This window comes from Lycorma delicatula, chromosome 9 (genome assembly GCF_047948215.1).
Source record: "Lycorma delicatula isolate Av1 chromosome 9, ASM4794821v1, whole genome shotgun sequence".
Lineage (NCBI taxonomy): Eukaryota > Metazoa > Arthropoda > Insecta > Hemiptera > Fulgoridae > Lycorma > Lycorma delicatula.
Window position 1 is genome coordinate 80,781,673 of NC_134463.1, and position 72,089 is coordinate 80,853,761.

The 72,089-nt window shown below is 30.2% G+C and overlaps 3 protein-coding genes across 4 annotated transcripts; 1 reads left to right on the plus strand and 2 right to left on the minus strand.

Annotated features, from left to right (window-relative positions):
- Positions 1 to 431: 431 nt before the first annotated feature.
- Positions 432 to 10,739, plus strand: LOC142330630 (uncharacterized). The gene is made up of 4 exons (XM_075376058.1): positions 432 to 705; positions 1,456 to 1,614; positions 2,338 to 2,676; positions 4,564 to 10,739. Exons 1-4 carry the CDS (start codon positions 556 to 558, stop codon positions 4,996 to 4,998), a joined length of 1,083 nt encoding a protein of 360 aa, XP_075232173.1. The 5' UTR covers positions 432 to 555; the 3' UTR covers positions 4,999 to 10,739.
- Positions 10,740 to 15,107: 4,368 nt separating this feature from the next.
- On the minus strand, positions 15,108 to 37,825 carry btn (buttonless). Of its 2 annotated transcripts, none has more exons than XM_075375473.1 (3): positions 37,603 to 37,825; positions 33,794 to 33,972; positions 15,108 to 15,982 (listed from the first exon to the last, which is right to left on the minus strand). In XM_075375473.1, exons 1-3 carry the CDS (start codon positions 37,823 to 37,825, stop codon positions 15,911 to 15,913), a joined length of 474 nt encoding a protein of 157 aa, XP_075231588.1. In that variant the 3' UTR covers positions 15,108 to 15,910. The 2 variants fall into 2 exon arrangements, with proteins under 2 accessions (XP_075231588.1, XP_075231589.1); XM_075375474.1 differs by lacking the exon at positions 15,108 to 15,982 and adding an exon at positions 30,780 to 30,904.
- A 30,665-nt stretch (positions 37,826 to 68,490) lies between these two features.
- On the minus strand, positions 68,491 to 69,039 carry LOC142330692 (uncharacterized). Its single transcript, XM_075376139.1, has one exon. It carries the CDS (start codon positions 69,037 to 69,039, stop codon positions 68,491 to 68,493), a length of 549 nt encoding a protein of 182 aa, XP_075232254.1.
- Positions 69,040 to 72,089: the final 3,050 nt, after the last annotated feature.

The window sequence follows — 72,089 nt, forward strand, 5'->3', positions numbered from 1 at the left end:
TTTATTTATGTTTTTGTTTTTAGCGACAGTCATTCAACTTTCTCAGTCTTTCATTTACTTTCCAAACTTGGTATTTTAACACTGGTGTATTTGTATCTTTTAGTATAAATTATGAGATATAATCATAATCTATATTATAAGATTTCTTCTAAATCTAGGTTACTGTTGACTAGTTCAGTTTAAATCTGATACGGTCTTTCATGAGCTTTAAATAAAAAAGAAAAAAATATATTTATACTTCTTTTTCGTATAAATTCAGTAATAATTAATTATTGATAGAATAAAAAAGTAATCATGTAATGTATACTTTCAATTAGTTCAGTAATTAAATTAAAGAAATAGCCAATTGTGATTCTACTTTTTATATCTTGTGTTACATCTTTCTCCGTGGTTGTTATTGCCAAAAAATTAATCTCTTTGTCATTTCGAAGCTCTGCTGAGCTGTTGGGGGAAGCTATATGGAAATTGCTAGCGTTGTTTGATTTACATTTGTGTAAGAAACATTGTTTGCGTTAGGTGTTTTATTTGACCGTTTTATATAGATATATTTAAAAAATGGTAAAAGTAAAAAAAGCTAGTAATAATGGTGTTAGAAAAACTAAAACGACTCCTAAAAGTGAATTAAATAAAGTTAAGAAGACCGCGAAACTCAGCATGGTTAAAAAGGCAGCGAAAAACACCACGAGGAAGGTTAAGCAGCAGTTGGTAAGTGTTAGTTCAGATAAGCTTGTGAACTTTTTTTTGTTAATTTAATTATGTAACAACATTTTTGGAACATATTGAAACTTAGAATTTATTGGATTATGATTTTGTAAATAACATATCTGTTGTTTCGAGTGTATTTGAGGTTATGTGTTTCTGTTTGAATCAATAGTTTGAGGTATTATAGTTAAATTAATTTTCACACAGGTATTATGTAATTGTTATTTTTCATAAGAATATAAGTTAAAAGGGTGACTGTAAGGCTTTATGTAAAGTACTGAATGCTGGTTTTTAATGATTGTAGTGGTTTTTAGTGGTATTTTTGAAGGCTTAATAACACTTATTACTAATTATTTAACTATAATCTGTTGCTTATTATGTTGATGGCTTTAAGGGTATTTATTAGATGATATTAGGATATTTTTGTTCTGACATTTATTTCCATTAGTTATCAAATATGTTGTAAAACTAGTGTGGTTTGAGGAAGAAGTAAAATTAATATAACCACCAATTGTTATACATTTATTCATATTCCAAATTGAATTTATCACTTATATTTTTTTTAATAATAAGTAGAAAGCATAATTGTGTGCTTGACAAGCTTGATTAGGATTGAAAATACTGTCCTTCCAAATGTTAACATCAGTAAGATCCTATTTATGTACAAAATTTTTTACATGTGATAGTTAATATAGTTTGCTATGCAGTTAATATTTATCTCTAATTGAAAATTTTTGTTTTAATTTTTTATAGGTGAAGAAACAAAAAATGGATACTTTTTTGAAGAAACTATGTGAAGATCGTGGAGTTGTTTATATTAAACATATTCCTCATGGATTTTATGAAAAAGAGATGTATGAATATTTTAGGCAATTTGGTAAAGTTACTGCAATCAAATTACCTCGTAGTAAGGTAAATGTACTTATGATTATGAACATGTAACAATAGCTGGTATTATATTTCCACTTTATTGAAAATTTTATTAGCTGTTTTTTATAATCATATTGTTTTTCATATTATCACAAAATATCTGAAAATTAGTTAATTCTCCCACAAACCTAAGAAAATTTTTAGTTTGTGTTTTTGCCTAGAAACACTGAATCATAGAATAAAAAAAATAATAAGCAGACAAAAGCATTATGTTATGAAAATATAAAGAATATTATGTAATGTGAATTAAAATACATTTAGAATTTACAAAAATATATACGGATATAGCAGTTTGAAATTTTAAATTATAGAATGTAAATTGTAGATATTTTTAATGTTTATTTATTTATGATAGATTATCCCTATGAAAGTTGCAACATGTTGCTTGTTATTTGGTTTGCTTTCATTTTTGTTTGTGTGTGTGTGTACGCATGCACATGTGTATGTAAATAATAGTTATTATAACAGTTGTAGGATTATTCTACTTTAAATGAAAATTCATCGTGTTAATACTGGTATATTTTTGTAATTGTAATCTAGTTAATGTCACTATTTACCATAAAATAGTCATTTACCTTAAATATATTATTCTGAAATAATGGAAATAAGGAAATATTATTTTAAAAACGAAGGATCTTTCTACAAAAGATGTTATTTCATAGAGACTATATTGTTAAAATTGACTAATATAACTTTTTATTACAGAATGGAAAGTCAAAAGGCTTTGCGTTTATTGAATTTGAGTACAAAGAGATTGCTAAAGTAGTTGCTGATACAATGAATAATTATTTAATGTTTGACAAATTGCTCAAAACTGAATATATACCTCCAGAAAAACAAAAGCCCAATTTGTTTCATCGAGGCAGTATGCCGTGGGAAGATGAAACGCATAAAGATGCTGTCAATCTACGACGAGAATTAGATCGGGTAAATAAAAATAAACCTATTTTAGATCCAGCTGAATTTGCTAAAAAAACAAAACAAACTGTACAAAAACTTCATAGAAAGCTTCTGAAAAAAACGGGTGTTGATTATCAATTTCAGGTATGTTTTACTTGGTTATTTATTCTCTTAGGAATTGTTAGTTTTTGTAGCTATAATAATAATTAAACATGTCCTGTATATTTAAAGAATTCTACTTCACATTATACAAGCAGGTACCCAAAAATATCAGTTTTTTTATTTTTAATTTGTATATAAACTTTTTTATATAAAAATGTTTAGTCCCTTCAAAATAGTCCTTTACAGCTACTAATACATTTTTCCAATTTTTTGTTGCATTACTCAAATTTTTTTAAAATTTGTCTGTTATAACTGACGAGGGAGTCAGAACTTTTCTGTTAAGTGGCAACATTATTGTTGGGAATAGCATAAAAGTGCCTCTGTATTGGATGTAATGACATTATAGCTGTATGACGCATCATTATTGCTGCCACTGCATCAGAATTAACTTATTTTTCAATATTCCATTGTTCAGAAGTCATTTAAGCGAGTTGAATCCTTCATTCCTATGTTTATTATTATATAGTATACACATTGATTATAATGTAGGGTATGTTTTTTTTTTTGCCTTCAATCACTTGACTGGTTTGATGCAGCTCTCCCAAGATTCCCTATCTAGTGCCAGTTGTTTCATTTCAGTATACCCCTTACATCCCAAACATCAATTTGTTTTACATATTTCAAACGTTGTCTACTGCACAATTTTTCTACATGAGTCTCAACATTCAGTTTCAACATTGGAGACTCATGTAGAAAAATTGTGCAGCAGTCAAGTGATTGAAGACAAAAAAAACATACCCTACATTATAATCAATGTGTATACTATATCAAATTGCTTTCCTTGTCCCTATACATTTCCTGAAACCAAATTGGTCTTCTAACATTTCTTCCACTCGCCTCCAATAAATCCTTTGATATCCAAGGTTATCTACCAGTTTCCTTTGTTCTGCCTAAGTTCGCTTTTGTTGATTTAAGAATTTCCTTTTTAACATTCTCCCATTCTTCTATATTTTCTACATTACCTTTTTTAATTCAGACCTCTTGCGATGTCCTCCTCAAAAATCTTCTTTACCACCTCTTCCTCAAGCTTCTTTAAATTCCACCAATTCATCTGATATCTTTTGTTCAGGTTTTTAAACCCCAATTTACATTGCATTATCACTAAATTATGGTCGCTATCAATTTCTGCTCCAGGATAAGCTTTACAGTCGACGAGTTGATTTCTAAATCTTTGTTTAACCATGATATAATCTACCTGATACCTTGTTTTTTCCATGTGTTTATTTTTCTATTATGATTTTTAAACTGGGTATTGGTAATTAGTAAATTATACTTTATGCAAGACTCAACGAGTATCTCTATCATTCCTTTTGCCCAGCTCGTATTTACCCACAATATTTCCTTCCTTGCCTTTTCCAATGCTTGCATTCCAATCTCCAACTATTATTAAAATTTCATTCCCTTTTATGCATTTAACTGCTTTGTTAATTTCTTTGTCTGTACACTCTACTTCATCTTCATCATCATGGGTACTTGTAGGCATGTGGACTTTAACAATCATTGTTGGCTTAGGTTTTGATTTTATCCTTATTACAAAAATTCTATAGCAAAAGCTACTACTATAAAATAAAAGAAAAAAGAAACTAAATGTGAAAATATTTCTTGCATTAATAGTTATGAATATTATTATTGCGTAATAATGAATGTTTTATATGGACTTAACCCTTGTCATTTGGCTTTAGGATCGCTCAATATTACAACGTTATAAATATTTGTTATAACTGAAATAATTTGGATATTTTTTATTGACTAGATATACGACACTTTATTATAAAAAGTTATGTAATTTGGCCAAATAAATCATTTGATTATTAAGTAGAAAATAAATAATATGTTATATAATATATCTCTATAATTTTATCTTTTTAGATCAATGATGAAGATAATGAGAAAGTAAAGTTGGTGAGTGTAAAATCATCATCGCCATCATCAAAGCGCAACAGTAATGTTAATTCGACCATTTCTAAAAAAGTACAAAAATTACCTGTTTTAGAAATTGATGAAAGTGATCACGAAATAATATTTAAACCACCGCCAAATGTTATAACAAAATTTATAAAATCAAGTAAATCTAAATTGAAAACTGTTAAAAGTAAAACAAATGTTGTTAAAGATAAATTAAAAACAGAAGCACAGACGAGTAAAAAGATTAAACAGTTAAAAAGTAATGTCTCAAAAGTGAAAAATAAAGCAAAGCAAGCAGTTAGAAATAATAAAAATAGTAACAAAAATAACAGTAAAAAAAAAACAAAAATAACATTAACAAAAAATGTAATGAAAAAAGTACAAAAAAAAAATAAATAAATATTTAATATTATGGGAGTGAATTGTAAGCATTATATTTGTACATTTTTAAGTGCTAGTATAAAAATTATGTTTATATGATTTAAGGAGTTTCATTATAGTTAATTACCTTTTCTTACACCAGTTTAAGTGATTAAAAATAGTATACGAATTTAAAAACAATATAGTTGTACCACATGAAATGAATTTGTTTTGCATTTGAGTTTTTATTTTTGTTTAATTTCAGAACACATTATTCATGAATTACAAAATATTTTAAAAGATAACAAGTTATTTTGTTATTTAAGTTAATAGACTGTAGTTCATTGATTACAAAATATATTGTTCATGAATTACAAATAAAAAGCATATTTATTTAGATTTTATCATTTACTAGTTTTTACAATGTGAAATTATTAAAACAGGTTTAGGCGGCTATTTTTTTAACACATTTGATCAGCCTGTTTACTATCAATGAAAATCCACGCCAGGGGACTATTTATCGAAGCATATATTTTTCAAAAAGATATCTGTAAGTTTACTATGTACTGTAAGATTTATAACAGTCGTATTATTTAATTTTGATTGGTTAACTCAAAAATATGTATATAGAGTTAATACTATAATTTTTTTATGTTTAACTTCATTTAGTTTTTACAAGAATTACTAAACCTGTAGTACACTTCACTTATTTATTTATTATCTTAATAATCACAGGCTGAAGTACAATTAGCTTTTTTATGATGAAAAATGAATCTACAGCATTTAATAGAGTAAAGTCATACGTTAAATTTAGATTCCTACTCTGTGTGTTGTGTTTAGAATCTAATAGGAACAGTTCACGACATATGATAAAGAGAAAACTCCTGTTTGATTATGAATAATCTGACATAAAAGTTATGTAGCTGTTGTTATATATTGCTGAATTTTAAATAACAGCGTACTTAAAATTCATTCATTCTTGATTGCAGTAAACAAGTCAATAATATATAGTGTAAATTGAAAATGGCTGTTTTCATTTGCCATATCTATTCCCATGCAGCATGAAATTTCATGATTCCTAAGTTTTAAAATTGGGCTCTATAACTTATTACATATTATAAAAGAAAAATATTGTTTCTTCTTCTTTGAAAAAATTATTTATGGAATAAAATGATTACCTTTGTAATTATTGGTTGTAGTTGTTTGTGCCTTTTCATATATTGTATTTAGATTTATCTAAACCTTATCAGTTGAGGTACCTGCTTCTTTCATTGTCTTCAAACATAATGCTAAATTAAACCCATTTTTTTTTTTGTAGTGAAGGTGCATACTTTCTTTAAGTTTTTATTACTGTTAATTTTTTTTTTATCAATGATTTCATTTTAATAGTTTTTAGATTGTGAATTGTAGTAAAGTGCCTTTAAGTGTGTGCTCTTCTTGTGCTTTCAGTGGAGTGGGTGAATTGAAAGCACACATTTAATATGTGACATGCTGGTTTTTTAATATTAAATCATATATAAAATTTATGTGAGTGAGTGTGTGTATATATGTATTTCAGATAGTTATTGTTTTTCCCAGGATCCAGTGACTACTAAGTTCCAACATTGACTTTTGATAAGATTTTGTACTGTTGATCTTTGTGGCAGAATGGTAGTGTTTCAGCCTTCTATCTGGAGATCCCAGGATCAAATCCCAATCAATTTGTTGCATTTTCATATGCAACAAAATTCCAATGGCCAAATAATCAAAGCAGTAGTCGATCCCCATGATCTCATAAAAAAAATTGTGTGCAGCATCCCCTTATAACGTGATGGTTTCTCTGTACTTGGAACATCCTGATCAAAGCCAATGTTTATGAAGTCTTACTTAAGTGAATTATTTATATTAATTATCAGTCATCATATAAACTTATTTATATACGTTTAAAAAAACCAGTTTGTATAAAAATATGAAGAACGTCAGGCATAGGAGAATATTGAGTTCATATCAAGAAGAGATCATTCTAATTAAATCAGAATTAGATCTAGAATCAGATCTATTTAAATCAGAATTACTTTTATTTAAAAGTAATTATTTTATCTCTGTGTGATGTTAAACTTAATTCCTGTTACATAATTAAACGGAACCAAACAGTTGGCCATTTAGTTGCAATTAAAGGGCTTCTAGGTTTAAGTGAACTCAGATCTGATTTGCCACAAAGGTTCAGCAGTTCATCTGTCATTTTATTCTCATTAAAATATATATTAAAAAAAGACTTAAATATATAAAACCATGAAGACTTAATAAAAAAATAAAAAGCACAAACCATCATTGGTTTAATAGGTACTTATATAGTGTAAAGATTTTGTTTGGAATATTTTAATTTTATTTATAACATAAGAGAAAAGGATTCATTGTTCATCCAATTTTGACATAATTGACAGTGTACTGTGAAGATATTTTTAGTTTACCATTATCTATTATATATATATTTTTTTTATGTAGGAGGAGGGAAAATCTGCAATCAGATGTCCAGCAGTTTGCACTGCAGTGTGTGTGGGGTTTCCTGCTGTAGCAGTGACCCATTAAAAAAACCCTCTCCCTCCCACCTTACAGAAATGGTACTACCCCCCGGTATTCGTCACCACCATGCATGTCTACCGGCACTTCTCGTGCTGCCCTTCCGTGAGGGCATCCAGTGTACCCAGCGATGTCGATTCTGTTGAACCCCCAAAGGTTGTCCTTCCTACTCCACTTCAAGGCCAAGCACTAAACTTTTTTCTCCTCAAAATTTTTCGAGAGTACTCTTTGAAACAAAGTTGAACATCTATTCCATCCATCCTTCAACCCCATCATCTCCTCAGGTGATATGTGCTCATCGAATGGCCTTTCTGCCTCCTACCTTGAACATCGCATTAAGGTATGCTCAGTATAATCTGTACCCTCACAATACTTGCATGTTGTTGATGCAAGTATTCTTCTGGCATGGAGGTAGACCCCAAACGATCCATGACCTGAAAGCCATTTGACCATCCAGTAATTCACCTCTCCATGTCCCCTGTTGATCCAGGTTCTTATGAATGGTATTAGACGATGCATCCACCTTCTGGTCTCTGCATCATCCCACCTCTCTTGCCATTTATCTACAAAGTCCCACCTAGCCTCCTTGGGATCCCTGCCTTTGTGTCTAGCTAAACATTCTTCCGCCAGGAGATCTATCAGTGGCATTCCTGCGATCACCAGGTCTGCCTCTAAGGACACCATCCTGTACACTTTGACTACTCTCAGTGCCAGTCTCCGATAAATACTATGCACTCTTTGTCTATTGTGCTTCATTTTAAGGGCTCCATACCGTACTGGTGCTGTATACATCATGCCAGGTCACAGTGGCCACTATAACTTTCCTCGGAGGTTGTTAGGCCTCTGCTGTTCCCAATCAGTCTGGTTTCTGCCGAAACCAGCTTTCAGCCTTCTTGCACACCTCTGCTGTGAACCCCCTCTTCTTGTCAAGCCAGTTACCAAGACACCTGGCTCTTCCAGAGAGAGTTGTCATTCCCTCCAGTCCAACCATGAAGGTTGGCATCCTTCTACACTCTGTCATGAGCATCGCTTCTGTTTTATTGGCCAAGATGTTTAGCTCCTTTTTAGCCATCCATCCTGCCACTCTTTCTAAAGTTTTGTTGGCTAATTGCCTCACCTGCTCTACCATATGTGCCTTAACAACTATCGCCAGGTCATCCACAATAGCTGTTAGCTCCACTTCAGGTATATGTTTTAGGCTCAACAGTCCATCAAAAGCTACAGTACAGAGCAGGGGGCCCACTATCAACCCCTGGGGCACCTGCCCTGTTCCATGGCCACGACTACCTTCTCCCCCGCTCTTGTGCCAGATACCATTTGCCTATCTGTCAGGTACCCATCCTGACGAGGTAGGGAGCCACCTTCCTGTCCATCAAGGGTCTCAAAATTGCATCCCAATAAACACTATTAAGTGTGTTCTCTGTGTCGAAAAAAAGATTATTAGCGGTATTCTCCTGTGTCTATTACCTGCCACTGCTATATTCACCAACTCCATTACTCTACTGATTGCTCCTATGGATGACTTTCTTTTTTCTAAATCCAGATTGGCTGTCTGAGAGACCTCAATGGCTACCTAGTTTGATCTCCAAACGATGAACTACCAGAGCTTCAAAGATTTTCCCTAACATATCATTCAGGCCAATTTCCAACTTCTGGGTATTTATTACAGTAACAAAACATATGTTAAAAAGTTAGTTTGAAACAATTCTTTAAGCTAAAAGACAATTCCAGCTACACTTATTACTTGTCCAGTTTTAAATTCAAGTATTTAACAACTTCTTATCATGTAACTCATATGATTGTCGCACTAACTCTTATAGCTAGTGTCCATTCCAACAGCAATATATTGCTGTGCTGACCACATATTGTTTATACATTGATTCACCAGTTTCAGAAGACTACTAGACTGCTAAGAGAGCTGATAAGTCTATACTCTCAATTCCAAATGAAAATCTTAAAAAAAATAAATTGGTAGTTTTAGGTAATGTGATGAATTCTTTTTGATGGTTACATTATGCCATTAGACTGTAGTGAAGCCTGATTATAATCTATCTTGCATATCAGAATATGATTTAGGTTGATAAACCATGTGTTATGATCAGTCAGAAGTTAAATAATTAATTATTTAGAGATCAAAATAGACTATTTTTTTTTTTGTTTTCGTTCAAAGGTTTTACTGAATATAAAGTTGTTTTTTTAACTTATATAAAAAGATTTTTTTATCTGCAGCAACTTGAAAAGATACACAGCCTTCCAATGAGTTCTAAAAAAATAGGCATATCCCATCAAATTTTACACCTTTTATGAGGTTGAAAAATGCCTTTTTAAAAAACAAAAATGTTTTATTTTTAACTACTTTAAATGAATAGAATGTATTGTAAATATCAATACTACAAAAAAAAAAAAAAAAAACTAGTAATGGATAGCACAATGACTGCATTGTAGTTACTATTCTAACTTTTTTACCTTTGAAAATATTCGCTTCAGGATAAAAATTCTTATACATTTTGTGTACATCATACATAGAATACTAAGTGGAAATTAAAATCTTTATTATATAAAGTTTTTTATCAGGGACTTTTGATGCAAATCACAAAAATATTTACTGTATTCACTGAGCTTATAGATTGAAAACTAAGATAGTGTGGTGTGTTCATTTGTTATATATGCTTTATGAAATAGTCATAATTTTTATAATTGCACAAGTTTTAATTATTAATGTTTAAGAGCTTTACAACTGGGGTTTTTCACATCTTTTGTGTGTTAAAAAAATAATATAAATAAGCAAGTATTGTGTTAATTTATTTTTTATATATTGTTTAAAAGAGTATATAAGAGTAAAGATTGAAACAGTGAATTAATGTTTAAACAGTTATTAAAAAAAAAAAAAAAAAAACCTTTATATAATGTCAATTTATATCTTGTTCAGTAAAGCTTGCACAAGATACATTACATGAACAGTTAGCTCAATATCACCTTTGCAGACTTCCTGAATTATTTTGTTTACACATATTTATTTAAACAATAAAAATTATTTCGGTCCAGTTGATATGTTTTAATAATTTAAATGTTATTTTTATTATCATTTGAGCAGTATTTTTTAACCGGTGACATTTGTATCTAAAGAAATTTAGAATAGTTTTGATTATTGATTTATTTAAATGAATCATTTTATTGAGTGTGTTTGTTTATATTATTAAAAAATAAACATGAAAATTTCATTGTTGTTTTATAATATATTTCCTGTATTCCTATCTGGTCATAATTTTAATTACATATTTACAGGAAGCTAAAAAAAAACAGATCGCGGAAAAATTGTATAATTTCGGAAAAGTTTTTATACGTATATATTATATTAAAGAAAAATATTTTTATTTAATTTGTATAATGCTTTCAGTGGTTTATTAGAAAAATTACTTAAATCATAATGATTATGTGTTTAATAATTTTTTTCAAAGCAATTATGTATAGCATAGTCATCATCATGTGGTTATTGGCCCTTAAATAGGCATTTTTACTAAATCTCTCCATTCTCCTCCTACACTCAGCTTAATTTGTTACATCCGGATAGTTCCCATTTCTTTTAACATTTGTAATTTAAACTTTTTCCAGCTTTTCTTTTATTTTTGTATTTTATTAAGTAATAATGTAAGGGGTATTTGTTCAGGATAAACACAGAAAAACTTTGCAAAACTAATGCAATGAAATCATTTAATCCACCCATTCACACTATCATTATTTTGTAGTTATGATATTGAATTTCAAACTTTTTTGACTGTGGTTTTTGGATTGAGTAGTTTTGACCTTCAGTAGATTGGGTCATGGAAAACAAAAAATGTAATTTGTGTAGACTGGCTTTCCCAGTTATGAATTCTAAATGAAATCACAAATTGGATATCAGATTACAGTGTTATTTAATTTATTCTCTTAAATTAGCCTCCAATTAACCCTTTTGGTCTGAAAATTTTACTAAATGTTACATTCTACAAGGTTAAATGTAATTAAATCGTTCAAACACTCGTGGGAACTACGAGAACTGCAGAGACATTTGTTCTGTTACTAGATTTGAAGGATCACCAAATAGCAATTTAGTAACAGTCAGCAGATAACTACATAGATAACTATGATAAGCAACATACTCGTATTTAAAATCTAAATAAACATAAGTTACTAATGCAGATGTTTTTATACAAAGTGAAGTTTATGAAGAGACCTTTGCAAATAACAAAGAAAACATTATTTTCATTTTAATAATTTGCCAAGAAATTAAAGTTTTGTAATTAAAAACTATTTTGTAAACAACTCCTTGTTTTCACTTGCGAGGAGGAGTAAACATCATTATTAAAACGCTATGAAAATTAAAAACAGGATATATTATGGCATTCTAAAGAACTGTAAATAGAGGAAGAAATATTTAATTTTATTTATGTGATGTTATTGAACGAAATATTTGATTATTATTGAAAAGTTTACGTACACTCAATACCACACTGATGCAACAAAATAAAACTACAGTTTTTTAAAATAAAAAGTTCTTAATAAAAGCAAAATACAGTACATATACTGTACAATGGTTTTAAAAACTAAAAACTCTATTTCACTTATTGCCAATTAGCATAATAAAAACATAACTATACATCAAAACGGATTTACTGTCGATGGAAAAAGTCTTTTGATTTTAAACCAACATTCTGGACTTAGCTGCTATGTGTGTCCACTTCTTAGCCCTTAAAATATCCATTGGTGTTGAATTCTAATGTTCTAAAAATACTACAGAGTAATATTGAACATATGCTTAGTGGTGGGGGATGAAAAACCTTGGTAATAAGGGCATTGTCACTGTCATCCCTCAGATTCTGTTGCACAAGTGTAGCAATATCTGATTGTTCGATTCTTCATTAGTGTTAGCCTTATCAACATGGTGTTCAGCTAGCTGATTCTTATTACGTCGCTGTGTTCAATATCAGGCTGTATAGCATGTATATACACCTAAATGGTCCTTAGGGCATTGCCTTTATGGCATCATCTCTGGCTTCATTTCTTGTGGAAATGTTTTCTGGCTCCATACTTTGCTAAAGTTTCCTCCATGATTTTTGTTAATGTTTCAGTCATTTTCTTCCAGGCTTTTGCAATCATGTAAATTGCATCTGTAATGTTTAGTCTTTTAATTGCTTTGAAAAAGGCCATAGCCCTTCTCTGGTTTTTCAAGAATTGATCTAATATATTTTCTACTACCTTTTTTCAACCGTGCGATCACACCCTGATCCATAGGTTGAATGAGAGGTATGACATGAGCTGGTAGAAATATTGCTTTAATTTCTCATTTTTATAATTCAGATGACTGAGTGTATTATCGAAAAGAAGAAATCTTTTAATGGAAGATATTTTGATTTTAAATTCTTTTCTACTAGTGTAAAAATTCATCGTAAAACTAAAGTTTAGATTCTAAAATGTTATAAGCCTTTTGATAAAACAGATAAAGGAGTTCCTTTCTAGCATTCTTGGCAGAACCAGCTCTAATGCACTCTCAAAGAGTTCTGATTAACGCTTTCTCAGCATTTTACGGTTTTTAATGCGTCTTCTCCTTCAACGGTCAGTGTATATGCTTCAAGGGCCTTTTTGTTTTTCCTCCAATCTTTTATTACAGAAAAATTTGCACAGATTCATGAACTTGAAGCTTCTGTTGCAACGGACATACTATGTCGTTTTTGTATTTGATTAGCCATTAATCAACACACACAATAAAACCTAACAAAGATTCAATAGCCTGCTCACAAAATTCACGGTAACAGTAACACTATCAACATGGTTAGATGGTAATAGACAGATATGCATTACTAGTTAAATGAAAACAATTTCTATTCCATGTTCATATACACGAATGTACAGTTTGTACTTTCTTTGATTGTGTAATATGTACTTCTCCTGATACGATGCGATAATATGGCAATCAATTATGGTGATTCAACACGTAGACAAGTTTAAGCATACAAATACATACTGACCTACAGTACTGTATTTTGTCGGTCAGATATACCAAGAAGTCTGTTATACAAAGATCAGATATGGGGGCTGCTTCTGTATTGCATTTTTGTTTATCTACATTAAATATGTTTAGATAGATTTCAGATTCTTTAAAAAGGATTTTTAAAAAAATGTACTCAATAGTTGAAAAATCTTGCATATAAATATCAAATGAGATCGATTTAAAAATTAAACAAATTTAACAAAATTTGTAAGAAAAATAATTTAATTTTAATTTTTTTAAAATTAAATGTTCTACATTATTTAAAAATATTATTCAAATGTGATATCAAATTAATACTTTCATTATCTACCAACACATTGTAGAATTAGCAGTACAGTCATTTTATTTCAATGACAAATAGTAACTCTGAATGGAGATCGTTGCATAGAAAAATATAATTGTAAACATTACCCAATTATTTTCAAATACATTTTTTTATAAATTAATTTTAATAAAATAATTAAATTTAATACCTAAATAATGTAACTATGAGGATAAATAGCTTGTGCAGATGACTGCACTCAACCTGTTTGTTTTGCTGTATTCATTATGGGATATAGCAAAACAAAACTGAGTTTACTTATTGATACATAGGCCATATTTTCTCTGATGATCTACTTGATGTGAGTGGTAGCATCTCTGCCTTTCATTCAGAGGTCCCGGGTTCGAATCCTGGCACTTAACATGCATTTTCACACACTACAAAACTTTCATTCATTTCATCCTCTGAAGCAATTTCTAACTGTAGTCCCAGAGGTTAAAAAAAGGACCGTATTTTTTGTATGATTGCTATATGATGAAAATAAAATAAATGTCATTTACTTAAAAACAAGTGGTGGTATGTTGAAGAAAATATAAAATTATTTATTTACTATAGAACATTTCAGTATTAACTCAATTGCAGCTCTTCGTCTGTTTTGAAAAAAGATTATTTTGTATTGTGTAAGCTGAAACCCAAAATTTTATATATAAAATTAAAAGAAAACACCTGTTTAAATAAAAATAATATTAGTAAATCATGGCCAGAAACTAAGAGACAGCAATTTTGTTTTATTTGTTTTGTATTTTTTTGTCTTAGTACTAGATAATGTATTTTTGAATACAGTAATAAGCTGCCATATGTTTTGTCACCAAAACTTTTTAAAAAAGAAAAAAAATTATATTAATGTACAGTGGAATTATAATATAATAAAAAAAATATGTGTATTTAAGACATAATACTAATTATCAAAGGCATATTTTTGACCTTACATGATGTTGCTGAAAGTAACATCATGTAAGGTCAAAAATACTACTTTATTGGAACTCAAGTCAGTTAGCAACTCTGATTATGGGACTGGGAAACAAATAGACTTTGTTTCATGTCTGGAGATTGTACAAAAAGTTAAGTTATTTACTGAAATGCAGCAGAGCTGGTTCCTATTAACAGAAAAATATAACCTACAATGCACACAATTGATTTTCACTACTTAACTACGTTAAAAAGTTTTTATTTTATGAATAAGGCTTTACAGTAAAGAACTGTGAATGAATGAATAATTACAATTCTAATTTAATAATCTGAAAGACACTAGTGTATTTATTTTTTTTTTTACATTCATCAGAAAATAAAAAATTATTCTAAATATTATGAGTCAACTTAAATCATAATTTCTTAATTAATCTTAGATAACATGATGCCATTAAAATAAAACTGTAATTTTTTTTCTATTCTACAATTATTAATGTCTATCGGTTAAAAAATTGAATATATCCATTAAGGGAACCCTACATCATGTACCTCACCGATGTTAATTTTGATGATTTTAAGTCTTGCAATCTTAGACTACATCTGGATTAAATAATGCAATTTTTTACTTGTGTTTTCATACCTTTCATACAGCAACTGATTTTTTTTAAAGTTACATGACAAAATATTTTTTTCTATTAAAGAAAAAAAAAATAATTTTATAGATGCCAGAATAACTTTCCAGATAATTACCACTTTCCAAAAGTTTTTTTTATAATATTTTCCACTTTCCAAAAGTTTTTTTAATAATATTTTACTTTTTTTTTTTAATTTTCCTGATAAGTTTAAATTAAAAACTGAAAATCAGAATATTAATTTAAAGCCATGGAACAGGGTACCTCTTCTTAATATGAAGTAATTAATCTTGTACAAACTGTCTTTTCAAGTTCGATCAGTGTGAGGTAATTTATATTTTATTTGTGAGAGTGAGTGGCAGTGCACAAATAATTCTCATTTTTGTTATATGCAGGAATTTCATTAAAATCTGTTAACATTTACTCAAGATATAAGAGTACATGTATATATATATATACAAAGTGTGTGTTAATGAGCATACTTTAACAAATACTCCAGCATTATATTTTCTCTGGTACTTGCAACTGAGCTCGTTTCATTTTCATTCTTCGATTCTGGAACCATACTTTTACCTTAAACAATAAAAAATAATTTTTAAAATGAGTTTCTAAAAACAGCTATCAAAAATTATGTTCAATGTTAAGACTTGATGTTTTTGAAATTAAGTAACAATATTTCTTGAATGATGTCAAAAATAAACATTAAAATCAAAAAAGTGTGTTAAAATAATATTAATTTATTTAGATTAAATTTGTTATACTCCTTCTTTTCTGTCTCCTCTGTATGTCAAATAACTATATATTATATAATATTTTTTCAGCCTCTGAAAGTACAGAATTAGAGAAAAGTAACCCCTTCAATTTATAAAATGCAAGAAATAATTATAAGTGAACAATATAAAGAAGCTATCTATCCATATTAGAAATATTAAAAACAGATCCAAAAGTATCTCTAGATCATGTGTATGGTGTAAAATATGATAAAAATACAGATATGAGCGCTTTGGGTAATATTAAAATTGAATTTATAGATGATAAAATTCATTTGGGATGTGCAATCTATTCAGCTACACCAGGTCTTTTAAAGTTGTTAGTATATAAAAATCCAGACCTGAAAAAAGTTCACACAGCAGATATGCAAACTTATGGTGAAATGTTAAAACATACCGGTGCACACTTGACTGATGCTGATACAGTAAAAACGAATAAATCTTTTAAATATATTGAAGTAATTAGAAAGCTGTTCCCTTAAAAAAGACCCGTTAAATCAATCTCCCCATATAAAACACCATCTACATCTTTTAGCGGTAACAGACTACTGCACCCACAATTTAATTACAATCCAGTCTATCAAGTCAATCAATTGGTAGCTAGATTGAACACTTGTGAGTGACTATAACGCTGGAAACAAGAGCGTTTCCAGTGAAATGATATCCTTAATTAAAGAATTGAAATATGTTGAATTTGATGAATAGATTATTCGCTTTTAATTATTTTTTTTTTAATATAAAAATGTCACGATTAAGATTAGGTCATCGAGGAACGGGAAAGCGCGGGCCTACTGGAATAGGTTTCTCATTAACAGCCGATAAAAATTACGATATAAATAATCATAGATTGTGTAATGTATTTGATCCTATCGATGACGCGGACATGTTGAATTTTAAATGGGCTAAACTTATGTTTGATGAATACACAAACAGTCTCGGTGAAAAGTTTGTATAGGTTTGGAACGATTAAAAGAAGAAATTTCGAAAAGTATATTATCATTTCATTCATATATTCAAGTTTACATAGACAATAAATTAGAAGATTTGATTGCACAAAGTAAACAAGTTGTCGAAGCGATTAATGACGCATCTCAATATGTAAATGATAAGATAGAAGAAGCTAGTTATTCTGCAATCATATCTATGATTGCAGAAATAATTCGCGAAAACGAAATGACAAATTAAAAGTACTTCATAAAACACAGTGTATATTTTTACGTTAGTTTTACTTTGTTAACTTTTTAATACAGATATTTAAAAAACGTCTAATGTAGTTAAAATTAAGAAATTGAATAATTTTGTTGATTTTTCAAAATATGCTACCGAACAAAGCGCAGGTTTAAATTTATTTTCAACAATCAACGTAATTTTGAAAGTAGGTGAAATCAAAGGCATCCCACCCGGTATCGCTCTATCGTTGCCGAAAAATTTCGAAACGCAAATAACATCCAGATCATGTATGGCGACTAAATATGGGATTAAAATTGCCAATTCGCCGGGTACAATTGACGCTGATTATCGCGGTGAAATAAAATTCATCCTTATTACTTTAGGTGATAAAGATTTTACGGTACAAAAGGGTATGAGAATTGCGGAAATAGTAATATCAAAATACGAACGCATATCGTGGATTGAAAGTGAAACACTCGATGAAACTGAACGTAATTATCATGGGTCTGGTTCGACGGGTTTAGCATAAATAATCTGTTTTATCGATAAATTTATTATATTTTTTTACTTTATAAGAAATATTTTGGGAGCCCCAATTCGGACTACCAAATGATTCGGTTTCTTCCTAGTTAAAAGCCACGGCTGGGATTCCGGCTTCGGCTAATTTAAAATACATTAAAGAATCATTTTGATTTTTATATCAATAATGTATCTGAATGAAAATATATATATTTTTTTTATATAGATATGAAGGTAAAGAAAAATAAGAAGAAAGGACGCGGTATTATCGGTTCTGTAGTAAATAAAGCTGTAGATTTATTACCGATTGAGATGCATTTTCCCGATTATAATTATTGTGGGCCGGGTACTAAATTAGATAAGCGGTTGAAATGTGGTGATAAAGGCGTTAATAAATTTGATAATGCATGTAAAATGCATGATATAGCTTATTCAAAATATTCAGATAATAAAACCGAGAGCTCAAGCCGATAAAGCGCTTGCTGAACGAGCTTTGGGAGCGCGTGATCGCACCAGATAGTAGTTTGACTGAAAGAGTGGCCGGCTATGCTGTGACTAACGCGATGAAACTTAAATTTAAATTTGGTGGTAGATTGGGATTTAATAAAACCGGTGGACGATTTAGATTAAAGAAAGGTGGTAGCGGTACTACTAAAACAAAAAAATATAATCAATTCAATAACGAAACGCGCTTTATACGATCACGAGTTGATTGAGTACGCGAAACAGTTGAAAATTCCAAATTTTAGAGGAGTTTTTATGTTGGACGCTTTACCAAAAAAGATTAGGAAAAATGAATGCGCTATAGTTAATTTAGACACTTCAAATGGTCGTGGTACACCCACGGTTTGTTTCTCCAAAATTGATAAAAATGTAAATTATTTTGATACCGTAGGTGATGCTCATCCTCCTCCAGAATTAATGAATTATTTCGGGAAATCTAATGTAACCTACAATTATACTAGATTTCAAGCAGACGATGATGTGATTTGTGACCGATTATGTTTAGAGTTTTTATGTGAATAAATTATGTTTTTTTTTTTCTATATAGATATGTCGTATCTGTTATCGATTGACGATAACAGTTCAACTGTTAAGAAATCGTTTTCTCCGCCTATCAACCTTTCAAAAGGTCAATACGAATTGGGATTAAAATGGCTGATGACCGCCAACACTATTCCAAACGTGGAAGAGAATAAAAATAATAAATTGTGTTACGCGTTCGATAAGGATGTTAAAAAATATGAAAATAATAATTATATATTTACAAAGAAAAATTATATAACAATACCGACGGGTAGTTATGAAATCGAAAATATCGGTGAATTTATACAGAATGGAATGAAAAAAATTAAAGAAACCATTTTCTTGCGAGCAAACATCAATACGTTACAATATGAAATTAAAAACACTGTATGGATAGATTTTTCAGATACAGATTGCAGCATCGACAGTCTGTTGGGTTATGGTTCGAGAATTCTCAAACCGAATGTAACACATTTTTCAGATAAAGTAACAAATACTGCTCCTGTAAATGCAATACGTGTAAAATGTAATACTACGAGTATTTCAGGTAGTTTTAGAAACGAAGATCAAGATCGTATTTTATATGAGTTTCCGTTGAGCGCAGACCCCGGTGAGATGATTGAAGAAAATGCATTTTGTATTGAATTTCTACCGGTAGATGTGAGAAAAATTAACGATTTAGTTATATCGTTGACCGATGAAAATGATAATTTATTAAATCTGCGCGGTGAACGAGTAGAGTAAACATGTTGTTGGTATTGAAAGAATCTAAATTAACTATTGTAATTGAATTTTTATTTTTTTAAATATAGATGTGCCGCTCGACTTCGAAGCTGTTGAAGTTGAAACGTTCCATGATCAGAAAAAACGTTTCAGATTGACAAAAGAAAGCGTAGAAATATTAAAATCTCTTGGATTTAAAGTTGTTGGTGGGAAACTTAAAAGCATCAGTATGTTATTGAAATAAAAAAATTAAGTTTTCATATGTAGATTTTATAAAATGAATTATTTAATACTCAATAATGTAGCGCGTTCAGATGAATCCCTAACATATAATCAACTCCACAATCATTATTCATTAGCTAATAAAATTGAAAAGAGATTAAAATCCCTACAAACTTACCATATACGTATACTGTTCCGGATGAAAGTTATCCGATTGTTTTTGGTAAACTAGTCGGAGCAAACGGAAAAAATCTACTACTTCGGAATTAGTTAGTTTTGCTGTTGCCTTTTTATTCAAGGATATACGATATCTTATCAACGCGCAAGAAGTAGCATCGGTAAGAAATGTAGATATAACGACGGTTATGAAAAACGCTCTTTCAATGACAAACTCTCTACTACCATCTGCTGAAATAGCCGGATGAGTAAGTGGAAAAAATAAAATTGGTTTAGATAAAAATGGCACTTTTAAATTACGCATACCGTTATCAATGTTGTTGGGTTTCGCCGTAGTTTACAAAATAAATAATCATAAACAATAGACAATTAATGTGGAGACGTTTTGATAGTGATATAAACGCGATACACGCTACGGTTCACGATCATAAATCTAAGATAAAATTAACAGACATCGTATGGGTTGTTCCATATTTAAAAGTCGTACCTGAATGTGAATTGGAATTAGCTAAGATGAAAGATCAAAATAAAGATGTGCGTATGGAGTTCAGAGCGTGGGATCTTTATGAAAATACAGCGGTTTCTCAAACGAATTCTTTTACATGGAACGTAACAACTTTGTCGCAAATAGATAAACCGCACTATGTTATTGTAGATTTTCAAACCGATAGGAAAGATAACGCTATGAAGGACGCGTCAGAATTTGATTCTTTTAATGTGAAAAATATTAATGTAATGATAAATTCAAATAAATATCCTTAAGGAGATTTACAAGGGAATCAAACGTTAGTATAGGATGTTTATTAATTTTCAAAAAAGCATACTATAAAAATATAGATACACCATATACATTTTCCGATTATAAAAACAAAATATCCTTTGTATGTGAGATTGCTCGCGACAGAATGAATCAGTAAAGATGGATGTGATTGATTTAAAAATTAAAGTTGAAGCAGAAGAGAATTTTAAGTCTTGTTTATTAATATACGATAATGTAGTTTACATACTCTCCATTGACCGGCACAGTGATATAACAACAATTATAAAAGTTAAAGGTTGCAGATTATTTAATAATTAATAATTTGATTTTTTAACATTTTTAATGATATAAAGCTAATGACTGATATAAATAAAGATGAAAGATCAATACTATTATAATATCTATCTAAACCAATATATAACAAATAATTATTATTTCATTTAAAGAATGATTGACAAATGATGCATCATAATTGTTTATTTCTTAAATTTTTACAATATGAAGGAAGAAATTTATTGAAAATTCATAGTGAAAAGTAGGTTTGAAGTGAATTGACATATGCGAATTTCGCTCGCGCTAGTATCTAGAGAACGGCTGGACCTAGACGCTCTAGGTCGGCTGGTATCTATGGAACGGCTGGTCCAGCCGTTCTATGAGACGGCTGGACCATGCGTCTTGGTCCAGCCGTTCTCTAGATACTACGAAACTAACGGCTATCGTTCCAGGAAATTGGGAAGTACCCTTTCCGTTGAGCCTTTCAAAATCGCGTCAGAATTGACCTAGGACGCACCGTTTTCGAGATACCCCCATTTTTTATATTTGAAAGAACATATACAATAAAGAATCATTAACTTGAAAAATGATGCTCGCAAAAGAGTGCGAAATATGTGAATTTGTGCAGAAAAGGGAAATTTCCTTCTTTAATGTATAGGAAAAGGGAAATTCTCAGAAGGAAAAGGAAATTCCCATTCTTTAATGTATATTGTGTTTGCGCTAGAACCCTCCATTTATATCTACTGTTCTGACTTCCTGCACAACTACCTAGTCTTTGTAAACAGGACAATTCCTCCATTTATATGAGTGTTGTCCTTTACAGTTCACGCAAGAAGGAGGATACTTGCACGGTTCTCCTCATGAATTTCCTCACCACAAATGCATATTTGTGGCCTTTCGTACCGAGCCGCAGTGTAGCCAAAACGTTGACACCTGAAACATCTCATCGGTGCGGCACAAGAGCTCGCACATCCACCTCGTGTATTTCTGCACGCACTTTCTCCAGAAGGATTGGTTTGTTAAAAGTAAGGATATCAGAGGCAGACGAAAGAACTTCGCCGTTCCTTCTCATGTTCAGTCTTCGGCATTCAATTACTCCTTGAGGTGTATTACTCTTCTACGATTTCTTGCTCCGTGTAATTAAGTAGGTCCCGACAAATCACAACACACTTTGAAGTATTGAGGGTCAATATTGAGGAACAACTCGTACTGCAAACTCACCTATCTTCTTCAGTCCTTCTTCCGTGACTGGTTATCATTAATCGTCTCTACATGACGTCCACTGTAAATTATTCGGATTTCCTTTACTGGGCCTCCAGCGCAATTGTTTATCTCTCGAGCGATAACGAAAGGACTTATCCTTGAAAAATTACCTTCTTCTCAACTAATGACCAAATATTTTGGTTTACAAAAACTATGCTCTCTGTATACGTTTAGTCTCTTTCTCTAACCTTGCGGTCTCATAACTCTTCCTCCGTTTTGCTTCTGGTGAAACGGGTGGTTCAAGACGAGGGTGTTTACGTGAACCCTCTGTCACGTTTATTGATTGTTCAATCTGCATGATGTTCAATCCCTTCTGTGGGAAGGCTACCTGTCACCCCCACTCCAGGGCTACCAATCCTGGAGGTCCGGTCCGGTACTCCAGTGGAACCGGCACATGTCCTGGCAGAGAGCGAATGCGTAGTCTCTGCACTGACTCCAGGCCCCTATACACCGAAGTTTTCAGGACTCCCATGTACCGACATACATGGGCACCTTAACTACATGCTTGCCATCGCGAGGGCATGTGGACAGCGGAAGGGCTTCCATTGCACCTGCAATCGCTTCGACCCTGGCCGTCACATCGTCAGCTCTTAAGGTGGTGTGAATCCATTTCCTTAATCATTTTGATATCTGCAGAGGGCCGAAAATCAAGTCCTTGTATTACTGCCTGTAGATGGAATTAGGCCGAAGAAAATTCCATCTCCGAGGGAAAACATTCGAAGCCCCGTTAGCCAGCATTATGAATAGTACATACGTACAGCTGTTTCCGTCCTGGACGTGGAAGGTAGTTTTTATGTTCCGGACGTGGGGATTATCTACCTCAGGACTTTAAACTTAATAATTTTATTACTAATATAAATTTTTGTTTTATATTTTTCTTCATTTGTACAATTAATTTTGCCAATATTATATTCTGAATCTATTATCGCGCTTTTTATAATTTTATCTATATTATTATTTGATAGTTAGATTTAAATGAATTTGCAATTATTAATTTTTCTTCATCTTGGAAAACAACTTTTGTTAAATTTATTAAATTATCATTTTAATTTATCTGATTTTTTCTGTATATTATCAACATATGTACAAACTATACTATCTTTATGTATTTCATTGTTTTTTATTTAATTTATATTATAAATGTTATCTGTTGTATAAATTGTATTTTTCTTATCGTTTTTCATTTCAATAAAATCATGTATTTTTTTGTAACTTGTTTTTATTATTCCTTTTTTTAATATAAATTAATGTTAATTTTTATAAAATCATATATATATATATATATATAAAACTGAACAAAATATTATCCAAAATTTTTAATAAATTTAAACGTAAATTGTAAAATTCAATTTTATGCAATTTCTCTTGTAATAAAAATATTTTATTAAACGTATAGGTAAAACGAAAAACGAATAGGTCCTTTAAAAATAATAAACATATTAGATCATTAAAAATTAAAAAAATATATAAATAAAAATAGGTTTCTCAAACGGAGCCGACCGTTTAATAAATAATAATCATAATGTAACTAATTTAGAAATAATCGAAAAAGTAAATATTGAACCTGAAAATGGTAATAAAAAAATTAGAAATTTCAGAAAAATTGTATATATATATATATAGTTATAAACGTAAATTCAGGCTTATAAATCTGCAAACAGAATTTTACGGGGAAATTTTTATTAAAATTGTTTAATTTGGCGTACAAAGATAAGATATTAGTAAATTAATAACAGGAATACTTTTTCATTCTCTCGAATGAATAAATATTTGTTCTGAATTTTTAAAATGTTTTTAAATTTCATTAATGACAATTTTTACTAAATAAAAGTAAAAAGATAAAAATTAAAGATGGGTTTAAGCCCGAAAACGTTTTGAACATAAAAAAGTAAAGGTAAGAGTGTTCTCTAATTCTGTACTTTGCGGAGGTTGAAAAAATATTATACATAAAATTATATTATACTAATTAATACTTCAGTTAATGTTGTACTGGTTTTTCTTTTATTGAATGACAATGAGAATATTGGATAAGAAGACGAAGAAGAGAAATCTCTTTTGACATCATACCGAATATTCCAACCCGCTTTTTCAGTTACGGGTACTTTTTCGAAATTTCACAGCCAAAATTTTTCACTTTTTTCCCACAAATCATTATTCTTTAGCGTATTATTTGGTTGTATATCTCTCTATTACATAATGAGGAAACGTTTGTTTGTTACCAAAAATTTCAACTAATCACTACAAAATTTTAACAGGAGCTTCATTGTGTAATACGTTATATAAAAATGAAAAATTATTTACTAAAACGCGTAAATAACACAAGCCTGCAAAATTTGAGTTGTAGAACGTTTTTTTAACTTTTGTTAATAGATTCCTATATATTCTTTAGCTCTGAATTCGAAAATAACCTTCATTTTTTCATCATGTCTGGATTTTTCGCAAATCGGAAATTTCAAAATTTATAAAAAGTTGAAAAATTGGGAAAATGTGATACTATAAAATAGACATAAAACGTTTTTTCTTAAATAAATTAATATAATATATTAATTTTTTGGCTCATACAATGCATTCTTATAACTAAAGAGTTGAGTGATCTGAAGAGGATGGTGGAGGGAGGTTTAGATTGGAGACGACGAGAAGTGGGATTGTTGGCTCTTCATTGCTGAGTGAATGCATGGAATCTACAGATTGTGACAAGATTTAGCAAGATGTAACGTGTTTATGGGCAGCTATCCGCGCCACTCACCGTGCAACTACTATCAGTGATGTTTCAACCATAAGTGGGCGAGTAAATCGAATTGTTTCCATCCTCCGTGATCAAAGGCATTTTTGTCAGTTGAAAATATATTTTCAGGCCATAAAGCAAACCCACCGGCTTGGTCTACTAGTGAACGCGTCTTCCCAAATCAGCTGATTTGGAAGTCGAGAGTTCCAGCGTTCAAGCCCTTGTAAAGTGAGTTACTTTATACGAATTTGAATACTAGATCGTGGATACCGGTGTTCTTTGGTGGTTGAGTTTCAATTAATCACATATCTCGGGAATAGTCGAACTGAGACTGTTCAAGACTACACTTATATATATCATCCTCTGAAGAATTATCTGAAAGGTAATTACCGAAGGCTAAACAGGAAAAAGAAAAAAGTACGTATATCAACAAAATAACATAACCTACTCTCGCTTCTCTCGATAACGTAGTCTAATTAATGCCAAACATACAGATTACAAATATATATTTTTGTTTTTTGACTGTGAAATAAAGAAAAGGTATCCAGTTATGAAACAAACATAACATGAAAATCGTTGTTTTGTGAAGGTTTAACAAAATGGACCAACATTCATGATACAATCAAAAATAAGGATTTTGCATTTCTTGCAAGATATCTAAAAAAAGTGACCAAATAATATTTTAGCTGCTAATGAGTTAAAAGGTTATAAAAATCTCTCATAAATATTGTTCTATGTGAAAAATACAGCGTTTTAGTGAATCTATGCATACTCGATAAACTCAAGCTAAAAAACTTCAAAAAAATATATTTTGTATTAAATTTTTAATAACAATTTTAATTTGTAGTTTAGATCAAAAAACAATGAAGGGATCTCACAAAAATTATCAATAGTTTTTAATGAATCAAAAATAGATATTATTTAAGTGCGAATATAAAATTTGATTATATAATAAAATTGGGGGAGTTTTTTTATCGCAATTAAACGACTGCATCATCAACAATGCCACCTCCATTAATGATGAAGGTATTAATTAAAAACTTCAAAAAGATCTTGTGGAAGTATGTTTTGTATATTTAGAAAGTGTCATTTATTTCCTTTTGTTTTTCAAAAATAATTTGTTTATGGTTAAAAGGTAATATAATCTATTTCTTTTCCACTTTTGTAATTTATTATGCAGGCTGCAATTTTATCGTACTCAAAATTTTAATTTCAATGACTAAAGTGTACGTAATTGCTTAAAATTTGTTGCACATATTTTTCCTTTTTTAACGTCATAAATAAGTGGAATGTTTTCCCTGTAGTACTAGAAGTATGTTTAATTAGTATCTACTATAAATATTTTTATTACTAATTCCTACATAATCAGATATTAAGCTTATTTTTAAATATATTTCATAAAAAGTCATCAGATTCATGCTATTAAAACGTAAAAAATAAGAATGATTAGAATGCTCTAAAAAGAATCAAAAAACCTTATTTAATTCTTAAAATGTCATCTTTTTGATATCGCTATAAATTTAAAAATAAACAGTTCACTAAACACAAATTTAATCACTAAATTCAAAAAAACAATTATCAATAGCATATATATATATATATATATATATTTTTTTTTATGATTTTTATTTTTTTTTATGATATATATTTTTTTAGTTTAATTTTGTTTAAAATTTTGTCGGTTTTCAGTATTTTCCCTCTATATAAAAAAAACTGTTATCAAGAAATAAAAAAGAGAAAAAATTACACCTTGTTAAAAATAAGAAAACAAATGCAGAGAAACATGTAAAAACTACTAAGGTGCTCTATAATGTCTTTTTTAAATTTACTTACCAACTTTTATGCAAACTTATTTTGAATATTAGAGTGACGTCAGGCAATATAAGATTAAGTTACAACAATCCAACATAAATAATAATACTGATGAAAAAAAATCTTCAAATCAATTATGTAGACCGTGCAATTTTTACTTTTTTCTAAAATATTCTGCATGTTTCCAGATATTCCATGCAGCTTTTTGGATTTGTGGACTATAGGCAGCCTCTTTGTTTGTTGTGTGTGAATGAGGTGTAGTCTTATACAGACTCAGGACAACCGTACCTGAGACATGTGGTTAGTTGAAACCCAATCTCCAAAGAACACGATATCTACATTCTAATATTCAAATCTGAATAAAAGCAACTAATTTTTTTGGTATTTGAACCAGAGAATTCTCAATTCTGACTTACGATGATGAGTCTAACCTTATACAGCCCATAACATAAGCTATAATACTGACAGGAAAAATATCCTCAAGTCTGCATATCATATATGAAGACCATGCAATTTTCATGGCTATAGATCTGTTAGTGCTGTAGCAGCATAACTATAAACAGAAAATATAGCAATCAGCCAAAATTCTGGGTATCAGGGTTTTGCAAATTTCATTGTTTCAAAAACCCCTTAGTCCAAAAATAAAAATTAAAGAAATCTCTAGAAGACGTATATAGGTGTACTGGCCTGTATTTTATTTTGATTAATATATCTAGACTGGCTAAAATGAAATTCTTTGAAAATAGCTCACAAAATTTCTATATACGGGGTATTGTTGACATTCAATTTTGGAAAAAATTAAAAAAGGGGAGAGGTAGTTTTTCACTATTTTTAATTTTTTTGCTTTTTGTGTAGTATGTTGTAGAAAATTGAGCTTTATTACAATATAATTACTTTATTTATTTGAAATTCCCAAGCTTTTAAGTCAATTAGATTTAGGAATGGGGGATAACAGAATTTCTAAATGTTTTTGCCTCTTATCTCTAAATATTTTTTTGTCATTTTGTCAAAAGCTACTGAACGAAGGTTGAAATACGATACTAATAACTGACTATATATATATATATATATATATATATGTACATACTATTAATAATTGTTTTTTAAATTTTAGTGATGAAATTTGGGTTTAGTAAACTGTTTATTTTTAAATTTATAGTGATATCAATAAGATGACATTTTAAGAATTAAATAAGTTTTTTGATTCTTTTTAGAGCATTTTAATCATTCTTAATTTTTTATGTTTTAATAGCATGAATCTGATGACTTTTTATGAAATATATTTAAAAATAAACTTAATATCTGATTATTTAGGAATTCGTAATAAAAATATTTATAGTAGATACTAATTAAACATACTTCTAGTACTACAGGAAAAACATTCTACTTATTTATGATGTTAAAAAAGAAAAATATGTGCAACAAATTTTAAGCAATTATGTTCACTTTAGTCATTGAAATTAAAATTTTGAGTATGATAAAAATGCAGCCTGTATAATAATAAATTACAAAAGTGGAAAAGAAATAGATTATATTACCTTTTAACCATAAACAAATTATTTTTGAAAAACAATAGGAAATAAATGACATGATTATATATATATTGTAGATCTATCTCACGACGGATTTCAATTGGATGCTCTGCACCTTCTATCTTCCCTTCGATTAACATTCCTAGCAGGCAGACTCCTTGCAAGATATGTCCCAACCACGACGTTTTTTCTTTCTTATTGTTGCTGTTAACTTACTCTCTCTCTCAATCCTTGATAATACATATCTTCATTCCTTGTTCTATCAGTCCACCTCACCCTCATCTTTCTCCTCCACAATCACATTTCAAAGCTATTTAAATATCTTTCTTTTTTTCTTAATGGTCCATGATTCACTGCCAATACAACACCATGCTCCAAGTGTAACACTTAGTAGACCTCTTGCATAATTTAATCTGTATTATTTTTGCTTTGAACAGTCATTTATCCTTTGCAAATGCAGCTTTACCCATTACTATTCTACTTTTAATTTCTTCCGTACAACTTCCCTCCCATTTCACCAAGCTTTCACCAAGTATTTAAAGGATTTTACTTGTTCCATATTCTTTCCTTCCAGTACTATGTTAACTGAACTTCTCTTTTGCTCACTCTCATCACCTTGGTTTTTCCTATGTTAATTTTCATCTTTAGTTCTTTTCCTACTTTACTAATATTTTCCAACATATCCCGAAGCTCCTCCTCCGACTCCACCAGCACAGCTCGGTCATCAGCATATTCGATCATTTTTATTGTTTCACCGTCAACCACAATACCCTTTCTGTTAAATTTTCCATGTAAATATCAAAAAGTAACAGACAGCAATCCTGCCTTACTCGTTTTCCAATACTTAATTCTTCTGATTCGTCTTCTCCAAGCCTCACTACCACCTTCTGTTTGGTATACAGTTCCTTAATAAGCCTCCTGTCTTTCCAGATCTGCAGTAACACATTTCAATTCACTCTTTCAAAAGCTTTTTCCCAATCAATAAAACAAATATACATATCTCTATTCGCTTCCAACATCCTTTCTCCAAGCATCCTCAGGCATCCTACTGCATCTCAAGTTCCTTTACCTCTCCAAAAATCAAACTGGTCCACCCCTATGTTCATCTCAATCCTTGCTTTAACTCTCTTGAGTATTATCCTTGTAACAGTTTTAGTAAAATGATATATAAAACTAATTGTTCTATAATCTTTGCATTCTTTGGAATTTTGTTTCTTTGGTAGTGGTATTAGAATTGTTTTAAGTAAATCTTCAAACCATAACCCTCTTTCATAGATCTTATTGACTAGATTTGTTAATCTCAGAATTGCACTTGTTCCCAAAAACTTTAAAGCCTCTGATGGTATTCCATCATAGCCTATTGCTTTCTTTTCTCTTAGATTCTTTATTGCCTTTTCTAGTTCTGCTTTTAGTATTTTTGGCCCTCTTTGCTCCTCCTCACATTGCCACTCTCCTCATCCATCATTTCTGACTGATTATCATTATATATATTACATTATATTATATTTACTGATTATCATTATATTATATTTACTGATTATCATAATATTATATTTACATATATCCAATAAATAAATGTTTTTATTCCAAAAACAAGTGGCTGTTAAAAAACAATGGGGTTAAAATATTATTTTTTAAATTTTAATTTTCAAAGATTGAAAATCCAATTGTATATATTAATAATATAGTTGACATGGAAAAAATAAAAAAAGGAATTCTGGAACCCAACATAAGACTTAAAAGTTTGTCTATTTTTTATAATTTTGACTTTTTCTGTTTTTCGAATTGTGGCTGTTATTAAAAATGTTATATGAGATAGCTGTTGGCCAAGAGGAGGGTCAGCTAGAACCCAGATCCTTTTAGCAATTACCCTCTAAATATTTATTGTATAAATATTGATGATAAAAATATAATTTTGTTAGGGGGTCAATCAGGCCCACATTTTACTCAACATTATAACCATTTTTTAAAGTTGTACTATAAATATTGCATAATTAAGTTATTAATATCTAAAAAAACCTTATGGCATAATTGAAATAAAAATCTATTAAGAGGAAAGCTGGAAAAATTATGCAACCCTTTGCTAGATTTATTATCTTAAAAATATTCTCAATATTTTAAAATCTCCAATTACGTTATCTGGAAAAATAATCATTCTTTTTTGTAGGTTTAAAATGAACTCTTGTTAGTATAAAAAAAAATTATTCGTGGGTTTCAAATTGCATCAAATATACTTTATAAGTGTATAATTTGTTACAATTCTGTTGTAGCTTCATGGTAATATTTATTCATAAAAAAAATCTTTGTATATATATATATATATATATATATATACTAGAATTTTTCTTAATTTTTTCACCTTTTCTTTTTTAAAATTGCCATCTTCTATAAATAATGTGTCCAAATGGTATAAATTCCCATACCTGTACTTATTATTTCCAATGTTTGTTATGTAAAGAACAAGCAGCATTAGATAAAATGTCTGCAGTCAAGAGGTATGGAGAATTGGCTAGTTCCTTTCTCCTTTAGAAGAATAGAAAAAAAATTTAATATTTACAATGATTTAAAATATGATGTTTACAGATACACATACCTAATTTTATTATTAATTTTAAAAACTGCATTGAGCCTAAAATATTGTATTCAATTTATACTTATCTATTTTTTCAATTTTGTAGAGCTGAAATTTATGTTACATAAAAAAAATCAAAGAAACTCATAATTTAATAAATTAATGCAAATAATTTTTAGAACCGATCACAACCATCTTCTTCCAAAAGTAATTTTCTGTGTTTTTATTACAATTTAAATTTAATAAAGCTTAAAAATTCTCTACTACAAATATCTTTTTATTATTTTTTTTTTAAGGTAGGATTGATTGAGTAGTTTTTTGTTTATGCTGAACAAACAAAAAACCCTTCTTCTTTATATAATAGTGTGACATAGATTTTTTGTAACATAAATTTAATTCTATTATTTCTGCAATATTATTCATTCGATTGATTAGAATCATTCAGTTCAAACCCAGCTCACACATTTATACATATATATCGTATATATTTGTTGAATATATGTAGGTCATATATATATATATATATATATATCTCTTTCTTTTTTGATATTTTTCAAGATGAACTATATCTAAAAACCTTATCAGTTATGCCAAGAAAGATGGGTAAAAATTTGGTTGTTATTGATCAAGTAGTTTTTTGTTTATCCTGAAAAACAAAAACCCTGTTCTTCTTTATACAGTAGTATAGATATATATGTATAATTATCTATTTTTTAAGTGTGATATAATTCTAATTGCATTAATTATTTTATTTTTGTCACTTATTCTAAACATTTTAAGTTTGTTTGATAAATAATTTTCAATAAAGTATATATAATTACCATATAAAAATAAATAAATAATTACCATAGCTGTTTTTTACCAATTTTTTTATATTAATTACTGTACGTTTACTTTAATTTTAGTATAGTAACTAAATGCTATGAGAGCTATCTCTAAAGTAAAGAACGCTGGGAAATTTCTCTCCTTAAGGTTGGCGAACCTGTATCATTCATGGTCATGTTAATAATGTATACAGTGCATTGTCTGTAAGTTGTCGCGTTGTAGTATCGTTGATTACGTGCGAGTTATTACATTATAAAATGAATAGGAAAATCAATGATGCCGCCCCGACTGTGAAATATTTGGAGTAATACTTTTTTTAAACCATCAAAATGTTGGTGACCTTATCAGTTAAAAATCACTTCCCAAAATGACATAACCACCATCAATAATAAGTACACAGTATTCAAAAAGTGACGCAACCTTATGGGAAAATGATTAAGTTACAATAGTGTTAAAAGTGGCCACCATTATGCAATTCTCATGACTGAATACATCGTTGCATGCTCTTAAACACATGTTATAATATTTGTTGAGGAATTGCAGTGATACATCATTCAATTTTGCTCTTGAATTCGGCAATGGTGTGAGGATGAGTTTTGTAAGCAGCATCCATATGGTATTACCAAAAGAAAAAGTCAGGAAGGGCTAAATCAGGAGACTGAGGGGGGCACAGCCCACAACCCCTTGTGGGCTGTCCATGAAAACACTTATCGAAGAAAGTCATAGTGTTGTGGGTTGTATGAGCTGTAGTATGTCCTGCTGAAGCCATGTATACTCTACAAATTGTTGCACCATCTGTATATAGCACTCACTGTTCACTGTGTCATGAAGATTTCTCTATGTGACATTGCATATCAAACACCCACTTTTTGTCCATGCAGAGGAATCTCATGCAGCTGATGTGGATTTTCCACACACCAAATGTGTGAATTCTGTGCATTCATGTATCCATCAAAGTGGAACCAGAGTCTCATCAGACCAAAACCAATCATAAAGTTCTTACCCATCTGGCATTACAGATGACATGAACCATTGACAAAAGCTACACTTTTCCAGTGTCTGCATAACAATTCGTGAACAACATGAATTCTATATGATACATCTTTAAATTCTTGTGCAATGCCATACAGTCACTACCAACAAAGAGACCAGACTTCTTGGGACTAGCAGAATATGCAGCTTGCACATCGATCAACTATTCTGGTGATAGCATTTTTGGTTGACCAACCACTTTTGGTTGCATCTGGCCACATTTCCTGTCACCTGTAACTTGTCATGCAGGCGCTTGGTGAAGGACTTGTTTGGTACATCTATATAATATTTTTCTGTGAAGGCATTCTGGGTCTGGGCATAACTGGCACATCTAATATATTGGGAGATGATGAATATTCTCTGCTGCATTGTGTGACCCATTTTTTCTGAATTAAACCTACAACAAAAGAAGGAAACATTCTTCCACAAGGTTGCTTCACTTTTAAACATTCTGTATTTCTTGTCAGTGATACCTCCACTCTGTTCATTTTAGGAACTACTATTTAGTTTTACTGCAAAAGAAACTTTGACAGATCCTATCTGCACCTCAGGAGCTTTACATTCTTGCACTAATAACAAATACTGTGACAGATAGTACAAAGCAATTAACATTGCTTTTTCTTTCAAAAATCTTTATATTAATTATATTCTATTTAATTAATTATTTCTAAATTATTTCTTCAGTAAGGGATTTTCTTAAATTAAAGTTAAAATTTACCTATTTTGACATGTAACATATAATATTTAAAAAATAAATAAATCCTTAGGTTAGTACTGTGTATTTATTTAATTATTTATATTTGATGCTGTAAGCAGAATCAGAATAACTGGAACAAAATATTTGAAATATCAGAGAAGTGTTATAGGATCATGGGAAGTTTCATTAAGATGTATATTTCAGTTATTTTGACTTGATGGACATTAACATAGTTTCACTTTTTAAATATGTAAACACATTAAAAAATCAAACATTATCAAGTTACCTGTCTTTCTGTGAGATCTAATGATATTGCAACTTCATATCTTCTTAATCTAGTTAAATAATTAGAACGATTAAATTCTTTTTCCAATTCATGTATCTGTTTTTTTGTAAATGAAGTTCTTTCTTTACGTAATTCATTCCCAGAATTGTGTGTGCTGGTAGCATTATTATCACTGTTACCTATAACAAAAAGATATGATGCACCCATAAAAAAATTAATAATGCAAACAGGGAAAAATAGTTTTAATTTTTGTAACCTTTTAATGGAAACTAAAGATCAAACAATACAGTAAGCAATACTAAATGGTTATTGAAAAAACAAAATTCTAAATACTAAATACCAAAAAATATAAACACATTTTGATTGTTGAACAATCATCATTGATAGTTTAGTGGAATTAATAAAAGTAAATATAAATACAAAAATTAAAATAAATAAATCAACGTTAAATAAAATAAAGCAATGATAATAGGGAAACACTGTAAACAAATATTTCTATTGATATCAAAAGAAATAAAACCTTTTTTATCCATATAGATTATTATTGTTTATTTATTTGAGTTTTTCTGTAAGCTGATTGGTTACAACACTGATTGAGGCTTGCAGCCTAAAATAAATAAATATTCTATTTTATTGACACCGATAATCATTTTTTTTTTTAAATGTTTGTTATGTGCTTTTACAGAAGCCCACTGGACTGATCTACTGGTTAAATCAGCTAATTTTGAAGTCGAGAGTTCTAAGGTTCAAATCCTAATAAAAGCAGTTACTTTTTTTTGGACTGATCTACTGGTTAAATCAGATAATTTTGAAGTCGAGAGTTCTAAGGTTCAAATCCTAATAAAAGCAGTTACTTTTATACGGATTTAAATACTAGATCATGGATATTGGTGCTCTTTGGTGGTTGGGTTTCAGTTGGTTGGGTTGACCTTAGACTATACAAGACTACACTTCATTCACATTTATGCATATCATCCTCATTCATCCTCTGAAGTAATACCTTTTTTCCACAAGACTAAACAGAAAAAGAGAGAGAGGTGCTTTTACAAAGATACTACACTGTCAGAATTTATTAAACTATAAATATTGTACTAAAAATATATCTCTGAAAAATTATGATAAATTAAAATTTATAAACATATCGTCTCAATCACTAATATGATAAACTCATCTCTCAATATTTTAATTTTCAAAAATATGTTTTACATACAATATTTATAATTTAATACATTCTGACGAAGCAGTATCTTTGTAATAGTGCTTAACAAAGATATATATTTATACAGATATATTTTATTTAAAGTCCATTAAAAAACCACCTAGACAAAATATTGAGATAAGACATATTTCACCTTAATTTTTCATGAAAATACTTTAATGCGATCTCACATCCTCAGTCATGATTGAAATAATTTCATTGTTGCATAATAACATAGAAATAAAAAATAGTAATATAATTAACATTACAGAAATTACAAAAAATAGTAAATTAGATTTATCTAATATGGCAGACCGTTTAATAAAAAATAACATTCTATTTCTGATATTAACACAAATTTAGAAATTAATAAAGATGACAAAATTAAATATATTAGAAAAATATTACATATATATAAATACAAACAAGATTTCAATTTGATAACCATAACACAATATTTGAGGGAGATGTTCTTATAAAATCTACAACAGATAGCAGCACTCATGTAAATTAATACGCAATTATCATTATTTTAGTATTTTTATTTTTATATTTTTGTATTATGCAATAACAGAATTATTTCAATCATAACTGAAGATGCAGGATCCCACGAAATGAAAAAATTCATGAAAAATTAAGGTAAGATATGTCTTATTTCAAAATTCTGTACTAGGTGGTTTATTTAATAGAATTTAATTATAATTTCCGAGTACAGAGGAATAATATAAATCTTAAAACGATTAATTTCAGTAACATATTATTTATATATATATTTATATTTATTTTATTATATATATATATATATATAAATACAATAAAATAAAGTACTAAAAATATATGTATTTCTTTTAAGTAAGGTTATTTTTTATAATTACTGGTTCTTTTATTTATACATTTTTTAATTAAACAAAAAAAATATTTTTGGTTTAGTTATTGTATAATAATTAATAAATAATTTCTTTAAATAAATATAAAATACTTATATTTACTTTTCCTAATACCTCTGTATCTATTAACAATGACTATTAAGCAATTGAAATGCATATGGTCTTGATTTTTAATTTTTGTAAAGATTCTTGGGCATTTCTCTGTTTGCAGTTTTATAGAACAATCATGATGTAAATGTAAAAGTTTTTTTTTGAAATAAATCAAACTAGTGACAAATAATCTACGATATTAAATTACATCATTTCAGTGCCTGAGAAGGAGGCACTTGCCCCCCCCCCAAAAAAAAATAAAAGAGTTCACATTAATTTTTCAGCAAAGGATATACACTTAATTACATAAAACTATATATTTTTTATTTAATAATTTAGATTAGCTTTTTCTGAAGTTGTTAGCATCAAACAAAGTGTTATTTAACAGTTATATAATAATATTATATTAGTAGCAGTACACAAAGACAATAACATTAACATAGATTACTCTACAGGTATAAAAAATATGTTTTACCTACTTCATAACTCACTTGAAAAATTTAACATACAAAAACTCAATCTACTTAATGGATAGACAGACTGTTCAAATTTATGACATTGAAAACATTCTTTGTGATAACAAATAAACTTATTAAAAAAAGATATATATATATATACCAAAAGCAGTCTAAGGTAAGCAGATAAGCAACCACTTCTTCATAAGGTATACTACTACTTTCCAAATATTCAAAGCTGTACTTCTCAAACAATGTTTACTTAATAAAAAAAAAAAAAGTATTGATTGATATCATATCAGAAGTCTTTAAAAATCTACTTTAGTTTTTTTTATTCAAGGCTATAAGAAAAAAGAAGTTTGCTAGAATGTAAAATATTTTCATTTTGTAAAAAAATTTTTTTGTTTTTCAAATTTAGATTTGCATATCATTTTTAAAAATATATTTCTTAAAAATGTTAAATCTCAGAACTACATTTCTCAAAGCCATTTCTTACGATTACATTAAAATGTTTATTATTTTGTGTAATAATATGAAACATTCCCACAAACGTTTAACATTTCTAGGCTACTAAAAAAAACTCAAAGCACTTCATATGCTATTCATTTATAAATCAGAGTGACTCAATATAGATACAATATGAAGATTTTATATAAAAATTCATTTACAAGAAAAAGTACATGTATGAACTTTTCATAGAATACTTAGAAGAGGTTCCAAATCACCAATTTCATTCTTTTAAGAATTGACTATTTTCAAATAAGTTTCATTTTTTACAATAACAATATCATAAAGCACCCCTGTATTGAAATAATGATCAAACCCTAAGAGCTAATGTATTTTAACTTACCTGGAAAACTTCAATTAGATTTTGCATTGTGAAAAATTTTATATAATAAATAAATTTAGTAAATAAATTTACAAATTAAAAAAAAAAGACTACAATTACTAACTGATGAATAAAATTTTGGATTATAACAGTTATTGAAAACGTTCACTGTACCAATTTTACATTATTTTTCCCCATTAATGAACAGTGATGATAGACTAATAAAAGTAAAAAAAAATATTAATGAGAAATACAAAAAAATATTGAAAAGAAGATATTATTAATTTTGTTAAAATATATGCTTTTTAATTTATTTAAAAATATAACAAATAATAAAAATATTATCATACCGTTTTTTATTACATTAGAAGAATTTTTATTTGAATTATTTCCAGATGAATTGGCTGAAGTTAAATTTAAAAACTGTAAAATTTGTTGTTCGTAATCCAAATTATGAAAAAGGTAACAGGTACACGAATCATCTAATAGAGTGCAGCACATTTCATCACCACAACTACTGCTGTTGCTGTCAACATTAAAACTACTACTGAACGCTACGGCTTCCTGATCCATAACTGATGTATTCTAATCTACTCCAATTAGTGGAAGAATGGTTGCCAGTAACTGCCGTAAACGCTTTATATTAGAATGGGGAGGGGAAGAAAAAAAAGGCCAGACAGCTCTATTCATTTCTCTCGCAAACTTATTAACAAAATATAGAATAAATTATTTCTGTAAAAACAAATCATAAAAGTAAATAAAACACGATTCGTAAATTATGAACCTAACTCGGTTTTTATTTTTTCGCGGTAAAATAAATTTTTTTACTTGAGAGCATGAAAGTAAAAAAAAAAGATTGTGAATACTGATTATGAAAAGTTGATAAAATAAGGAACTATTTGGAAATCAAACTGTAACAACAAAAATTTTACATAAGATATTAAAATCATAAAATATACTTCAATTTTTCAACAAGAATATAATTATTTAAGTGTAAACATTAAACTGAAAACAATTTAACGTTTAAAAGAAAAAGAGGTGAAAGAATATAATGAAAAATAATTTCTTGAAACTTAATGGAAAAGCTCCCTGGTTTAATTGTTACAACAAACAAATAACTCAACTCAATACTTTGGCTTACGAGAAAAGTAGTCATTTTTAATAAATTACTACTGAACCATTTAAAAAATCTTCCCACAAATTTATTTAAAATACGATTAAAAAATGTCGATTTAAACATTAATCTGTCGACTGTCGATGAGCTATTTTTAGATCAATTAAAAAACCAACGTTTCTGAGTTTTTTTTTTTTTTTGCTTTATGAAATTCACTATAGAAACCATAAGCTTGTGCGTAAGAATACGAAATGTAATTTTTGTAGCATATTAAAAAAAACCGTACCTGACCGGGATTCGAACTCGGGACTTTCTGACGTGAGGCCAAGACACTACCACTCGCATCACGGAGGCCGAAAAAGCTTCATAGGTATTATTTATATTTAGCATTTTTATATTCTTTCACGTGTTTATATTTTAAATAATTAATGTGAACTTTAATCGGTCTTATTTTGTAATTAATTTTACATTTTTTGATACGGCTAAGATAAAATCATTTACTATGATTTCTGTTGATCCATCCACGCAAATGCTTGGACAGTTCCTCCTTTATCATTAGAATAGCATTTCTACCTAACGTGTTCTAATAATTATTATGTATCGACCAAAATAACATTTTTGTTTATTTATCGTGTGGGTATACAACCATAACTATTTCATATACGCTCAGTTTTGAGATGTAATCTATTTAAATTTTGATTTGGATAGGAGTATATTGCAGTAGTTGCTAGATTTTTTAAACAATATCAGAAAAGTACTTTGAATAAGTGAAGTTTTTTTCTTAAGAATTAAGAAAAAAATAAAATAAATTATATTTTTACAACTACATCTATGTAAATATATTTACCATAGCCTAATAGTCTATAAGTTAAATTAAATGAAAAAGCATTAATAAATCGTAATTTTTTCTAATATCAAAATTTTAATTTAATGAAACACATTTTTGAAAAGAATCATTGACTATAAAACAGGAAACGATGTTAATTCCTTTGTTTTGTTTTTATTTGAAATAATACCTTTTTTTATATTGCTAAAATAATCTCCAAAAACAACTGGTTTTGAAGTGAAAAATGCGTAACCTAACACATAGGTTGTTGTCCGTGTCCATTTCGATCTACATCAAAACTAAATATGTTTCTCAGTCAAAAATAAATTTTTCATAGGAAAGGTAAAAAAATAGATTAACAAAGATCATTTTCTAAGCCAGTTATAACTGAAATATTATCTGTAATATCTTTGTTGAAAAAAAAATGTATATACTTGCAAAGGATTGATTCAAATTTCAGTTGAGAAGTCATTAATATTACAGGCAGAAACTTTTTACTGTCGTACAGTTTATTTGTTGAAATACAGTAACAAATTCGTTATATGAACGATTTGAAATAGTTATGCTACTTTGCAGGAGCAAAAATAACGTGTGTTGGTGAGGGGCAGGGCAAAGCTTCTGCTAGAGTTGCAAAGTACCAGTATAAAAAAAAAATAATCTGTTACCTAAAACATAACTAAATAGATCTGTACTCCCAGAGCATTTTAATTTTTAAAACGATAAAACAAATTAAAGTGAGACAGCTATAAATAAGCTAATGTAAACACTATAATGTTGCTGTTTTACAAACTGTTATTTATTATAGATGCATGTTTTTATTTTGAACGCAGCTGTGTAAACAGTTGAAATTCTTTTTCAAACAGTCGCAGACAGCTTGTCGCCAGACCAGCATGTAAAGAAAGGTCAACCAAGCCAGGAAACTTGGTATTCTGTTAAATGAGCGACTCAAATACTGATCAGTAATAATAAAATACACTCTTTTTTTAATACACATCCAAACCAATAGAGAAAAAAAATCATCGATCTGGACTCTTGTTTGTTCAAATTATCCGTATCCTCGGATAGAGGATAACGAAATCCATTTATTTGAAAATGATCATAGAGAAGGTATTTAAATCGCATCTTTAGACGAATTATGTTAGGAATTCAAAATCTGTGGTACTGTCATGTGTAAGTAAATCGTCGGTATCTCACTGTCAGTAGAATTCAATCAAACGTGACCGATCTGCAAACCTCAATTGCTGCTGAACGGAACAGAACGGAACGCAAGAGTAGCGGGAGTTTATTGTCTCCCTATAAACGCAGAACCTGCAAAAATGTTCCTTGCTGCTGTGTCTTTCTTTTATCGGTCGCTTCATTATTTATTTAGTGGCGATTATAGATTTTTATGCTTTATTTATGGACGGAGTTGTTTTTTGCGTTCCGGTCCTTTCGACCAATGCAATCAATTAACCGGGGCTGATCGTAGGAGACTAGGCGAATACGAGCCTCTACTATCGGCGTAATTCCCCTCCACTGAAGTCCTTTCGGGCTAACAGGAATACGCCTTCCGGGGCTCTAGGGTTTGGAGGAAGCAATGCGCTCTCTTCTCCGGAGGGAGAAGAGATATTTCAGTCGCATGTGCTGACTGAAATAAAATTAGAAAAGGAAGGTGGGTAAGGTGAAGTTAGGGGACTTCTTCATTGTGGCTATCATTCGTGCTGCATCTCGGCTGAAATCGGTCGGCCGGACTACAATCCGTGGCGAGTCGTTTTGTAATTCTTCGTTCCTCTTTTTCGTCTTCTTCTTCCTCTGTGGTCTTCCAATTGCTGTTACTAATCGTACTTACCATATCTAATATTTTTAAATAATCGATAGATGAAATTTTTACTTGATGAAAATCCATCGTAACAAAAAGAAAAAATTCGCTTTTTGATTTTCACAAAATTTATTTAAAGAATGACAACTGTTTCGGTACACAGTATCTCTGAATATCTGAAGAAAGTACTGTGTACTGAAACAACTGTCATTTTTTAAATAGATTCTGTGAAAATAAAAAGACATATTTTGTTTTCATTTTCTTTTTGTTACGATTTTTAAACTTTAGATCTCTCTAATTATTTATTCGACGTCATGTCTTGATAGAAATAATAACCGAACATTCTACAAGATACTGTACCGGAAGAGGGTCTTGTTCCAATCTACTTCGTGAAAAAGAAAAAAATATAGATATGGTTTTTGCACGTGAAAACTTTCACTCGACTTTACAAGGAGAATTGAATTGAATTTTAAAGCGTAACTTACTACTGGTACGCATACAAATAACAAAATATCAGGTTGCCTAAAACGTATTGAGTCTTTCGAGGCAAAAATTGAAAATACATTTACTGTTATTAGCACGTATGCACCAATTTTTTTAATGACCTGCCAATTTTTCCGCAACACCATAATCTCATCGCTACGGAACGTCTGGTTTGTGATCGAAAAATTGTGACATGTGGTTTTCATACGCCTCTTTTGAAATTAACAACACCAATCAGAGAGTTCTGCAGAGACTGAAACAAATACTCGTCTGACGGTGCCAAGTTCGGGCTATAAGGTAGATGCATTAAAACCTCCCAGTTAATTGCCTCAATTTCTAATGCGCCGTTAAAGATGTATACGGTCTGGCGTTGTCAGCGTGATATATATCACCCTTTCTTTGACCAATTCAGGCCTTTTCTTTTGAATTGCTAGGTGCAATCGCGCTAATTGTTTACAGAACAAGTCTGAGTCTGCCGTTCTGCTTGTCAGCAGCAGCTCGTGATCCACGATGCCCTTCCAATCCCATCAAACACACAGCACAACCTTCCTGGGCGTCAAGGTGGGCTTTGCCACAGTCTATGGAGCTTCTCCTCGCTTCGACCGCGATCTTTTTCGCAAATTGTTCTCGTAGGTTATCCGCTTTTCATCATTCGTGATCAATGGCTTCAGTAAAGGTTCGCAGATAGATTCGAGTAAATTTTTCCGCGCCAGATCTTGTGACACGCAAACATCGAGCTTCTTTCTGTAGTAAGCTTTCTCCAAACGGTTTAGCACTGGTGATGGGTGTTTAGGTCATTGGCGATATCATGACTGCTTACATACCGGTCTTCCTCGATTTTTGCCAAACTATGCTATCGCTATTTCGCAGGAAAAAGGCTCAATACTTTTTAGACTACCTATTATATAAGACAAAAATACACAAATAACAAAGTCAATTATTGAACACACGACGGGATAGTTATTTATCAATTAACTTCAAGATAGAAAACAAAATGTTTTGTCGTTGAAAAATTCAATTCATATTTAGTTTTACTTTCTACGTTAAAATAATTTAATGTAATTCTGATTACTTTTATTAAAAAAATCCAAGAAAATTGATCAGAAGACCTCAGATAAAACTTAAAAAAAAAATGGCATTCCAGACAGCCTAGCTTACTTTTGGTAGTACTCTTTTTAAGACGTTTCTCTGCTTGCTTTTTTTATTTTTATAAAAAAAGAAAATAGATTACCATGAAAAAACGATTTTTCATTCGTGTTTCATTCAAATGGCGTTTTTTTTTCTCATACGGTCAGCGTACTTTTACTTTCGCAGCGAATATAATTAGAATAGTTAAATTAACGGGGAAAGTAAATAGTGATCATGTCAAATTGTTGGAATTTTGATCATTTTACATTTTAGCGCCAAACTAGTTCATCTAGATTAAAAAAAAAACACGTGTATGTATTTATGTGCATACTTATGTGTCTCGCCCTGCTTATGACCTTATATCTCCTCAGGATTGACAAAACCCATTTTCCTCAAATTTGACTCAAATATTTCTATATACTACCCGATGTTCATGTAATGTTTCTTTGTTTAAGATTTGTTCAGGGTGTGGAAAGATATCGCGAAAAACCCGATTTCGATTTTCTTCAAAAGAATTTTAGAGAAATTTTTATTAAGACTAATTAATTGTAGGTACTTACGTATTAACGCCACCGCAGCTACAGCTTTATTTAAAAACAAAGTAGTCAATCGGATTTCGGTGGAAAATGAATAGTCTCTTTGTTAATTTTAATAAATGGTTATTTATATTTATTTATTTTATAAATATAATTTAACCAAACTTAACCTACGCTCGCTAACCTTGACTAATTAACACCGCAATTTTTTGAGTATTTATTTAATAAATACAGTAATTATTGCAATTATTTATTATTTAAATAATCAAAACACTCCTGTTAATTAGTCAAGGTTAGCGAGCGAAGCGAGCGTAGGTTAAGTTTGGTTAAATTATATTTATAAAATAAATAAATATAAATAACCATTTATTGAAATTAATAAAGAGACTGTTTTGAATCTATGTTAAACTGTATATCGGCCCATTTTTCACCGAAATCCGATCGACTACTTTGTTTTTAAATAAAGCTGTAGCTGCGGTGGCGTTAATACGTAAGTACCTAATTATCTAAAATGCATATATAAATAATCCAAAATATGCTTATTTTTTAAAGTCAACCCCAACTCTTAAAATTATTTTTTTTTATTTTTTGTTTTTTGCGTTGCTATTTTTCAAAAATGTTTATAAATTTATACTTCATATATAGAGCTATCAAGAAATTTCTACAATTTATAAAAATTATAAACGCTACCTAAAATGCAAAAAACGTTGAAAAATGTATTTTCCTAATTTTAGCGTTTATTGGAGGTGGGTATTAGATTTAGAGAAAACTTTCCTTATCTAAATTTGTTAAGTTTAATATATATATATGAATATTTAAAAAAAAAAATATTGTTAAAATTTATTCCTCACTTCTAAAAAATTTATATCCCGTATTTTTTTTTTTTAATCTACTCTTAATTTTTATTATAATATTTTGTTTGTATTTTTCTATTTATAATTTGTAATTTTATATTTAATACTAACAGACCCGGCAATGCTTCGCTATTGTCGAAGAGTGGGAAAGAGAGAGAGAGAGTATAAATGAACACAATTTAAAATTTGATAAAAAAATTAAAATACTGAACTTCACAAATTTTACCTTTCACTTATTCTCCTTCGCCTTTTCCCTTTCCAACTTCTCCCTTTCACCCTTCTCCCTCGCCCATCTCCCTGTTTCCTTTTACTCTTTCCCGTTTTCCCCTTTTCTCTTTCCACCTTTTCCCCGTTTTCCCTTTTGCCCGCGCGTAAATCGGTCCATTAGTTTTTTGGTCTTTAGCGGACACACATACGAACATGCCTTTTATATATTATATATAGAATAAAAAAGTCTGTTTGTAAACTTGTTTGTTTCGTAAATATCTCGAAAAAAATTGCAAAAACCGGCTTTATCTAGCGGGTATAGTTTTTGCAAAAATATTTCTTTTCACGTAACAAATATTCATATTCTGAATATGAACCAAATCGGTCAATAAATATAATTGTTCTAAATATCTCAACCCCAGCGCCATCTAGCGGGTTACTATCTAGCGGGGATACTGTGCCTATTAAGGGAGGTATGATTCTTTTATGTCTTCAAAACCCCAACTTTTCCATCCCTGGGGCAATGGTTGGTGATATAAAAAAAAACCTTACTTAGATAAGTGTTAGGCTCTTATACAAAGAATAGTAGGAACTTGAAAACAATTCGATATCTTACTCAATAAGAAAGTTATAGCGATATTTTGTTTTTTCGAAAAAGCCCCCCCCCCTCAAGGTCTGATTTTGGCCGTTAACGAACTCGACCGAGATTTTGGGACGAGTTATTTTTAAAGAACAATTTGAAAGTGACTGGCGCAAAATTACGGCAGTTATCGCGTCCACAAGAAAGCGAAATATATATATATATATATATATATATATATATACACTTTTGAGCTGACGGTGGTTTTGGTGTCTGGGGTGTGAAACGCGAAGATATGTCGAAATTTTCCGGAAGTCGAATCATTGTATCCGTATCAATAGGTACCTTTCTTATGTAATTTACCAAAAAATAGATAACTTTATTAATTTTAATTTGATAATAAATCTAACTGACATACGAATAAAAGTTTGACCATTAGATTCTACAGAACGTTTTATCCTGCAACGTGTATGATAACAAGCAAAAGTAATAATACAATTGTGGAGACCAATTAGGTTTTAAATAAATGTTGTCGTTCGTGATAGAATACGAGAAGAAAAGTTTCATTATGGAATAACTGAATGCTACTACAAAGAGATTCGCTTTTCGAAAATTCACAATCCTGCAGTTTTTTAAATGCTGGTAATGAAAATAAAATAGAAAAAAAAAATTTCTAACAAGAGCTCATAAAATACAGAAAACAAACAATTTTTTTAAATATACCGGATCATTTGAAAAGTTACCACATTTATTTTTCAACAGCCATCAGTCCCATCGTATTTCAGTTTACAGGCATGTATACCATTACAGGGGGAACCTTTTTAAAATGATTTTCAAACGGGTGGAACACACCCTTTCCGCTACATCTACCCTAACTCAAAAATCTTATATGGCAATGGTAACATTTAATTACATTAATTGACAACCTGAAAAAACTAATGAATTTTGGTGAAAAGAAAAGTTAAAATCCGCCCACCCCTTCGCTCGATAGGTGCGAAAAACCATTTGGGGTAGTACTTAATTAAATTTCATTCCAACAAACATAACTATAAAATTACGTGAAATTACTTCTTAAACCATTTGAAATAATCATAATCTGTGGATTAAAACTCTAAAAATTATTTTTTTTAAATTACCAAGACAAAACTTAGTCTTAAATGCTTTATAAATTTTCAAAGGTAGAAAACTTTTTTTTTTAATGAGACGATGTAGCTCGTTACACGTCATTGGAAGGCTCTTTGAATGACAAGTAATTTGGTACAAATAAAACAAATTTTGTTCACTAGTATTTAAGTTATGATTAAAAATGTGTTTTTTTTTTTTAGGTTATATTGGGATGCGGTGTTACTGACCCAAAGCATTAGGTCTGAAATCGCCCGTTCTTGTTGAAAATATGGGTTTTACAGTCTGTCCAACATTGAAAAAACGTATCACTAAACACAACATTATAACATCAGTTAAACATACGAAAAACCAATAATACATCCTGAAAAAATAAATGTGTGGGCCGGGGTGACAACATAATCGGTCCAGTATTTATCGCGGATTTTAATTTTCTTTTCACCAAAATTCATTAGTTTTTCGGGTTGTCATTTAATGTAATTAAATGATACCATTGCCGTATATATAAGATTTTTCAGTCGGGGTAGGTATAGCGGAGAAGATAGCGTTGAGCACACCATCTACCAATACCAGCGGTGGGATGAGGTCAGACAAGACGTCCGGTTAAGCCGGCTTTCTCCGGAAGAAACAGTTCCATATATGTTGATAGGAAGAGCGGAACGGGACAAGGTAGTACACCTAGCAACAAGTATCCTGAAAACTAAAGCGAGAGAACGGGATAGAGCCTGATTTAGAACCCAGATCAGTAAGAAGACTGAAGATCACCCGGTAAGAAATCAGAGTTCAATACAAAAGACCCGAGACTCAGGCGAAGAAAGCGGGCTTGAAGGTGAAGGGGCGAAGGACAGCCCCCTGTGGAGCCGTCGTGCATCTGCACTTGTGCGAATAGGCGATGGTGATGAAGCACGAGGACTCTGGACCCTAAAGGCACCTCCTCCTAGGCCCGCGCAATGCTTAAACTGCAGAACCTACCCCGGAAGAGGTGAGATAGGAGTTTTAGTCGGTAGGGTGCGGGTACACATAGGCTCTTAACATCTAGCCGAACCCGTGCGAGTCCGACACTACCCCATTTATGGGGGGTGCGTAAATGGCATTTCTCAAACTCATCTATAACAAACAAAAAAAAATGTATAGCGGAGACGGTGTGTTCCACCCCTTTGAAAATAATTTTAAAAAGGTTCCCCCCGAGAATGGTATACATGCCTGAAAAAAAAATACGATGGGACTGATAGCTGTTGAATAATATATGTGGTAACTTTTCACATGATCACCCGGTATATTTTTTTCAATTCAATTAAATAATACGTGACGGCTTGATCGACTGATTACGAAGTTTGTTTTAATACCCAGTCCAATGTAGCCAAAAGATATTTTTTCGAATATTAACAGACAAAAAAATAATTATAATTTGTATATTAGCATTAATTAGATGAGATTAGGGACCGTAGGTTATCTTGATGTACATACTATACTATACATACGTATGTACGAATCGTAAGTACATGGTACGTATATCAAACTTAACCTAAGCTCGCTAGCCTCATCTAATTAACGTTAAATATGCTAATTACATACAACCAAATAAAGTAGTAAAAAAAATATACTCAAATAACAAACTAAACTATAATGATTCGTGAAAAAAATATGAAATATTTTGGCTGTGAAATTCCGAAAAAATACCGACCAAAATTTTGTGTTTATGTTATTACAATTTCCTCCATTATCTTTTATTCTTTATATAAAAATACGTGATTATTATTCACTTACTATTGTTAAAAACTGATAAATTTATCAATTCGTGTACATCATAGTCTCATTGTTAACGACTTCAAAAAAGTGATCACGTATTCGACCCGTATATTTTTTTTTACGTTTGTTCACGCATAACTTTTTTTCTATTAAACCGATTGAAATAAATCTTGTTGCAACCGATGCAAATGATTTTCGCGGTAGTGCCTTGATGTTTAAACAAAGTTTAGACACAAAAAATAGGTCTGAAAATTGACAAGGTAGGGACAGTGGGAATTCTGATATTCTGTATGTATGCGTCATGTTAGATGATGTATGGTCTTCTGTAGGTCAGGTAATGTGAGTTTCTGCACAAGATATGCAGCACCGTTAACAAAATCATTAAAAATCGAGATATCTCGTCCTAAATCTTTCAAACCCAATATACATTATAGATAATATACAGCATCGTAAGGGACAGTGGTAATCTTATAATTCTACATACGTGCATCACATATATATATGTAATATATTATCACATACATATATATATATATATATATATATATATATATATATGAGAAAGCATGATAAACAGGCCAATTTTGCAGATCTTAATGACACTCTCTAATCATAAACCACAATGGTAGCGTTAAAAAATTTCAGGATGAATGTACTAACGTATTATACTGTACGCTATGTATGTTGACCTTATAATTTCAGACTGGATAAACAACTGGATGAAATTTTGCAAGAAGACTTCTGAATATTGGGTCACTGATATCATTTAATTTTGTTTACAATTGGTCTAGTAGGTGAGAAGTATGTCCCTATGGATGGTTCCGTACCTCAAAATTTTACTCAAAGAGTAGAATATTAGTTCTTTAATGCATATTCTAATATTCCATTTAATTTTCCTTATAATTAGTAAAATGTCAAGAGAGGAGCACAAGGTTCAACTTAAAAAACCGGCAAAGAGGCTTTTTAAGTAATGTTTTATATCTGCTATATTACCTTTTTAAACGTTTACTGAGCTGACAAACAAAAAACTTAATTGTTACATTACTATTTTAACTAAAAACTATTTAGATTCTAAAAACGCGTGGTTCCTGATTTTTTTAAAAAGTATGTTTATATTAAACTGAATTTAAAAAAAAAAACATGTTCATACTTTGACCCGTATGTCCTTTTTTTACATTCTCCATTACAAGGGAGATACGCACTGTGTTGATGTTATGTAAATAATCGAATAAACAATACATATAATCAAATACATTTTTATCTCTTTTATTTTCTTATCCGGCCTATATCAGTAAAACAACTGATACGCTTAATCAGCTCTAGTTTTAATTTTTCTTTATTTATCAGACATAAGAAACTAGTACAGCTGATATACGTAATCTTTTAACCATCAATCGTTTATCGTTTTACTTCCAGTTTCCAATCTCATTCCGGTACGTTTATTAGCATTAATACAACGAACAACGGTATGGAAGCTGCCGGCAATCGTGAGCCACCATTAAGTTTTTTATAGGAACTGTGTTTTTTTTTTTGTTTTACTAAGTTGAAACATAGTTAGAATTATTAAAAATATTTTATGTAATCAGTTATTTATGAAACGAGAATAAAATTACACATCTCTGCAAATCTAACTCATCAGATGTGTTACGTTCAACTTGATTAATGATACCCGGGTTCGAGTAAAAATGTTTAACTTGAAAAGAAACTTTTTAAGAAGAATATTAAAAAAATAATTATTTTCCCCTTTTTTGCAAAAAGAGGATTTTTGGACAGACTTACAGTTTACTGAAAAGTATGGGTTATTCGTCAAAAAATTGAATTAATATTATTTTTCTTCTATTTTTTATTTTAAATATTATTATTTCTTTAATTTATACGATAAGTATTTTGTATAAACCAAAAAAACCTTTATAATGGGGGGGGGGGGGGTAATACGATGCCATATCTGCCCAGTATTCGTTCAAATATATTGTCATCGCGATGTCGGTGCTTTCAGAAAATTAGTCAAACATTTAGTTAGTCTACGAGTGTTCTGCTTGTGCCGCTATCCATTAAGTAAAAATACGGGCAAAGTAAATTTAATTCAATTTTTAAAGATAACCCATATTTTTCAGTAAACTGTAAACCTGTCCAAAATTCTTCCCATTTTTTTCAAAAGAGGCGAAAAAACTTGAATAATTTTCTTCTTGAAAAAAGTTGTTTAAAATAAATATTTTTATCCGACCCCGGTATAATTTTTTTCCTGTTTATCCTGCAGGAATCACCGTCAGGTATTACTTCAGAGGATGATATGTACGAGTGTAAGTGAAGTGTAGTCTTGTACAGTCAGAGGTTGACCCTTTCTGAGATGTGTGGTTAATTGAAACCCAACCATCAAAGAACATCAGTATCCACGATCTAGTTTTCAAATCCGTATAAAAGTTGGATTTGAACGTTGAAATTCTCGACTTCGAAATCAGCTGATATGCGAAGACACGTTTCCACTAGACCAACCCGGTATCATTAACCAAATTGAACGTAACGCATCTAACCACGTACTTTCTAATATTCGCATATTATTATCAGTTACAGAATCGACAAAATTTCCCGTGTAGTTCAATGTTCATTGAACATAATCGCCCGGTAAATTTCGGATTCACCGATCGGAAATAATCATGATCCTGGTCTGAAACGTTGCTGAATAATTGGCAGAAACATTTCAATATTTCTGTTTTCAACTGTAACCGAATGTTGTTTTCAGCGGTATACAAGACTAATATCTATAAACAACAACCAACGTAAGGGTGTGTTGAATACATGAGTAGACAGAAAATATGCGACGTTTATCACTCTGAATATTTTTTTTTTCATTACTTAAAGCAAAAACAACATTATAATCACGACTCAATACTAAACAAAAAAAGATAAGAAAGCGAATAAGAATATTTTTACTGCAAAAAAAAAATAATTTATTGATAGAAAATCGGATAAATCCATAATAAATCTTGCGGAAAAAGCTCCCTACGAAAATGAAAATTTATTTAATTCCCTTTAACGTCATAAAATTACCCATTTATGACCGTAAATAAACAAAAAATCGCATACCTTTGAAAAATCAATATATTTAATTAAAACATTTAAAATCGGCCAGGAAACTGTCAGAAAATCACGTCTATTATAAAAACTGTATTAACTAATGTTCTTAATCAACAGGTATTAGATACCGATAGCTGAAAATTTACTTTTATCATTAAAGATGCGAAAACATTATTACGTTAAGGAGAAAATATCTAATAACCCTTTAATTTGTTAAATTTACTGTAATCTTTTCTCTATCGTAAGATCACCACACACGGTTAATCCTTCTCTTTAATTTGTTTGTGGTAAAGGATATCTCTTTGACGGTTTAAGGTTTATGTTATCTATTTTTCTTGAAATAAATCTTTATTTTATCCAACTTACACAGGAAGTCGTACTGATAATTTGTACTGATTAATAACTTGATTTGTGACAAATCAAGTACTGACAAATAACGGTGACAGTACTGACAAATAACTGATTTGTACTGAATAATTTCGTACTGATTTGGAGCTTTCAGTAGCTTAAATGATGAAAAATCAAAGAAAAAGGACAACCGTGACACATTTTTAACTATAAGGTCATGGCTCTTTCTTACTGTACGGCACGAAGTGTCGGTTAGGATCTTAGACGTACAAAGACATCTGAAATGAGATTTTGGCCAGAAGTGTCAGGAGTCAGGAGTGTTGTTATAAGGAAGATTAAAAAACGAACGTTTACGTGCGAATTCTGAAGCAAAATCTATACTTGATCAGGCATCGAATTTTAAGGAGATAAAGTAGTAACGTGCTAAGCTTATCTCCAAAACGGATATTCGAAGAGCAACGGAATTCCGCCCGTTAGAAAAGAGAAGTATTGGAAGATCAAGGATGAGATGAATTAAGAACAGGTTGGATCAAAGAAGAACAAGTTTAGATGCTTCTAAGTACAGAGGGAGCCAAAAGGTATGCAACCCTAAATTTGAAAACATATTACGGAGCGAAATTTAGTTTTTTCCGGCGGAAATGTGTGTGTTTGCAACGATAACCTTGTGTTAGAGGAATGGCACATGATAGCCAAGGAATTTCCCTCCTTTTTGATGACAGTGGTGAGCAAGGTATGAGCGGACAAACATGCATTTCTCCCAGGCTTAACGTGCGTTCATTGTTGAAAGTTACTTTAAATCGCAGTCATTCTTAAAATGTCAGGAAGACTTTAGGGTACTTTTTCTGAATCGCAGGTGCCTAATAAATTAACGACTTTACGTGTAGTCGCTCGTTTTAGAGAACTCGGTAGTATGGATGAATATAAACGGTCCTGTCGACCTACGGTTTTAAGTGATGCGTCCTTTGAAATTATCCGCGTACCCTCGCTACATTTACCAAGAAATTCGATACGAAAACTGTGTTTACAAACCGGAATGTCTTACGGGAGTGTTCGTAGAGCCACAAAGAAGCTGAAACTCCGTCCGTATCGCATTTACGTTGTGCATGAGCTTCGAGAACCTGATAAGGGAAAGACTACATTACTGTCAACGGTTTTTGTGTTTATTCGCAGCAGTGTTCGGGCGTTGAATTATGTTTTCTACTCTGATGAAGCACGGTTTCACCTATTGGCTATGTAAATAGTCAGAACGACAGTTATTAGAGTTCAGAAAACCCTCGTATTTTCCACGAGACCCCATTACATTCACAGAAGGTTGGAATTCGGTATGCGATTTTGCGGAAAAGAATTGTATGTCCAGTCTTTTTCACGTTAACTATAATAGCTGAACGTTATCAGGACATCATCATGCGATTGGAGGCACTGTTAAAGGCTGATGAACGAGACTGCTGGCGCAGCAAGACGGTGCACACAGCGAATAGCACAATTATAATGCTGCGTTGAGTTCTTTAGGAAACACATAATTTCTCGTGGACTGTGGCCGCCTAGATCGCCAGAGTTAAACCCCCCCCCCCTACTTTTTCCTTCGGGAACATCTGAAGGATAATGTCTATAAGAACAACCCTCACACAATCGACCGCCTCAAGCACAATATCGAAAACGAAATATTCCACTTAAGTGCAGCAACCACCCGAAAAGTAGCAACTAACATGAAGAAACGTTTTGAGGCATGTGTAGCAGCAGATGGAGGACATTTCCATCATCTATTGTGAGAAAAATAAATAAATATAAATACTTTTTGTTCACCTATAAAATAAAGTACGGTATATTATGTTAATAAAGATTTTTTTAAAAATATTAATTATTGAATTACGTTTCTTTTTAGTACAGGTAATTTATCATCAAAATAGGCTGTATTTGAAAATCCTTACCTACCGATTGATGTTTTTTTCCATATGTTAGGGGTGATGAGGGAAGCTTAACTCCAGATTTTTAACATCCCCTCCCATAGATTATTGAAAAACCCAAAAAGTTTTTGAAATGCGTTTTTCTCTGAATCTATGCATTTTAGAGAAAAGTTTTTCAAACAAAAAGTGTAGAGGACATTCTCCTCTACAATTAATGTCTTTGAAGTTATGCCGTATAATTTTAAATTGAAATACTAGATGGCGCTGAAGTTGTAAAAAATGTGTTTTTTCACCGAAAAAAAATTGTTTTTCGTCTGTATTGCATTTGGAAAAGTTGTTAATCTCAAAAAAACAGACTACTTTTATTTAAACAATTTTCTTGTACAACTTAGCATTCCAGAGTTATAGCGGTACAATGGAAACGCAGCGGTCCTATTGTTACTGTAGCCGGGGAGAACGACATTGTTCAGCGACTAGACCGCTGAACAATGCAGTGAGAAAATAGTATCATTTTCACACTTTCACAAGCTACAGCTCCAAAACGGTAAGTCGTGCAAGAAAATTGTTTAAATAAAAGTTGTCTGTTTTTTTGAAATTAAACAACTTTTCCAAATGCAATACAGACGAAAAACAATTTTTTCCGGTGAAAAAACCGAAAAAAACACGTTTTTTTTAATTTCAGCGCCACCTAGTATTTCAATTTCAAATTATACGGCATAACTTCAAAGACATTAATTGTAGAGGAGAATGTCCTCTATATTTTTTCTTTGAAAAACTTTTCTCTAAAATGCATAGATTCATAGAAAAACGCATTTCAAAAACTTTTGGGGTTTTTCAAAAATCTATGGGAGGGGGATGTTAAAAATCTGGAGTTAAGCTTCCCTCATCACCCCTAACATATGGAAAAAACATCAATCGGTAGGTAAGGATTTTCAAATAAAAATACAAATTACTGTTTGCCTCCTCTGTATTTTTAAGTTTTTGATAGCGGTTGCCTAAAACAATAAATTGTTTCCATTGCTTACTCTTATTCTAAAAACACTTAGAAATACTTCTGACAAAGTATTTCATCAGTACTTTTTATTTTTCATTTATATTTTTTTAATTTAGCTTTATTTATTTATTGCTTTTTTACGTAAAACTTTCTTAGTAAAATTGATAATAACTGTTCAATAATAATCGAAATGCGGTTTTAGATTATGAACTTTAAAACTAGTTTTAATTTTTTTTTTTTTTAAACTGATTTGTGAATTTTCTTCTTTCTAATTCATTAATAATATTCAGAACAACTTAAAATAAATAATTCTCATTTTTTCAAGAAAATATATTCAATCACACGCTGCCTGTTGCGATTTGAAGTACTTACTCGTTTTCATTAAACCAAAAATACGAAAAAATTATCGTATTGGAAAAGAAATATTTTTTACTTCTTTAATCATTAAAAATAATTGTGCCGAATTACCTGAGAGTACACTATATGATGAGGTAAACGATCCCGAATGGATTATTTTTTGTTTCATTTGTACGCATTCTAAAGTTTCATGAATGAATGCCGATAAAATGATCTTTTTATTTACATTCTTGAACGAAACTAGATTATATCGAAACAGTAATTATTATATCTAAAGCTACCACATACTTTCGAATAAATCATTATTTTCTAGTAAACGTTTCGCTTGAAAAGAAAAAACTAAGCGATACGATTCCTTAATAGTTTTTTTATTTCAGCAGGAGGCCCATCAGGACATCTTTGAGTGGTACCATTACAAGCAATTTCTTCTTATACCTTACAGATAGTAGTTCACTTTGATCGGTTCAAATACCGATTTTTATCATTTCTGTACTGATACGGCTAAGATTGCAATCGCAATATTATGGTATTATTAATGTAGCGGTAATAAAATTTACATCACCGGTTATATATAACATTATCAGCATATGTTAAGCTATATTTATATAATATTTAACATTTGATCTTCCGGTTTTTAATTATTATAATAAAAATAATGTTGGCGATGCTTCTTATTTAATGATGTGTAACACTGCAAGACAGTCGTTGTTAGCCGCTTTTTGGTTGTCTTTTAACATTTAAAGGGCAAACAAAGATGCATTACCCGCATTAACAAACAAAGTGAATATGACAAATGCTATGTAAAGAAATAAAATAACACTTCACATGAAAGGAGAGAGAAAGAGTAAGTAATAAAGGGGAGGTGAGGACGTGTTTAGTTAAAGTTGTGAAATGACACCCACTGCCATATGTGAAAGGCATCCCTTTTTTAATTATTATTATTACAATGATGACATATAAGTTGCAGTAAAAACATCGAACACAGTTTGACGCAAGCATTTACTTGAATGAATGTACAACACACCCTGACTAGTTTTTTATTTTTTTAATCTCCTTTTATGTTTGTTTAAACTGTAATACATGAATAAAAATGACACTAAAATAAAGTAGCTAGCGAGATAAATCCGGTGGATAAATTCGCATATCCTAAGGAGGGAGGCAATGTTATCTCATAATCAATACAAAAGGAGTTAGTTTAAAATATTAGTAAAAAGAGATTGGTCAGAACACTGATTTTGTAACAAATTGGCTTGCTGCTAAGCGTTCCAAATCTTCACTCCGAGTACTCTTAGAAGTAATGTGTTCGGTCAAATTAAAATCATTGCTGTGCAAAGTGTTTGAAATATCATCAGGCAATTTAAATCATTGGTGGGAGATAAAATATCATCTTGGTTTTGGTTAGATTACCTGTCTCTCAAGAAAATATTTGAAGATGGTGTCTTTACACAATCATCTACCTTTCTTATTGTTATGATGCGCCTCAATTATAAGAAATACAAATTTGATTTGTTTTCTCCGAGAGTAATGATGCTCATTATAACGCCAAACCCTACAGTAAACAGAATAAAGACGTCACTGCTAAGGCTGAATATAATTTGTTTCTATTTCATGGGGTAACAATATTTTAATTAAGATAAACTACTTTTCTCTTACTTGTATGGTTTGAGGCATGCATTTTTACTCAAATTATTTTTACTCAGTTATTTTTTTCTTATAGCCATCCCAACCTCGAAGGGGAAATAAATCTTGTGACGTTACCGGTCGCCACACCCCCCTCTCCGTTCCGAGCCCTGAGGGTCTTTACCGGAGGTCGTCTTTAGACCCTTTAACTGATTACATCTCAGTCGTCAGCCAGGACTCGGTCGGCATGACACCGATGTAAATGCCTCGTCAGACATTTGCATCACTAAATACAAATCAAATTTTTGCCTTCACGTAGGCCTCAAACAGATATCTTCACATCCAACCTAACATGATTCCCTCAAACTAACTAATGAGAGCGGACCCCGCGCCTAGACTAAATTTGGCAACACCGATCGTGACTGTGAATGCCTCAGAAAACGAACGAGTTGTATAAGTCAAATCAGTACTACACTCATACCAATCAAAATGATATATTACGCAACATAGAAATTCAGACCTAAACCCAAAAAGTTGACCAAATTAGGTCACCTAACAAGAGGAACGTAACCTCGTTCCGGTCCGCGCAGGAGCCGGGACCGGCTCCTGCGACAAACCCCGCACTCCCCCTACGGTCCATTATTAAATCTCGCGCGGCAACACAAAGTCAAAATCAGGGACCGCTACCGGCGGGACGAAGCCACGCCCCCGGTCGCATGGGCTACCATACCCCAAATCGAATCACACATGATACCAATATAACCGTGGCACAATGCCAATGCGCCTATCTCCAACCAATCCAATGTCTAGGCCAGAACCCTAGCCACCCAGTATCCTACAATGACCAAATACTTCGATTAAACTCCCTCTGCAGACCTACACACCGCGAAGAAAGCCAGCCATTTCAGACTACTCCTCGTGGATCATCCAGTTAATACGGAGAACCAGAAAGCAATGTATTCTCTCAAGTTCCCTAACAGCTCGTGAACTTTCGACCTCATATCGAGGACAGACATAGAGGACGTGGTCCACTGTATCATCAGTCCCACAATCCGGGCATTGACTCGAATCCACCAAATCCGAAGGCATAGTGCCTTTCGGGCGAGAGAAACTTGTGATATACAAATTGGGGAAACCTATCTAATCGCACCTAAATCAGACACCATAAGAAATATACCATGCGTGTAGCGACCTGTGGGAAATTCGTCCCACTTAACCTGCCAAGATGCAAGGCCACGGTCTTCAATCTCCTGCTTTCGTTCTGATGTCAAAATGTTATTTACACTGCTTTAATTTTTTAACCTAATTATCAAAGAACGATAGTTCAATATCATGGTGTAATTTATTACAACAGCAACATTCTTTTCAAAGTAGGCATATAATGTTGTCTAACCTGAAAATAGTTCTATAGGTGGACTGATGCAAGCGAATTTTACTTTTTTTGGATACATTTGTTACGTAAAGAACAACATTACTGTATATATAGATGCAAGGTTCTTACATTTCTTTGAATCCTTTTCAATTTACTAAATATTGTCTATATGATTCATAATTGTTGGAATGAAACAAAGATCTGAAAGCCAATTTTTTTATCCTGAAAACTCACTGTAACTTTTTTAAGTAAAATTCCATTTTAGATTGGTAGTTTGTATATGAGTAGTATATATATATATATATATATATATATATATATATATTATATATACATACACTAGATGGTATATTTCAAATGGTAATATATATATTTTAGGTGGTAGTTAGCAAAATATACACATGAACATATATTATTAAGCGTGTTTTAGGGTTAATAAAAAATGAACAAAACAAGGTAGTGTTTTTTCAAATATTAGTGTATGTACAATAGTCATTAGTGACCTTGAATGAACACACTGATGGTATGCAATGACAGGGGAGGATTGATCAATTGAGCAATGGCTGCCTTGCAGCAGAAAGCTATGTATGTATCATGAAAGCGGATCTGTTAGTACATTTTTTGAGGATGTTTTCGCTTAGGGTACAGTTGTAACACTTCTAATAAGGTCTATTAAATGTAGGTATCAACAATTTAAGGATACATAAAGTGTAGTTCACAAAAACGTTGCTGGAAGACCTTCCTTCTCTGAGGAAGTTATGCAGAGAGTAAGAGAAACTTTTCAGAGAAGCCCAGGTAAATAGACTTGTGTGGAATGCTGCAATCGACAACTGTGAAGGTTCTGCACAAGCGCCTAAAACTTCATGCATACAAAAATTCAGTTGGTGCATACAACTGAAGAAGACAATAAACCACAGAGTTACAATCTTTCAGGGACATTCTCAAAATGAATGAAGATAATGCATTTTTAGAAAAAGTAATCTTCTTTGACAAAGCTACCTTTCATGTTCTTGATCATGTTAACCATCATAATTGTCAGATTTAAGGTAGTGAGAACCTACATGCTGCTCAACAAACACAATGTGATAGCCTGAAAATTAACATTTGGGTGCGTAACTTCTTACAAAGTGATCTCCTTCTTCGCTGAGCCAATGGTTACTAGTACTAGTTACCTAAACATGTTACAGGAGTATGCAGTACCACAAATTGAATGTACATCGGTAACTTTTACTTCCAACAAGATGTTACCACACCACCTCGATGGGGTTTACATGTTAGGGATTAGATACATGAACAATCTCCTCATGTTGGATTGGTCATGATGGACCAATTCCCTAGCCACCTTGATCCCCTGACATAGCACCACATGATTTCTTTCTTCGGGGGTTTGTCAAGGTGTTTGTAATGAACCCACCGGGTTGGTCTAGTGGTGAACGCATCTTCCCAAATCAGCTGATTTGGAAGCCGAGAGTTCCAGCGTTCAAGTCCTAGTAAAGCCAGTTATTTTTACACGGCTTTGAATACTAGATCATGGATACTGGTGTTCTTTGGTGGTTGGGTTTCAATTAACCACACATCTCAGGAATAGTCGAACTGAGAATGTACAAGACTACGCTTCATTTACACTCATACATATCATCCTCATTCATCCTCTGAAGTATTATCTAAACGGTAGTTACCGGAGGCTAAACAAGAAAAGAGAGAGAGAGAGAGAGGGTGTTTGTAATGAAATCTGTCAACATCAGTGAAGTAAAAAGGAAGAAACAAAGGTGTAATTAATGGAATAACACCAGATATTCTTCATAATGTTGTGTGGGGTGAAACTGACTATCATCTAGACATTTTACGCACCTCAAAAGGTCCTCATGTGGAACTTGTTTGAAGTTAATAAGTGTTTTATTTAAAATGCTTAACAATAAAACAGTAACATAAGTACATTGCTTTGTTATGTTTAACAACTTAAATACTTTGAATAATTTATGATCACCTGTACATTTCATAATAGTGTTTTAATAAAACCCTTAGCGTTTTAATAAAACCCTTCTACGTGAAAACAAATTGTTTAATTTTGTTGCAAATAAATTCTATTTTATTATCTGCAAAAATCTATCTGTTAATGATAGTTATCACCATTCATGAAATTTTGAATTGTACGTCTACCAGGAAATTATATTAATTGGTTTTATCCATATTGAAACTCAGATACTTACAATCCACAGTATTTTCTAATATTGTTTTATTCAATCTTATCACCTGATATAGAAATAATTGTATCAAATGAAAGGTGACAGGGAAGTGCCAAGGACTGGTGATCTTTAAAGTGAAATGATTTTCTTTTCAGGTTTCTTAAAAAAAAAAAACAATGAAATTTCAAATATTTGCTTTGTAATTATACTATAAGCAGATCCTTTGTTTCAAAATTCCCAAGTTCTTCATCATTAAGTTCGTTGATTGTAAAAAAACTAGGCCTGCTTTTCATAATTGGCTGTTTAAATATTAAAATATCACATTTTGAGCAAGAAACAAAAAATGTATCTAAACCCCCTCACCCAAAAATAACTAAAATGAAGATATCTGCTTCTGATGTACAAATGTGCTGTACATTATTTAACCACAGAGTGAAATATGCTTTTCACTCTGTCATTACTTACCATCCTTTCATTATTTATCAATAATGAATCTATGGTTTTTCAGAGTGAAAATAATAATAAGGTAAAAAGTGTACCAGAGTTTACTTAAAATAATGAGTACTGTTTGGTTGACATTTTCCTTTCTCAAGAATTAAAATATTGTTTGTTTCATGATCAATAAAGTATTGTCATGTAGTAATTCTAAAATTACAGTTTCTAATTTATGACAACCTAAATGTTCCTGTATGTTTCCGGTCAGACTCTGTGCAGTGTTTATCCTCCCAAACTCTCAACGAAAGCACAGATTATACTAAGTATATAATGAAAATTTTATCCATTGATATTTGTAATTGATATTATCCTTATTAATAATACTTTTTTTTTTTTTGAAAAGAGGTAGTTAAGTATAATATAACAAAAAAATGTTAAGCTAAGACTCAATGAACAATGGTTACATTAATTTAATTCCGAGTGTTTATATGGTGAACATCATACAGTTATTGCCAGCTATTTTCTGCTCTATATTTACTGTTATTATTACTGTGTTGATAAATAAAATTAAACTTAAAATGATTTCAGTAAGATTTTTTTAATTTTATTACTTTTGTTAATTAATTTTTTAATCATTGAAGCAAACAAAAAAAAAAATTTAAGTAATACAATGTAAAAATCTGAAAAGATAAAGGTGTAAAAATAGAAGTAAATCGATGTGAGCCAACAAACAATAAAAGTTTAAAGAAGATTGATAAAAAGTGTTACTATTAGTATGGTGAAAAATCATCAAAAAGTTGAGGTAATAAAGACTAATACACAAAAGTCAAAGGAAAGTTTTTTGAACTGTGAAAATTTATTGATATTTCAGAAAAAATCAATGATTTTTGAAATGTTATAGAATCTCATAAAACTGAATATAAAAGGGGAAAATGAATTATTGCAGGTGAAGGTTTACAAAATAGGAAAACAAATACATTGCTATAATGAGAGTTAAAGCATCTTTGAAATTATAAAGGAAATTGTAAAAACACTGAAAATTATGAAACTGAAGTTAAAAAAGTGCATATTAGGCTTCTGGCTAGAAAAAACAAAACTGCATTGATTACTTTATTTTTTAATTAATTACTTTGGAAATTAACAGAAATTTACCTGACAGACCAGTGTAATTAAAACCTTTAGTAATATTATTTAATTCTCTATAAAGCCAAATTGTTTATCAAAATTAACAGTTATAAATATGCTTAGGTTTGAAATGGAAACTTTACGTTAGGAAGAAAGACAATGCAATCAAACTTAAGATGATTTGGAAATACTTGGGAAGTACCAGTAAACCTGATTACAGGAAGTAATCAGTAAACAAGAAGCTGATTTGCCATCAGTTAATATATTTTTGAACCTTAATGATATTTAGTATGTTATTCTATAAAAAGTTTTGATGACTGGAATTAATAATCAGTGTGAATGAAGATATTTGCCTAACAGGTAAAATCAACAATTGATTTGGTTGTAATCTATAAATTCAGATAAACAAAAGATACAATTTTTTAATTTTTTACACATGAATTGCTAGCATTACCAAAACGTTAATGAATTTATGCGTTGCTTAAATAATTGAATTAGAAGTTTAACAAAATTTTGGTAACTTATGCATACCTATTTTATGCATACCTATTAATTTTAGTTAAGATGGCTACAAACTAATAAAAAATTGCTGTAAACTTATTAATTTGTTTATTTTTATTATGGTTAATCTAAATTTTGATATTATTCATATGAATTGTTGGGATGTTTACTCATTAACAATTAAAATGAAGTTTGATAATAGTGAATCATTACAAATCACAGTGATTTATAGATTACCTTATGATACTGATGTAAATACATTTCTTGATATTTTATTTGATACTTCAGAAAAGTTGCCCAGGAATAAGAATTTACTACTGCTGGTGATGTTAACATTGATAATATGGCAAAAAATCCGTTAATGTATGAATATATATTGTTATGAGCAAAAATGGGCAACAATCACATGTAAATAGTTATACATGAAGGTTATTGAAAAAATGGAAATTTGTAGTTCACTATTTCTTAAAAATATTTATGAGAAAAATTTAATTATAAAATAGGAAATAACTTAAAACTAATTCAATTTTCACATGGGGATAAGATAATAATCACAAGACAAAATATAATAAAAAAAATTTATATAAATTCATTACAGTAGTTCTGAACTCAAGAAAAATGGTAACTGTCTAGTTGTAAAGATGATTTGGTGGTTTATTTACTGACATCTTAGTCTCAAAATTATCAAATTAACTGAACTTTTGAAAGAGCTAGTCAAGCTACCCCATAAAAAAAGATACCTAAAACCCAAAATTACAAAATTTTATTATAAACTCAATTATTATTAGGACAAAATGTTTAATAAACTAAAAACAAGCCCTTCACTACAAAATTTAAAAATTAATATAAGGAAGAAGAAATTAAATAAATGCAATATTCAGTAAAACAAAGAAGCAATTACTATAAGAGTAAAACTGATGAATTTGGAAATAAAGAGTGTAAGTGCGGTACTACGTACACAAAATTATAATGATAAAGAAACAATATTAAAATTAACACTAATATTATTATTTCTAAGCACAGGAAAAAACGTTTCTCTACAGATCTTTATTAGGATTTAGAGCATGGTGTTGCCAATCAGTAACTCATATCTGATGGTAAAAGATCTCCTATTCTTTAATTCTGTCTGTTTCTCTGATGTGGAAAAATTATTTTAAGTTTAAAAGTAATGGTAATCTGGGATTGGATGGTTAAACAAATAGGTTTCCACTTTTTCTGTAATAAATAGATGTTTTTTGAAAAGCATTTAGATGACAAGTAGCTTGTTGTATCGATTAAAAATAGTGAATATAAAACCAATTTTTCAAACTGGTAGCCCAATTAATGAAAATTATACACCATTCACACTAAATTCATGGAAAAATCAACTAATTACATTTTTACTATACCATAATATCACAAAAAGTAACCAGTTTGGTTTTCTAAATAAAAAAGTACATTAGACACTTTTATTTTACTTTTTAAAGACTTTTGTTTTATTTTCAAAGACTGTTGTGCCTTAAACAAAGATGAATTTTATTAGACAAAAACAGAAAAATAAGATGATAAACATTAGCAACTTTTCTAGAATTGGAAAAAGCATTGTAAGAGTTTTCCCTTTGAGAAATTATTTTGTAAGATAGAAAAGCATAGAATCGGAAAGTTAGCAATGTATCTTCTCAGAGACTATCTTGAAGATCGAACTCAAATTCTAACAATGGGTTTGGAATCAAGTGAATTCACCATAACACCTCATGGACTGCCACAAAGAACTGTGTTATCCCTGATCTTTTATTTATTATAAGTGAATGATATGTTTAAGTTGAATTTTGAATAAATTATTTTTCCAAGAATCTTGGGAATCTGTGTTTGAGATAGCTAAAACAGTTTCTGTGCAATTAAAAAAAATGACTGGACTCGTTAAATTAAAAAATTCTTTAAGCTTAAACACAACAAAACCAAAGTATATAAGTTCTACACATAAAAAAAATTGCACACCAATTGTACATGTAATTATCTGGGAACTGATCAATGTAGATACATGGCGACTGAAATAATAAGTAATAAAAAATATCTGTATAATAATGGATAAAAACCTTACATGGGAGACTAGTATTTCTTATATATCTAAAAAATTAAAATTCATGGTGTAGAAATCTAACTGAACTTTTAATTTTCTGGAAACTGATGGATGAAGATGTGTGGTAATTGAAAGAGTGAAAATTGAAAACTATTTTAAGCATAAGGTGAGTTTGGGACTGTTTAAAACAGCATACATAGAATCCTTAACTCTAGTCTAACTAGATGTTGAGTTGAATTCATCATTTAGTATTAATTATGGTAGTAGACAGCTAATTTATGCAGTCCCCCAAGCAGTTTAATATTATCCCTTTTAATTTAATAGAAAAAAATAATAACATCGAAATCATACAAGAGTGAAAAACTGAGTAATTAAATTTTGCTTAATATTGTTTTTGATTACTGTTCTTTACTCTTTCACATCTTCTTTTTTTAGTGTAAAATCTATTTTATGCTCCTGTTACTGTTTGCTTTTGTTCAAATGATAGTTGTTAGTATTAATTTGTTTATTAGTATTAAGTATTCATTATCATCATTGTTATTAATTGTTCATAACTGATAACCATTTTTTTAATGTACTTAATCTTCTGCTGGCTTACATCAATCTATTTGTTATAATAGATTATCATAACATGATAGATTGAATTCTGATAATTCATTCTGATTTTATATCATACTGATAATTCATTTAATTTAATCTGATTTGATTTAATATTTTATGATGTAAGAATACACGTAAATTCTGCTACTCCAATTAATGAGCAAATGTTTAATTTAAGTTGGTATAATTATTTATAAAAACAGTTTAATATCTATTATTTTTATTTATTGTAACAAAAAAAAATTCAGCATACGGCATTTCTGGGTATTTTTAAGAATAGTGGAAAAATTATTACCAGATTTCACTTTCTCAAAGTAAGAAACAATGAGATCATACACATTTCAGTTTATGCCAAAAAATATCTTTTTAAAAGAAACCTAAACTTACATTAAAGTACATCTTAATTCAATGGTAACAGTGATTACACAACTTGAAGGTGATACAACTATTCTGATTGATAAGCTGTTATGGTCAGCAGTACTTACTCAATTTATTTTTAGACAGCCATCATAAGTCAAATAATAATGTAATTTTAAGAGAGTGAAATAAAATTATTTAAAAAATTGATTTCAGATTATACATGATGCATATTTGGTCTATTGAATAAAAATAAGTAACTACTGCTAAGAGACTACTTATCAGAATAAGTGAACACACTTAAGCATAAGTTATCTCTTGATTGTAATTGAATAAAAGCAACCTTTTACTTAAAAGCAAATACTGGATAATGTTTGCAGTGGATAAGTATTCTCTTATAAGTGATTACGTAATTTGTAAATACTCTCTTAATGTTAATGGAATATATGTGTGATTTCATAACATAAACAAACATGTTTAGTTATAATCATGCGTACTAGTTGTAAATGGCTTTTATTTGCAAAACTTTTAAAGGATCAGGCAATTGTACATGCTAAAGAAAAGCCATGGGTAGAAATAAAAGATGAATCTGCCAGACGTTTGCAGAAAAATTATACTGTTGGAAGGTTAAAAAACTTGTTAATAATATGAAGGCAGATGTAGAGCAGAAAACAGACCAAATACTACAGAAAACGATTTAACTTCTTCGATGGGAAAAAGCATTTCTGGAAATGTTAAATTATGAAAAAAGTTTGTTTTCCCAGATAATTGCAGGAGTCTGTGATACTGCCATATGTGATCCACAAACTTCATTAAAAAAGTCTGATGTGGACACCACATGACTTGCTTGTACACCTATTAAATTACACATTTTTTGCTGCACTTCATTTAAACTTATTTCATTTGAAAGTGAGATTCGATCCTCCAATTCTTTAATAAGGTGGACAGTTACACAATTGCATAGTGATGGACACCACATTTTTTGTGGTTCAAGTAGTTACATGGTGTAAATGAAAACGTGTCGGATCCATAACCATGCATATAAGGTTTGAATCCAACTTCAGATACATTTTTTTAAACTTTTTTCTTAATTTAAATATATTGATTTATTAATAATTATTAACCACTAAAAAATTTTGAATTAAAATTAAAAGTACATAAAATTTTTTTTTCATTAATAACTTTGGATATTTTTATTTTTATTGTTATTATTGAAAATTATTATTTACTGTAAATTTCAATCAGATTAATAATTATTAATAAATCAATATAATTAAAATAAAAAAAAAGGAGATGAAGCCAGATACGAATCACGTGCCTTCCCCTTGTAAGATCCAAATGTTTCATTAATTAAAATTTTATTTGGCTATAACTCTGGAACCAATGAAAATAAGTACCACTTACGATATATTGTTGAAAAGCTCTCAGTGAGGGCTTACTGCAGTTAAAAAGTTCAAAATCCAATTTTTTTTATTTTTGGGACACTTTTGGTCCAGTTGATTTCAATCAAAAGGGGAGGTGCACACCTATGTTACAACAATCCTAAATCCAAAATTTCAACATCCTACGGTTAATTATTTTTGAGTTATGTGATAAATGCTTACGAACACACACACATACATATGTACAGATATCATGCCAAAACTAGTCAAAATGGATATTTCTGTTATCTGAAAACCGAAATTCACAATCACAATACTTCCTTTACTTCGCATAATGAAGTAAAAAGAGTGCTGAACTAAATCTAGGAAACTAAACATAATACAAGAAAAAATGAAAGAATCAAGGATAATTAGCTTTTAAGTACCTGCAAAGAAGTAATATTCATCAATTTTCTAAGGAACATGTGTTGGATTGAAGAATGTAATTTAAATTCGGTAGTGATTTTAAAATGAAAAACAGAATTATTTAAATATACTTTTTTTACATATATTTAAAATAAAATCATAATTAATACTAATTAAAGTTCAAAATCTATATAAAACTGTCTCGCTCAGACTAAATCCTAAAAATTTCACATCTGCAAAAAAAATTAAAGAATTTGTTTAAACAGAAACAAGGACTATTCCAATAGATTCAATTTTACATCCTTAAAAAAATAAATAAATATAATTTTCCTAGGCTAAAAGGAAGACAAATCATAGCATGATGCTTGACAGTTGTTCCAATATTATTCAGTTTTACATCATGAACCTACAGATCAACTGATAAATATTATCAGGAAGTTCTTCAGTCATTCTCATGATACCACAAAAGTCAAAGACTACCAAACCAGTGTAAACTTTACTGCCAACACACATTATGGAATTGGAAATCCCATGACTTTTTGCCAATTCCTTGCTACTAGTCCAGAACTCTTTAACTCGCATACAATTCAATTGTTTGCCAAGCAACTTACTCTCTAAAATTGGCCCCAGCAGTATTTGAAAATTTAAGTGATTGAAAAATGACATTTAACAGCCAAGAAAACATTATGAAAGATGCAACATCTGAGAACCATTCCACCACAAGATTTATTTTCAATAAGAAAATTGTATATCTAAATTTAAATCGTTACATATTAAGAATACTTAGAGAAAATAAGCTAGAACAAAGTATGAAGTATTTTTGTTTTATTAGCCCATGAAATCAACAGATATACTTTTCGACAGATTTTTTTACTAAATGTATACACAAATACCTACTTACAGTATTGTCATTTTAAAAAAAGAAAGTATTCTTAGAACGAGATTTAACACTTCATAAAATCAATAAAAATACATATAGATCTTATTTTACCTTCAAAGAGTACAATAATGATGAAAAAATGAACTAGTTAAACATATAACTCCTATATCAAAGTAAATAGGAGAAAAACAAAGGCAATGAAATATAACAGAAAGAAGCATGCGTAGCTAAATGTAAATATAGAACATACTAAACCAGAAGTTGCAGATTTTTTTACTACGGTAGTAAAATTCCAGTGCTAGGTAAACAAAATGCGTACAATGGCATTATTTCTTAACTGGCATACATTATTGTGTAGCTTTAAACTCTTACTCTCGACCTTTCTTGTAACTGATACATATAAAGAATATGAGATATGAAATAATTTTCAGTTGTTTTCTCAGAGAACAATGCTGTTATTTTACAAGGTTCTTATGTTGAATGAAGTGACTTATTAAATATATATATATATATATATATATTCAATAAATTATAAAGGATGGACAAAGCAACTAGATATATAAAAAAAGACTTGACATAATCTAAGAATGCATTAATACAGAAAAAAAATTTTACACGATTTTGGAATTTAAAAATAAATTCTTAAAGATATCTCTATTAGATATAATGACATATCGGATATAGTGGCCAAAAACTTGTCTCTTGGTTGGTTTGGTATGTTGTTAATATAAATACAGTATGTATATTGTTTATAGTTTTATATCGGTTATAGCGACTATTTTTTTCTACTGCATTGCAACATTTTATCACTTATAAAGACAGACGGAAGTGACTCGTCAGTAATGTAGTATATCTACATTGTAGCTACAGAAATAATTTGATGGTTAAAATGAGCCTCCTTATCCTTTTTACCTGCATATTCACTATAGTTCTTGTTTTCCTTATCTTCTTCCTGTACCAGATTATTGTAAACTGAAGCATCCATGGCTGGATTCAGTTGTGAGTGGATCATAACATGTGGGTACAGTATTTTATTTACGTATCCTGTATAATTCATTAAATAGATTTAATTATGACTTCGCAAAAAGCATTCACGATAGAGGAAAAGGAGCTCATTATCTGGCAGTTAGGGAATGGCGAACCTAATAAGAATATTGCCCAAGAATTAGGCATAGGTCGTTCGACAATATCGGTGATATGTTAGAACCGGGAAAATATTAACAAAAATTTTGAAACAAATTCTACAAAAGCCGGTGGGTATCAGTTTTTAACTGCTTAATTTCATGTACACTATCAGCTCCTGTAATAAGGTCATCAACATAAAAATCATTTAATATGGCTCTGCAGGCATTAGGAAATTGATAGTTATTATCATTGGCAATTTGAACTAAACAACGAGTAGCTAAAAATGAGGCACTAGTTGTACCATAAGTTACTGTTCTTAAGGCATAATGCTTTAAGTCTTGTTCAGGGTTTTCACACCAGAGTATTCTTTGCAAATTACTGTCCTTCTGAGTAACTAGAATCTGTCTGTACATTTTTGTGATATCAGATGTGATAACATAATTATGGACTCTAAATCTTAAAATTATTGAAAATAAGTCTTGTTGGACCGTAGGTCCTATCATTAGTGTATCATTTAGAGATAGACCATTGCTGGATTTGGCTGAGCCGTCAAACACAACTCTTAGTTTGGTTGTTAAGCTTATTTCCTTGAAAACAGCGTAATGAGGTAGATAAAAAACTTCTGAGTCAGGTATCACTAAATCCTTTGAATTAAGTTCAGACATATGACCTAGGTATATATATTCATTAATAAAATTAGAGTATCCCTTCTTAAAACTAGGGTCATATGTCTGAATATGACCCTAGTTTTTTTTATCCTCGCTGAAGTTCGTCATCAGTATCCATCATAGTAGTCATCAGTATCCTCATCAACATTAAAATAAGCTATGTTCTAAAGACAAAAATCTATTTTTGGCGTTATTAAGAGAATCACCAAGTTTGATGTTATCTGATTTACGAGGTAACGTAACTATAAATCTACCATCCTTATTTCTAATTATATTTTCTATGAAATTCCTTTCGCATATTGAGTTATCATGAGAGGTTTATTTGACTAAAATAGGTTCTTTTCTATCTGTTCTATCACAGAATTTTTCTATCTGTGATGAAAGAAGTTTATTATCATTACAAATGAAAAAGGAAGAAACGGATTTGTTGCGTGTAACATTTAAAGGAAGGTTTCCAGCTAATATATATCCTAGTCTTGTTTCTTGTATCAAGGGAAAATGCTGGTTACGTACAAATTTATTCGGCAGAATAAGGTTTAGGAAATACTGTGCACCTAAAAGGACATCAATATTTGAAGAAATGTTAAAGTTTGGGTCCGCAAGAAATAAGTTTTCAGGTAAATTAAGAAGAGATGAATAAAATGATTCAGCAGGAAGATTGTCAGTTAGGTTCGGTAATACAGCACAAACAATGTCTAATGTAAAGTTTTCATAGTGAGAGTATAGTTTAACTTTGACACTGTAATTTGATTGACATAACGAGTTATTAATTCCAGAAATTGGAAGATTATTTTTTGTTAAGATTAGCTCAAGTTTAAGAGCAAATTCCATTGTGCAGAAATTGGCTTGACTGCCTGAATCAAGCAACACTCTACATGTCTGATAATTTCCATGTTTGTCCACAGTATTGCACACAGCAGTAGACAATAAAACATTTTTGTTTGTTTGTAATTTTAATACACGATAGATAAGTATTATTTTCAGGCTTAGAGCTAGATTTATTAATTTCCTCTGTATGGATTAAGGAATGATGCTTTTTGGAACATGTTTTACAAAGTGACCTGTTCGAAAACAATTAAAGCAACACATTCTGGACTAAAAATTCCTTGCGTTCATCTACTGTTAAATCAAGAAATTTTTACATGTTTTTACATGTTTTACAAAGTGACCTGTTCGAAAACAATTAAAGCAACACATTCTGGACTAAAAATTCCTTGCGTTCATCTACTGTTAAATCAAGAAATTTTTTACATGTATATAAATAATGATCGGATTTACACATAGTACATTGAATAATTTTTGAATTTGCATGGTAACTAACTAAATTTCTTCTGTAAATTTTATTTGTATTGTTATATTTCCCTTGACCTTTAAAGAGTTTGTTAAATACTTGTTTGTTAAAACAGTGAGTGTTATTTGATTGCGATTATACTCAAGTTTAGCTGCAACATTTTCAAGTATTTGTCTTCTATTATTAAGAAACTCAACAAAGTTTTTGAAATTAGGAAAGTTTTCATTAGAAAGTCTTTCCTTACAATTTTTGCAAGTATTTTTGTCTAATTTTGATGCTAGTAATTGCATAACAATGAGCTCATAAGGATTTACAGGTAAATTCATTGCCTCCAATGAAATTATACAAGAATTAATTTTATTAATAAAATGATCTAAATTATCTGCAGATTCCTTTTCAATGAAACCAATTTTTAAAATATTTTGACTAAGATGAACAGAGATTATGTATTTATTATCATATCTTTTTTTAAGGAGATTTAAGGCGACTGAATAATTTTCCCTTGTAATTGGTAAGTCTTTGATGATATTAAGGGCCTCATCCCTTAAAGATGACTGTAAGTAGTATAATTTTTGAATATCGGAAAGGTCATTTCTAGAATGAATTAAGTCATTAAATGTATTAAAGTAATGCTGCCATTCAAGTAAATTTCCATTAAAACATGGCAATTTAATTGGCTGTAAGAACTGCATTTGATTATTAATAGTTGTTTTCATATCGGTAGGATCTGATTTATCAGGAGGTTTTATAGACATTTTATCTAACAAAGATTTTAATTACATTCTATGTTACATAGATTGTCTTCAGTTTGTATTATGTCGTCAGTATTCTCATCAATAGCTTCCAACTGAGACTGAATGTCATCATATTTAACTTGTAATTCTAACAAATTTCTTAATTTTATTTGTAAAGAATATATTTCATTTTTTGTGGGGTTAAAATTATCAGCAAGGTATTGATTCGTGTGATTGATGCCTTAATTATACCACGATTTTTAAAAAGTTCCTTGCTATTAGTCTGTAAAGTCTTACTGTTGAGTGTCTCCTGGTCAGTCATTTTGAATTTAATTATATTAACGTAAATATTAATAATAAGAAATTAGACATAATAATAAGAAAAGTAAAATTAATAAGATGAACAATGGGTTATGCATATGATGAATGTTGATACTCGTAGCTCCTTGTAGATTGTCGTATACTCGGCGAACTAAGATAACACATGAAAACACAATCCAGTTCAATTTGGAAATTTCCGACACATCGATTCCCCTATTGCTTACACTTTTATAGTTAAATTTCACTGCGTATAATGTTTGAATGCATTACAGTTTTTGGATTAGCTTGTATAACTATACGAATGAATGTCTATACGAATTAAGTCCATTTGAAACTTACAATTTAAAATTAAATAAGTCGTATTGAATTCAATATCCGGATTGGAGGACCAATAAATATGTTGATATTTGAAGTTTGAATGATTATAGACGAATATGTATTAAGTTTAGGCATTATTTATTGATTGAATCACATTTTGTATAGAAACATTTTTGATTAAATTTTGGTAATCTTATTTGTCGTAATTGCATTTTAGTTTAATAATAACACATCGAATATATTGAGTAGTATTAATGTAATAAATAAATTGAATACATGAATACATTGTGTATAACCGTACTATTACATATCATCATGTCTTTTGTGTCTACAATTGAGTCAGCTGAGCGGCGAGAAAGAGAATTACGACAATTAAAACTGCC

Excerpts from the sequence above, each read along its gene's own strand:
- LOC142330630 (XM_075376058.1), top strand. The coding sequence starts at position 556 with ATGGTAAAAGTAAAAAAAGCTAGTAATAATGGTGTTAGAAAAACTAAA. Across the intron at positions 706-1,455 it reads GGAAGGTTAAGCAGCAGTTG|GTGAAGAAACAAAAAATGGA; the intron begins GTAAGTGTTAGT and ends AATTTTTTATAG. Across the intron at positions 2,677-4,563 it reads GTGTTGATTATCAATTTCAG|ATCAATGATGAAGATAATGA; the intron begins GTATGTTTTACT and ends TTATCTTTTTAG.
- btn (XM_075375473.1), bottom strand. The coding sequence starts at position 37,825 with ATGGATCAGGAAGCCGTAGCGTTCAGTAGTAGTTTTAATGTTGACAGC. Across the intron at positions 33,973-37,602 it reads TTCTAATGTAATAAAAAACG|GTAACAGTGATAATAATGCT; the intron begins GTATGATAATAT and ends TTTTTGTTATAG. Across the intron at positions 15,983-33,793 it reads TAGATCTCACAGAAAGACAG|GTAAAAGTATGGTTCCAGAA; the intron begins GTAACTTGATAA and ends TTATTGTTTAAG.
- LOC142330692 (XM_075376139.1), bottom strand. The coding sequence starts at position 69,039 with ATGTCTGAACTTAATTCAAAGGATTTAGTGATACCTGACTCAGAAGTT.